Source organism: Eleutherodactylus coqui, chromosome 3 (genome assembly GCF_035609145.1).
Source record: "Eleutherodactylus coqui strain aEleCoq1 chromosome 3, aEleCoq1.hap1, whole genome shotgun sequence".
Taxonomy (NCBI): Eukaryota; Metazoa; Chordata; class Amphibia; order Anura; family Eleutherodactylidae; genus Eleutherodactylus; species Eleutherodactylus coqui.
Genome location: NC_089839.1, coordinates 106356636 through 106415847, shown reverse-complemented (window position 1 = coordinate 106415847; position 59212 = coordinate 106356636). Strand labels below are relative to the sequence as shown.

Sequence of the window (59212 nt, the reverse complement as noted above, 5' to 3'; positions counted from 1 at the left end):
TAAAGCAAAGCAAAACGAAAAAAAATTGTGAATTGTTTTTTGGCAATTCTGTCATTTTAAAAACAACTTTTTTTGTACAGCACAAACATGAATGAAGCTTTGCACCCCAAAATGGATACCCATGTTTGTCCCGTGTTCAGAGACATACCCATTGTGGCCCTAATCTTATGTCTGGATGCCCAACGGGGGCCCAAAATGTAAGGAGTAGTCGGTGGCTTTCAGAACAGAAATTTAGCATGAAGGTGATTTAGGCCCCATTGCCCACTTGTAGAGCTCTTGAGCGGCCAAAACGACAGAGAACCCAAACAAATGATCCCATTTTGAAAACTAGACCCCTTAACGAATTCATCTAGGTGTGTACTGTGTAGTTTTACCCTGCAATTTTTTAATAAATCTAAGCAAAGCAGTAGGAAAAAATTACAATTTTCATTTTTTTGGCAGTTGTACCAATTTAAAAACAGATTTGTTTGTACAGCACACAAATGAATGAAAACTTTCACCCCAAAATAGATACTCCTGTTTGTCCTGTGTTCAGAACCATACCCCTTGTGGCCTTAATCTACTTAAAGGACACATGGCTAAGCCTATAATGGAAGGAGCACCCGTTGGATTTCAGGGTACAACGGAATAAATTCCAGGCTCCATTGCCCACTTGTAGAGCCATTGAGCGGCCAAAACGATAAAGAACCCCCACAAATGACCCCATTTTGAAAACTAGACCCCTTAACCAATTCCTCTAGGGGTGTACAGCATATTTTGACCCCGCAGTATTTGAATGAATCTAACCAAAGCAGAAGGAAAAAATTACGATTTTCATTTTTTTGGCAATTTTGTCAATTTAAAAACAGGGTTTTTTTTGTACAGTGTACATAGAAATGCAGATGTTCACCCCAAAATGGAACCCCCCATTTGTCCCATGTTCAGAAACATACCCATTGTGGCTCTGATCTACTTATAGGACACATGGTAAGGCCTGTAATGGAGTGAACACCAGTTGGATTGCAGGGCACAACTGAATAAATTTCAGGCCTCATTGCTCACTTGTACGGAATAAAAATTGACACATTAAAAAAATTCCTCCCCCCTTCCCACTCTGCGCCCTTTTCGGAGTTCCCCAAATCTTAGATAAAAGTAATAATGTGAACTGTGTGGTATTTCCGAAGACAGGGGTAATTACGGAGGCTGGTTGGGATGGGTACATAGGGCAATCAAACCGGGTATCCCCCCTCCTCTCATGCTTTTTGGGGGGTATTTCGTGACCTCAGTGGCAGGTATGGGGTGTAAAAAGTGGCGCTCTGTGAGTCTTCGATAGGCTTGCCGAGGTGCGGTGGTCTCACACATAAGGCGCTCAACAAGCTGCTCCAGGAACTGCTTGAACGCAAGCGTTCCCGAGGCTTCTTGTAAATTACGTATTACAGGTATAATAATAACGCCAGGCTCACATGGCCATATGTGGAATACGCTTGAGGAGGCCCACAGCTGTGAGCCCGGCTGTGACCCAGCGTACGGCCGCGTAATGCACTGCGCATAACTGCCTACTCACACAGGCGGTCATGCGCAGTACACTTTTTTTTTGTTTGTATTTCCCGAACCATCGCTTAGCGATGACACGGGTACCCGCAGCCCGTATACAATCTATATGTGTATGGGCTGCGGGTATATCCACGACCATAGAGCGCAATGGGCTCTATGTTGCGGATATCTGCAGTAAAATAGAACCTGCTGCGTTCTGTATTCTGCGAGTGGATTACGCAATTTCAACCCACTATTGTGAGCGGAATTATGTAATCCAGTGCGATTGATCTGCGTATTACCGCGGATCAGATGCATGCGGAATCCGTAATTCCTATCCGGTCATGCGAGACCGGCCTAAGTTAGATCACTACTAGAGATGAGCGAGCGTACTTGTCCGAGCTTGATACTCGTTCGAGTATTAGGGTGTTTGAGATGCTCGTTACTCGAGACGAGCACCACGCGATGTTCGAGTTACTTTCACTTTCATCTCTGAGAAATTTGCGCGCTTTTCTGGCCAATAGAAAGACAGGGAAGGCATTACAACTTCCTCCTGTGACGTTCCAGCCCTATACCACCCCCCTGCAGTGAGTGGCTGGGGAGATCAGGTGACACCCAAGTATTAAAATCTGCCCCGCCCGCGGCTCGCCACAGATGCATGGTGACCGAGATCAGGGAAAGTGCTGTCTTGCTGTAGCTGCTATAGGGAGAGTGTTAGGTGTTATTTTAGTCTTCAAGAACCCCAATGGTCCTTCTTGGGGCCACATGTGACCACATCTGTGTGCAGTACTGTTGAGGCTGCTTTTAGCAGTGTTGCACAATTTTTTATTTTTTTTGCATATCGGGCGTGCAGACCATAGCTCAGTCTGCAGTCATTTTACAGAGTATAGGGGCAGTAATGGTGAGGCAGGAAAAGAGGTATACTGGCTATATAGGCAGTGGGCTTTTTCCCAAAAACTTCAAAAAAATACTGTATTTGGCCTGCCTGTCACTGCCTTCAGTTTACTGCGTCTCTGCTGGGGGTAGTAGTTGTTGAATTAATACCCAGCCTTGCGCATAATTGTTGCCTGCCTCTGCAGTGTGTTACGTACGCGAAGTCAGCCTCCAACAGGGAAATCGAAATACAGTGTATATCACAGGCAGTGGGCTTTTTCTCAAAAAGTTCAAAAAAATACAATATTAGGCCTGCCTGTCACTGCCTTCAATTTACTGCGTCTCTGCTGGGGGTAGTAGTTGTTGAATTAATACCCAGCCTTGTGCATAATTGTTGCCTGCCTCTGCAGTGCGTTACGTACGCAAAGTCACCCTCCAACAGGGAAATCGAAATACAGACTATATCACAGGCAGTGTGGTTGTTCAAAAAAACTTCCAAAAAATACAATATTAGGCCTGCCTGTCACTGCCTTCAGTTTACTGCGTCTCTGCTGGGGGTAGTAGTTGTTGAATTAATACCCAGCCTTGCGCAAAATTGTTGCCTGCCTCTGCAGTGCGTTACGTACGCGAAGTCAGCCTCCAACCACAGGCCAATAAGCGGCACATTTAATTACAGCGTTCTGTTTCTGCTAATCTCGTAATACACCCTGCGCTACTCGGTTCCCAGTCGCCACTACTTTTCCTGATGTGCCGTCCCAGCCCTGCACGACCACGTCTCCCGCAACATTGTATGCGCCCTCACCAACGCGGTTACTGCCAAGGTCCACTTAACAACGGACACGTGGAAAAGCACATGCGGGCAGGGTCACTATATCTCCCTGACGGTACATTGGGTGAATTTAGTGGAGGCTGGGACCGAGTCAGAGCCTGGGATCGCTCACGTCCTACCCACCCCCAGAATTGCGGGCCCCAGCTCGGTGGTGGTATCTGCGGCGGTGTATGCTTTCTCCACTAAACCACCTTCCTCCTCCTCCTACGCAACCTCTGTCTCGCAATCAAGATGTGTCAGCAGCAGCACGTCGCCACCAGTCGGTGTCGCGCGGCGTGGCAGCACAGCGGTGGGCAAGCACCAGCAGGCCGTGCTGAAACTACTCAGCTTAGGAGAGAAGAGGCACACGGCCCACGAACTGCTGCAGGGTCTGACAGAGCAGACCGACCGCTGGCTTTCGCCGCTGAGCCTCCAACCGGGCATGGTCATGTGTGACAACGGTCGTAACCTGGTGGCGGCTCTGCAGCTTGGCAGCCTCACCCACGTGCCATGCCTGGCCCATGTCTTTAATTTGGTGGTTCCGCGGTTTCTGAAAAGCTACCCACGCTTGTCAGACCTGCTCGGAAAGGTGTGCTGGCTCAGCGCACATTTCCGCAAGTCCAACACGGACGCTGCCACCCTGCGGACCCTGCAACATCGGTTTAATCTGCCAGTGCGCCGACTGCTGTGCGACGTGCCCACACAGTGGAACTCTACGCTCCACATGTTGGCCAGGCTCTATGAGCAGCGTAGAGCTATAGTGGAATACCAACTCCAACATGGGTGGCGTAGTGGGAGTCAGCCTCCTCAATTCTTTACAGAAGAGTGGGCCTGGTTGGCAGACATCTGCCAGGTCCTTGGAAACCTTGAGGAGTCTACCCAGATGGTGAGCGGCGATGCTGCAATCATTAGCGTCACCATTCCTCTGCTATGCCTCTTGAGAAGTTCCCTGCAAAGCATAAAGGCAGACGCTTTGCGCTCGGAAACGGAGGCGGGGGAAGACAGTATGTCGCTGGATAGTCAGAGCACCCTCATGTCTATATCTCAGCACGTTGAGGAGGAGGAGGAGGAGGAGGGGGAGGAGCATGTGGAGGAGGGGGAAGAGACAGCTTGGCCCACTGCTGAGGGTACCCATGCTGCTTGCCTGTCATCCTTTCAGCATGTATGGCCTGAGAAGGAGGAGGAGGATCCTGAAAGTGATCTTCCGAGTGAGGACAGCCATGTGTTGTGTACAGGTACCCTGGCACACATGGCGGACTTCATGTTAGGATGCCTTTCTCGTGACCCTCACGTTACACGCATTCTGGCCACTACGGATTACTGGGTGTACACACTGCTTGACCTACGGTATAAGGAGAACCTTTCCACTCTCATACCCGAAGAGGAAAGGGGTTTGAGAGTGATGCTATACCACAGGACCCTGGCGGACAAACTGATGGTAAAATTCCCATCCGACAGCGCTAATGGCAGAAGGCGCAGTTCCGAGGGCCAGGTAGCAGGGGAGGCGCGGAGATCAGGCAGCATGTACAGCGCAGGCAGGGGAACACTCTCCAAGGCCTTTGCCAGCTTTATGGCTCCCCAGCAAGACTGTGTCACCACTCCCCAGTCAAGGCTGAGTTGGCGGGAGCACTGTAAAAGGATGGTGAGGGAGTATGTAGCCGATCGCATGACCGTCCTCCGTGACGCCTCTGCTCCCTACAACTACTGGGTGTCGAAGCTGGACACGTGGCCTGAACTCGCGCTGTATGCCCTGGAGGTGCTTGCTTGTCCTGCGGCTAGCGTCTTGTCAGAGAGGGTGTTTAGTGCGGCTGGGGGAATCATCACGGATAAGCGTACCCGCCTGTCAACTGACAGTGCCGACAGGCTTACACTCATAAAGATGAACAAAGCCTGGATTTCCCCAGACTTCTCTTCTCCACCAGCGGACAGCAGCGGTTCCTAAACAATACGTAGGCTGCACCCGCGGATGGAAGCATCGCTCTCTATCACCATAAAAAACGGGGACCTTTTAGCTTCATCAATCTGTGTATTATATTCATCCTCCTCCTCCTGCTCCTCCTCCTGAAAGCTCACGTGGCCTGTCTTGACTGCTACTACTACTGAAATGGAACTAATACTGTGCTCCCCCTATACTGCTGCTTCGGAATTGTTACTGGGGCCTGTCTTGACTGCTACTACTAATGAAATGGAACTAAGACTGTGCTCCCCCTATACTGCTGCTTCGGAATTGTCACTGGGGTCTGTCTGGACTGCTACTACTACTGAAATGGAACTAATACTGTGCTCCCCCTATAATGCTGCTAGTGATATGTTACTGGGGCCTGTCCCTAATGCTACCGCTGAAATGTTACTAATTCTGGGCTCTGCCTATACCGCTGCTAATGCTATGTCACTGGGGTGTGGAAACGGAGGCTTCCCAAAGACATGATGGTGGCGAGGCCATTTCCCACCAACACGGTTACTGTTAAGGTGCATATAACCACGGACACGTGGAGAGGACACGTAGTGCCTCAAAAACACCCCCCCTCCTCCTCCAACAATGAAAACATTCTTGGCAAATACCTTTGCATTGGTCCGTCTGGTGGCAGTCCAAGAATTTCACCTTTACCGACACAACAAGAGAGCCCCCCCACCATCCCCCCGCCACGGCCCACTTAATCCTGGCCACATTCCGAAAACCAACTAAATAAAACCGCGCTACTAGGTCCGCAGTCGCCACCACATTCCCACCAACGCGGTTACTGTTAAGGTACATATTACCAGTCTGACTGGGGCATGCACTGTGGGCCAAAGCACACCTGTATTGTATGTGACGTTAGCTCTGCTGAGCAGGGCACTGCAATGGGATTTATTTATGTACCGCCGGTGGGTTCCAGGGAGCCACCCATGCTGTGGGTCCACAGGGACTTCACATTAGGGATTTGTACCTGCCAGTGTCTATGTATTAAAAACCCCGGTCAGACTGGGGCATGCAGTGTGGGCCGAAGCCCACCTGCATTTCATCAGACGTAACCTCAGCTGTGCTGGGCAATGCAATGGGATATATTTATGTACCGCCGGTGGCTTCCCGGGTCCCACCTATGCTGTCGGTCCACACGGAGTTGTAACTGCATGTGTCTACTTATAAAGAACCCCAGTCTGACTGGGGCATGCAGTGTGGGCCGAAGCCCACCTGCATTAAACCTGACGTTACCTCCGCTGTGCTGGGCACTGCAATGGGATTTATTTATGTACCACCGGTGGGTTCCAGGGAGCCACCCATGCTGTCGGTCCACACAGACTTCACATTAGTGAGTTGTACCTGCCTGTGTCTATGTATTAAAAACCCCGGTCAGACTGGGGCATGCAGTGTGGGCCGAAGCCCACCTGCATTAAACCTGACGTTACCTCAGCTGTCCTGGGCACTGCAATGGGATTTATTTATGTACCGCCGGTGGCTTCCTGGGACCCACCCATGCTGTCGGTCCACACGGAGTTGTACCTGCCTGTGTCTACTTAAAAAAAAAACCAGTCTGACTGGGGCATGCAGTGTGGTCCGAAGCCCACCTGTATTTAATCTGACGTTAGCTCTACTATCCGGGGCACTGCATTGGGACAAACTACAGGAGCAATACAGCGCTAATGAGACGTGCACAGCTACGCTAGCATAGGAGTCCGCTGTAGGCACGCTATTGCTGAGGGTTTGTGCAGAGGCCTATGTCCTTGGTGCAGTGAAAGTCCACTTCCTGCCTAGGATTGCTGAAGCTGTGGGCCGAGGCCTATGTCGTGGGCGCGGTGCAAGTCTGCCATATTTGGCCAATCAAATCAATTTTTGGTTCATGTCTTAGGCTTCCTAGGAACCCCCTATGCTGTTGGTGCAAACTTAGTTCCCATTGCGGTGTTTGACCTGTCTGGCACAAAGACACTGACTGACTTAGGTAGAGGGCAGAGCGCTGACGGCTTTCCCCTTGCAGTGTGGCTTGAGCTATGCGACACCTTGACAGAATGAATACTGTGTGGCACATGGATTCCCCATTGCTATGCTCACGTTTGCAGCTCCTGATGGAGGTGGCACAGGATTGGAGTTCTCATTGCTTCTGTACAGCATTGTGGGCTATCGCCCCGCCCCTTTTAAAGAGGGTCGCTGCCTGGCCCTGCCAACCCTCTGCAGTGTGTGCCTGCGGTTCCTCCTCCTGGCAGACGCACTTATAAATAAACATGAGGGTGGTGTGGCTGTGAGGCCAGCGTGTGGCATGAGGGCAGCTGAAGGCTGCGCAGGGACACTTTGGTGTGCGCTGTGGACACTTGGTCGTGCGGGGGGGTTGGGCAGCATGTAACCCAAGAGAAGAGGCAGGGGTGTGTCCCGCAGGCAGTGCTTGTGCTTTGTTGGAGGTAGTGTGGTGCTTAGCTAAGGTGTGCCTTGCTAATGAGGGTTTGTCCGAAGTAAAAATTGGTGGGGGGAGGGGGCCCTCTCTTGCCGCTATTGTGGCTGAATAGTGGGACCTGGGAACCTGAAATGCAGCCCAGCATGTTGCCCCTCGCCTGCCCTATCCGTTTCTGTGTCGTTTCCAGCACTTACTTGGGTTTTGCAGATTTTCACAAATGAAAACCTTAGCGAGCATTGGCGATACAAAAATGCTCGGGTCGCCCATTGACTTCAATGGGGTTCGTTACTCGAAACGAACCCTCGAGCATCGCGAAAAGTTCGACTCGAGTAACGAGCACCCGAGCATTTTGGTGCTCGCTCATCTCTAATTGCTACCTTTTTATCACGTGACCGGCGACCTCTCAACAAGGTCTCTGCTCCAGGCTCTCGGCGACCATTGGTCACTGTGAGCAAGGAGATTTTAAATTTCCTGGGCTCCCCGCCTCCTGTGCATGTGTCCGGTGTTTTGCCGGTGGTCATATGTGCAGAATCCGGGAAAGTTCACGGAGTAAAATTGCATCGGGGTGCAAATATGGAGGCCCTTCGGTAAAAAGTTTCATCTCCTCTCACCGATCGCATCGATGAGGGGAGATGAAGCTTCACCTTTTTTTTACTTTTACGTGATCACCATTATCCATTGGATAACGGCAAACACATGATGAGGAACCGCTCACCGCGCCCCCACCCCCGTGAAATCTCCAGGCTCTCGGCTAAATTTTGTAGCCAGGAGTAGGGGAGCAGGGAGATTTTAAATTATCCTGGCAATCCACGGCTTTTGAGCATGCTTCTGTCATTTTGGCCACGGGCGCGTGTGCAGATAAATCTTGGGGCCTTAGGTACGTCATTTCCATGGTCCATGATATGATCCATGGAGGGCGATGAAACGTAAGCTTTTTAAACTTTTTTTTAACTTTTTACACTCTTTTTTTTACTTTAAATGATCACTGTTATCCATTGGATAACAGTGATCACATCCAGAGTGACATCCCCCTGCTCCTGGCTACACATGGCAGCCAGGAGCAGAGGGATTTTGAATTTCCCGGGGACCAAGCCCCTCTGTGCACGTGCCTGATGATTGACATCGGGCGCGCATGTGCAGAGAGGGACTTCAGAGGACATCACGGAGGACCCGAGGTGAGTATTTTCACCTCCCCTCATGGATCCGATCCATAAGGGGAGGTGAAACTGGCCCTTTTTTTTTTGCTTTTTTTAACTTTTTCGCAATTGCCGCTATCCACTGGCCACGGGCCCAGTGACATCTCCTGGTTCCCGGCTACCTTCAGGAGCCGGGAGCCAGGAGATTTTGAATTTGCCGGGGCTCGCGGCCTTCTGCGCATGTGCGTGACGTCATACGTCTGGCGCGCATGCGCAGAAGAGCGTCGACGGGTCCCAGAGGACCAGTGCACCGTGGGACACCTCCAACAAGGCAGGTGAGTACTTTCAGCTGCCCTGATGGACGAGATCCATCAGGGCAGCTGAATATCTAACTTTTTAAAAACTTTTTTCACTTTATTGCGAGCGGCACTATCCATTGCCGGGGGGGGGTCTGTCCGCTGCCCAGAATGACAGCTCCATGCTGTCGGCTACCTGCGGGCACCGACAGCATGGAGCTGTCACGTCCTCAGCTAAGAGGGCATTAATCCAAAGAGGACGTATGTTTTTACAACCTCTAGGATTAAAGCCCACTTAGTGAGGATGTAAAAAGGCAATGGGGCCATCACTAAGGGGTTAAATGTGGGTCTGGCCACAATTTTCTTATGATGCTAGTAATCTGTGTAGCATATCGATCATACATGCCTATGCATCTTCTCAGATTGGGTTTTTTTGGATGCTAACTTTTGGTTTAAAAAACATCTCCCTACTTTTAGATTTGGCAAGTTTATGTGCCTTTTTTGAGGATGTTATTCAGATAACCTCATGCCCTGAATCTTCCATATAGCATATCACATTCAGTTTTGAAGCTGGATGTGTCTGAGCAATTTCTTTTAGCACAAAGAAATTGTCCCATAGGGATTCCTTTCCTAAAAGCAGAGTTGAGAATATTTTGAAGTTCTGCAATATAATTTGATGTTGGATCATGGGGAAGGACATCATAAACTATAAAGTCCATGGACAAATGGGACCATGGCCTGGATGGAATGGGCAAGGGGAGAAGAGGGCTTTCAGGACGTCTCCTGAGACTCTTTTCCCTGGCGCAAACTGGGCATGTCGCACAAATGAGCCGACGTCTCTAGCCATATGAGGCTACCAATAAATTCTGGAGAGTAGTTCCTGAGTACCCTTGATACTAGGGTGACCAGCTAAGACTGACGAATGCGTCTCCTCTAACACCTTTAACCCTAATGGCAAGGGAACAAAAAGTTTGCCTTCCGGAAGAGCTTCAGGGGATGATTGCTGAGCAGCATGTATCAGAAGTGAAAGGTCAGAGAAGACAGCAGCGAGAGACACCTCAGGGGAGAGAATAGTCTCAGGTTCAGATTTAGTAGGTTCCGGGGTACCAAAACTCCTATGTAAGGCATCCGCCTTAACGTTTTTTAAGCCAGGTCGGTAAGTAACTAAAACGTTGAAGCATGAAAAGAACAAGGCCCAGCCGAGCATTCAACCTCTTAGCTGAGTCTAAATAAATGAGATTTTTATGGTTAGTGAGCACTGTGATCTGATGGCGTGCTCCCTCCAAAAAATGCCTCCATTCCTCAAACGCCCACTTAATAGCAAGTAATTCCCAGTTCCTTATGTCGTAATTTTGTTCGGTAGACGAGAATTTCCTGGAAAAGTAGGCACATGGTCTGAGATTCGTGAATGTGGAGGGACCTTGTGACAGTACCGATCAACACAGAACTCGGAGGCATCGATCTCCACCACAAATGAACGACGACAAGCGCAGGGGAAAAGGCAGTCTTCAGAGTGGAGAAAGCCAAAAGCTCATCGGAAGACCAGGTACTCACATCAATTCCCTTTCTGGTGAGATCTGTTAAAGGCTTAGCCACCACGGAGAAGTACTTAATAAATTTACAGTAGTAGTTAGCAAATCTCAGGAACCGGTGTAACGCCTTTAAAGTGCTGGCTGAGCCCCTTCTGTGATGGCTTTCAAATTAACTGGATCTATCTGAATATCACCAGGTGTAATGATATACCCCAAGAAGGATATTTTCTGGACGCCAAAAACACATTTCTTCAACTTAGCGAATAACTTGTTTGCTCTAAGACGAGTCAGTACAGTTTGTAAATGGGCGCAGTGGGTTTCCCAGTCAGAGGAGAAGATCAAGATGTCATCCAGGTAAACCACTACGAAGACACCCATGATATCCTGGAAAATGGTGTTCATGAACTCTTGAAAAACAGCAGGGGCATTGCATAAGCCAGTGACATAACAAGATATTCGAAGTGCCCAAGAGGTGTATTAAAGGCCGTTTTCCACTCATCCCCTTCTTGTATACGAATTAGGTTATAGGCTCCCCTCAAGTCGAGCTTGGAGAACCACTGGGCCTCGGAAACCTGATTGAGGAAGTCGGGGATAAGAGGAAGCGCGTACTGGTTTCTGACAGTTATCTTGTTGAGTTCCCTGTAGTTCGGAGACCCCCATCTTTCTTCTCGATGAAGAAAAATCCAGCCCCAGTAGGAGACTCTGAGGGTCGGATGTGCCCCTTGGCCAAACTGTCCTGAATATAGACCTTCATGGACTCCCTTTCAGGAACAGTTACATTGTAGATGCTACCTTTAGGAAGTTTGGCACCTGGGACCAGATCAATCTTACAGTCAAACTCCCTATGGGAAGATAAAACTTCAGATTACCTTTTGAAAAACACATCAGAAAATTCAGGGATGTATTCCGGCAACTCAATACCCTCCAAAACAGACTCATGTGATCGGTACAATGGGAGCCCCATCTGACCAACTCCAGAGTGTCCCAATTGATAACAGGATTGTGTTCTCTTAACCATGGGAGTCCTAAGACTATGTCCACAGACAAGTCTTTCATGACGAGGAATGTGCAGAACTCAGTATGCAAGGCTCCTATAGAAAACCTTAACTCTGGGGTAACTAAATTGACGATACCAGCCTGCAATGGCGTGGAGTCTACCCCAGACACATGAATCAGGGGATCTAAGTGTACCATTTAGCCAGAAATCTGACCCACAAAATCAAAATTAACAAAATTCGCTGCAGCCCCGGAATTAACAAAGGCTTGCCCTGCACGAGAGATGGAACGAAACTCTAGAGTGCAGGGCAAGAACATCTTAGACACTACTGGGAGTACCTTAGCTCCTAAACAGTCCTCCTGACAACTGACTAGAAGCGGAAGTTTTCCTACTGAGGCTTCTTCCCGCAGTAAGCGACCCGTTGACCAGACTCTCTGCAGTACAAGCAGAGGTTTTTCTTTAGTTGGTATTCCCTTTAGTGTTGAGGTGACATAGTACCGAATTCCATGGGTTAGAAAGTAGTTAGAATGGCACATAATTATAACATACAGATGCACAGGGGAGGTGAACACATTCCTGTTGATCTAAATAAATGTTCGCACACAGAAAGACTATTTTGCATTCAAAACTTAAAACAACAGACAGAGTGGAGACATAGATCGTAAATCAGCCCACTGAGCTCAGGACAGTTTTATGATGTATCTTATCTTTCCTTGAACCTGCACATGGAAGGAGATGCAGCACCACCTAGTGAATGGCAACAGTACTACAAGTCAAGTTCTGAATTTTCTATGAAGTTTTGAAGAAAAAAAAAATTATGATTCGGAATAAGACATCCCTCTTAACCTCCTTCAGATCTTTTTATATTTTCCACTTATGCAAGAATCCCGTTCCCGAGGTTTAATCCGTTCTTGAGGGTATCAAACATGACCATAAATTTGTACTCCCAAATTCTTCTGTGATGCAGCGACTTGAAATTGCCCTTTAGTATAATAACTCTCACCTGCTCTATGCTGTGTCCATGACCACAAAAATGTTTTGCCACAGGTAGTTAAGTCTTTCCCTCTGTAATTGAGTGGTGATGAGATTTCATCCTGGCTCTCAGTTTTTGTCCTGTTTCCCCGATATAAAGCCCCCCAACAGGACATTTACTGCACAGGATCAGGTACACAACATTGGATATGTAACATGTGAATGTCCCCGGGATCTTATAGTCCTGCTGTGTGTTGGGGATCCGTATCCGGTCCGCAGTCAGTATGTGTGAGCAGGTCTTGCAGCTGCTTACCCTATAGGGATAAGTTCTTTTTTGTGTGTCAGACGGCAATGGACTCCTGATTATACAGTTCCTCAAATTTGGAAGTTACCTGTAACACAGAAGGGGAGGGTCCGGGAATATGGTTTTCCGATGGTCATCCTTGTTTAGGGTATGATGGAGTTTCTTTGCAGTCTTCCTTAGTACCACTAGTAGGTCACTACTAGTGGCACACGTCTATTTTTTTCTTTCTCCTTGTATTGGAGTAGTTGATTTCTGGGTATTCTGGTGGCTCTGGAGATTTGGTCATCAATTGAGGTGGGATGGTAGCCGTGATTTAAAAATGACTTTTTGAGATTGTGTAAATGTTCCTCTCTGTCTGTTGGGTTAGAGCAGATCTGGTTGTATCTGACGGCCTGGCTGTAGACTATGAACTTTTTGATGTGTTTAGGATGGAAACTGTCCCATCTGAGGTATGTGGGCCGATCAATTGGTTTCGGGTATACAGATGTCTGTATTGAGTTGTTTGAAAATTTTATGGTGGTGTCCAAAAAGTTGATTTCGGTATATGAGTAGCTAGCTTAATATCAGGTTTATGGTGGGGTGAAATGCATTGAATCTCTCGTGGAATTTTATTAGTTATTGTTAGGTGTTGGTCCAGATGATTATGATGTCCTCAACGTAGCAGAAGTAGGCCAATGGTTTGTTGGGGCAGGAGGCCAAAAAGTCACTCTCCAGTTTTGCCATGAAAAGGTTAGCATATTGCAGTGCCCTTTTACTGCCCATGGCAGTACCGGTAAGTTGTAGGAAATCTCTTTGTCGAAGGAGAAATAGTTGTGTGTGAGGATGAATCTAGTGAGTTGTAAGACAGATTAAGGGGCATCTCCATTGGCCTCAAGGTATGCCTGGCAGGAGGTCAGTCCATCTTTGTGTGGGATGTTGGAGTATAAGGACACCACATTCATGGTGGCCAGGATTGTGCCATCTGGGAGGGGAGCTATGGTTGACAGTTTGTTCTGTAGGTCTGTGGTGTCCTGCAAGTAGCTGGTTCTATTCCTCACCAGTGGTTTGAGGACACCTTCTACCCATCCTGAGATTGTTTTAAGTGAGGGTTACCACACCGGAGATAATTAGCCTACCTGGGTTGCCAGCTTTGTGTAGTTTGGGAAGCTTGTAGAATACTTCAACCCTGGGGTTCTCCAGTATCAAGTCCAGAAGTTTTGTGGAGCCCACAGACAGGTTTTTGATGACCCTTCTCAATTCCCTCATATATTTCTGAGTCGGGTTTTGATCCAGTTTGGTGTAGTATCTGGTGTCTGTCAGCTGTCTGTCTGCTTCTTTCTTGTAGTCAGATGTATTCATGAGGACTATAGCACCACCCTTATCTGCAGACTTAATGGTGATTTCCTTGTTGTTTTTGAGTGCATAGATGGCCCTTCTTTCCTGCATATTGATATTAAATTCTTCCCTTTTCTGCTTGTCCAGTATAGTTGATTGCATGTCTAAAGGAGTCTACATATTTATCCAAGGTGGGATTGCGGACAGGAGGGGGTGTCCAATTAGACTTCTTCCTGGCCCCTAGTTTCTCCTGTGTTTGGAGGTCCTGTCTCCACTTTGTCATGGAAGAACTCTTTTAGTCTCAGTCTCTTGAAATATTCCTCCATGACACTGCAGAGTTCTATTTTATCAAGTGTTTTGGTAGGACAGAATGAATGTCCCTTGGAAAGTACACTGAGCTGCACATCAGTGGGGTTGTTAGAAGACAGATTGATAACACAGCTGATTTTACCTTTGTTCATGGGTCAGAAACGCTCTTTTCTCCTTAGGGAGAGCAACTATATACTATAAACTAAGTGAGGAGACTCAAATGGCCACTCACGCTCCTTTGGGTAATATGCAAATAAGGGAGATGGAATAAATCCTCCACAGTGCCACCTATTGAAAGGCAGCATTCCTTCAAGTCAAAGTCAAACTTTTTATACAAGCCCTGTTACAATGACCAGGAATTACAAGCAACACCAGACTCCATGTGCATACAGCTGTTTCAGGGTTTTTGCCCTTCATCAGCGTACAGTAGGAGTCTGGCTTTGCTAGTGAGAGGCCTGGGACAGGGTTCAGAAACGCTCTTTTCTCCTTAGGGAGAGCAACTATATACTATAAACTAAGTGAGGAGACTCAAATGGGCACGCACACTCCTCTGGGTAATATGCAAATAAGGGAGATGGAATAAATCCTCCACAGTGCCACCTATTGAAAGGCAGCATTCCTTTAAGTCAAAGTCAGACTTTTTATACAAGCCTTGTTACAATGACCGGGAATTACAAGCAAAGCCAGACTCCATGTACATACAGTTGTTTCAGGGTTTTTGCCCTTCATCAGTGTACAGTAGGAGTCTGGCTTTGCTAGTGAGAGGCCTGGGACGGGGGTCAGAAACGCTCTTTTCCCCTTAGGGACAGCAACTATATACTATGTGAGGAGACTCAAATGGCCACGCACGCTCCTCTGGGTAATATGCAAATAAGGGAGATGGAATAAATCCTCCACAGTGCCACCTATTGAAAGGCAGCATTCCTTCAAGTCAAAGTCAGACTTTTTATACAAGCCTTGTTACAATGACCGGGAATTACAAGCAAAGCCAGACTCCATGTACATACAGCTGTTTCAGGGTTTTTGCCCTTCATCAGTGTACAGTACGAGTTTGGCTTTGCTAGTGAGAGGCCTGAGACGGGGGTCAGAAACGCTCTTTTCTCCTTAGGGAGAGCAACTTTATACTATAAACTAAGTGAGGAGACTCAAATGGCCACGCACGCTCCTCTGGGTAATATGCACATAAGGGAGATGGAATAAATCCTCCAGAGTGTCACCTATTGAAAGGCAGCATTCCTTCAAGTCAAATGCAGACTTTTTATACTACCTTTGTTCATGTCATGTTCGATGTTCTGTTCCATCATGCCAGACCCGGTGTGTTCCTGATCAGTGATTGGGTACAGGCCTGCTCTGAATCGAAGTCTCTGGAGTTTCTTTTCCTTGTTCTTAATCAGGCAGCATTTTAGTGTTGTGTAATAGTGTTGCATTCTCAGTTTCAAGTCCTCTGTAAGTGTGTTCCTTAAAGTTTGTATCTCGACAAGGGCCTTTCTCTTGCTGCTGTAGAAGACATGGATAAGGTAGTTCCGCAGTCTCTCAGAAGTCCTGTAGTAAAGACATTGTGCATAAGGGGTGTTATAGGTGTGCAGAATGGGATTCCTCAGGCAAAGTCCTTTGGGAATTAAATGTTCCTTCTTGCATCTGGTTAAAAAGAAAATGTCACTGCCCAATTGTGCCAGTTTCTTTAGAAGATGTTTCAGTTCCATTTGTGTACGGTACATTCTGGTATCCTTCATTAGGTAAAACGAAAAAAAGGTTTGGTAGCATGTTAGCCAGTAAAGCAATGTGTGATTGTTCTCAGTGAGAGAAACACAGTAATCTTGTAGATATGATACCTTTTAATGGCTAACAAAAATGCATGATGTTACAGCAAGCAAGCTTTCAGGGACATCGCCCCCTTCATCAGGCATTTAAATGATACTAGTTAGGATGGCACATAATTATAACATACAGATGCAGAGGGGAGGTGAACACATTCTTGTTGATCTAAATAATTGTTCACACACAGACATTTGAGACTGTTTAGCACTCAAAATTTAAAACAACAGACTAACAGAGTGGAGAGGTATATCGTAAATCAGTCCACTGAGCTCAGGACAGTTTTATGATGTGTCTTATCTTTCCTTCAACCTGCACATGGAAGGAGATGCAGCACCACCTAGTGGATGGCAACATTATTACAAGTCAAGTTCTGAATTTTGTGTATTTAGATCAACAGGAATGTGTTTCCCTCCCCTCTGCATCTGTATGTTATAATTATGTGCCATCCTAATAAGTTTCATTCATTAGCCTGACGAAGGGAGCGATATCCCCGACAGCTTGCTTGCTGTAACATCATGTATTTTTGTGAGCCATTAAGAGGTATCATATCTGCAAGATTACTTGGTTTTTTCTCACTGGGACAATCACACAATGGACTACCAATGTGTACTGTGCACAGTGTGCATCAAGTAGAAGAAGTAGTAGGAGACGCAGTTCAGCCATATTTATTTCTGTAGGCCGGGAAGGTCACTTTAAATCTAATGTTTTAATTAAAATGTACAAAATTTGGAATAATTTATTTTCTTTCCAAGTTTTGTTCCTGCAAGATACTTCTCAAACTTGGCATCCACCTCCTTGCTCTGTTCCTCAGTAAAGAGACTCTTCCAGTCTCCAATTTCCCCTTGAAATTAAAAAAAAATTGATTTTAATATACTATTACTACTAGTGATACAGACCTCAAACGTAAAATATCCTGTCAGAATTGACAGCAGCATTTAAAGGGTTAATAGCCACGAACGGCTGATCGCGGCTATTGCCCGCGGATGTCAGCTGTAATAAACAGCTGACACCCGCGCTGTATGTAGGGAGATAACGCTGCTATCTCCCCCCATACACGTCCTGCAACAGCAGGACGTAAAAACACTATAGGGCTGTCACTAAGGGGTTAATGGGAGCGACAACATCAGGCTACACTGCACTGACAGCAGGCAAAAGGATCAGACAATTGATGGAGATCCCAAGCAGTGGACTCCCGCCGATCAACAACTGAGTAGTTGTCCTGACGGTAGGTCATCAATAGTAAAAGCCTGGAATATCCCTTTAATGAGACTAATTTCAGATTATGAAATATTCCAAATTGTTGGACAGTCACAAAAGTATATAAAAGTTTACAAGTTAGTAAAGAGAACCTGGAGAATGATAATACTAAATGATAAAATAAAAACTATATCATTTTGATTTGAAGCAAACAAGTCTTCTGCTTGCTCAGTCTCCTAGTTCTGGTCTTGTTTTTGTGGGAAGAGTGTTTTTTACATTTATATCACTTAATGTACGGTATAATGCATTGAAAAATGTAAAAGAAATTCCCAAATGGGGAGAAATGGACAAAAAGAATTAAATTGTGACTTTTTTTTAGGGGAAAACAACTGGTATGTTTTTAGCCCAAAAAGCAAATCTAACTACTTACCTTTTCGGAAAAACATATCAGCAAGTTTTCCGTGTGTATCGGCAGATTTTTCTTTCATGGACTTAAAAGTAGTTTTGCCTTCAATTTGCAGGATTTGCTCATCAGTCAGATTTAACCCATAGAAGTCATTAATTTTTTTCAGTTCTGCAGGGAGATCCTTTAAGAGAAAATAAATAGCAAAAGTTTATAAAAAAGGATTGAATAAAAACTTCATAAAAATAGTTATAAAAAGCACAATCAGCGCCTACTTGTCATGACAATTTCAGAAAAAAATGTGAATACTTGTTGTACTCACCTGGTGCACGGTGGAGCTCCCTGCCCAGAGAGTCCACCGGCACCTTCTATCCTTGTTCGCTTATCACAAATTCCTGGAACTCGAATCCGGATCACCGGAGAGCAGCCAGAGGGGTAACAGCCTTGATGAGCCGTTGCATAAAGCACCGCAATAGAAATTAAAAAAGCCCCCGTGCTCGTGGACTCCAAGGATGCAGGACAGGACACAATGGTCCGTATAATACAATAATGTTTTTTTATTATTATTATCTCAACGCGTTTCGGCGATCGGAATTGCCCTTCTCAAGCATAACATTTACAATACATAAGCATACATTTATACAAAAATCTATTACTCGCACTATCTCGTGGACACCGCTGGTTGGGGCCATCTTGGAATCACGTGTGCAGCTACGTCATCGCCGTATCACGTGTTACCAGCCCTAAGCGTCATTCTTAAGGTCATGTGACCTGTCTTTTTACTACTACACCTTACTCATTCATAAAAAAGTGGTACTAGATGCCATCCACCTAGCACTGTTCTATTTCATTTAATATTTCACATTGCGCTGAATACCAGCGCTATTATCCTTAGTTATTCAGTTTTTTATTTATTTTATTCCAGTTCTACGTTCAAAACCGATCGTTTTAAACACTGAATAACTAAGGATAATAGCGCTAGGGCCGGTAACAAGTGATGCGGCGATGACGTAGCTGCACATGTGATTCCAAGATGGCCCCAACCAGCGGCGTCCACGAGATAGTGTGAGTAATAGATTTTTGTATAAATATATGCTTATGTTTAGTAAATGTTATGCTTGAGAAGGGCGATTCCGATTGCCAAAACGCGTTGCAGCTAATAATAATAAAAAAACATTATTGTATTATACGGACCATTGTGTCCTGTCAATATGAAACCTTTTACACAGGACGGAATTAGTCCGTGCGGAAATTTCTGCATCATACTATTGTCTCTTAAAATCTGTGCACCTTTACTTGAAAACCGCAAGATGAAATTCTGCAACGTAAAAGCTTTCTGCTGTGGAATTAGCCCCTTAGTGATTGCCTCATTGCCTTTTTATGTCCTGGCTGGGCTTTAATCCTTAGGGCCCTAAAAACACATTGGCCTGAGGATTAAAGCCATGGGGCCCGTGGACGTGACAGCGCCAAGCTGTTGGCAGTAGCTGACAACCTGAAGGTGTCAGGGGGAGCTGCAGGGAGCGACCCTCAGTCACACGATCGCCGTTATCCCACGGATAACTGCGATTGCATAAAAGTGTAAAAAAAAGTTAAACAAAGGTAAAAATTCAGCCCTCCTTGTGGATCCATGAGGGCAGCTGAAAGTACTCATCTCCATCGTCTACGATGTCCCGTGATGTTCTGTCCCTTCCAGGACCTGACATAGTCTTCTGGATATATGCGCCAGACGTAAATGTCGACCGCATGCACAGAAGGGCTCACTGCCTGGGAGATTTAAAATCTCTCTGCTCCCGACCAGCATAAGTAGCTGAGAGCAGAGAGATATCACCGGGGACCGCTGTTTGCGGTTCCTGGTTACATGATTGCCGTTATCCGCGGTACGCAGTCCCTGGTTACGTATCATCACTATCCAATGGATAACGGCAATCAATTAAAAGTAAAAAAAAGATAAAAATTTCACCTCCTGTCATTATATCTTTATTCACGGACCTTTTCCTAACTTCGGCGCATGTCCCCATCGGCAAAATGGCGGACGTAAGTGCAGAAGCTGGAGAGTGGACACCGGTCACTTGATCGCCATTATCCAACAGATAATAGCGATCACGTAAAAGTTAAAAAAATGTTGAAGTTTAATGTTACATTCGGTTTTGGCCCCGTTGTGCATACGGACTTAAGATTAGGACCACAATGGGCATGTTTCTGAACACAGGACAAACAGGGGGATTCATTTTGGGGTGAAAGTCTTCATTCATATGTGTGCTGTACAAAAAAAACTGTTGGCATAATTGCCGAAAAAATGAAAATCGTAATTTTTTTCCCTTCTGCTTTGCTTAGAATTATTCAAAAACTGTGTGGTCAAAATACACAGTACACCCCTAGATGAATGTGTTAAGAGGTCCAGTTTTCAAAAAGGGCTTCTTTGTGGGGGTTATCTGTCGTTTTGGCTGCTCAAGGGCTCTACAAGTCGGCAACGCTGCCTAAAATGTCTTTAAGCAAAACATCTGTTCTGAAAGCCACCGGCTGCTCTTTTCGGTTTCGGTCCCATTGTGTATACGGACATAATATTAGGGCCACAATGGGTATGTTTCTGAACACGGGACAAACAGGGTATCAATTTTGGGGTGCAAATCCTCATTTTCATGTGCACTATAGGAAAAAAAAACTGTCCTAAAATTACATATTTGCAAAAATATAAAATTTTATTTTTTTCTCCTCTAAATTGCATTAACTCCTGAAAAAAACTGTGGGGTCAAAATACTCATGACACCCCTCAGTGAATACACTAAGATGTGCATTTTTAAAATTGGGTCATTTGTGGGGGTATCTATCATTCTTAAACCTGTGAGCCTTCTCAATCTTTGCTTGGTGTATGAAAACAAAATGTTCCTCAAAATGTTGATAATTAATATTAAATTTGTACGTTTCCTAAATGGTTAAACAAAAAAAAAATTTTCAATGTGCTTCCAGAATAAAGTAAACAGATGGAAATATATATCTTATCAAAAATTTGTAAAGTCTGTTTGCAAATATTTGACATATTGCAGTTGAAAATGTTAAAAAAATGACAATTTTTTCAAAATGTTCCCAATTTTGGCGCTTTTAATAAATATACACAAATTCTATCAGTTTATTGTTACCATTTAAATGAAGTACAATATGTGGCGAAAAAAAGAATGTCAGAATCACTTGGATATGCAAAACCTTTACAGAGTTATTCTATGTTAAATTGACACATTAGATTTTCAAAATTTGGCTTGGTCACTAAGGTGCAAACAGGCTTGGTCACTAAGGGGTTAAGAACGTCTTACGGAAATGTTGTTGCAGATTTCTAACAAACAGGAGAAGTAATTCTGCGTTTGTGGAAAAGCAAGAAATACCACAGAATGCTCAGCAGAAAGCATTCCGCTGTTAAAAACGCGATGCAATCTGTGATAGTTGACAAAATCTGCATCTGTGCAGCATTGTGTGGACCAATTCCATTGCATTGGGGAGGCAGGATTTATGAATTGGCCAATCAATGCCGCGGCTCAGTCAATTCATAAAAATCAGTTGATAAATATGGCTGAGTAGCGTTTGAAAACCAATCACAGCTATCGCTTCCTGAAGGCGGGATTTATGAATCCTATAGCCAGGAAGTGATCTTCTGTGGATGTCTGAGGACTGCAATAAGCACATCGAAGCTCTAGAGAGCAGCGGGTGGGACCTGGACCGAGCCTGCAAGGTAAGTATAATAAAACCTCCCCAAAAGTAAGACCTAGTACCTCTTTTGGGGAAAAAGCTAATATAAGACAGGGCCTTATTTTCAAGGAAACACAGTATATGGGTGTTGTCTATTTGCATGCGCACATGCATGTGTTACTGTACTTTTTATGCGCAAATCGTGCATATTTGTGTGCTTCAAAAACACGCAATCATGTTCCCACTCATAGAAACAGCCAATTAGAGCAAGTCGTTCTATATGTGCTCTTTCCTTGCAAAGGAAAAAAAACAAAAAAACAAACATACAGCGTATTTTTATTGCGCAAACAAAATGCTCCAGTAAAATACACTTATCTGAATGAACCCTTTGAAATCAATGCGTTCTATTCACTGTATCAATGCAGCGCAAATATGTTTGTGTGAATACAACCTAAGGCCTTAGTCAGACGGGCGATTTTTCGCGCGATTTGCGCATGCGCATGCGTCCGGCGATTTTATAAAACCATTGCTTTGCAATGGTATCGGACACATGAGCGCTTTTTATGCGCTCGTCCGATAAATTATAGAACAAAAAATCGCAGATCGCACCTATCTGCGATCTGCGATTCCTGTTCTCTTCTCTATATGCGCTCAATGGGGCCGGCGGCAGCAGCGCCGACCCCATTGAGAACATATAGAAGACAAATCATTCTTCTCTGCCACAGCTGTAACAGCTGTGACAGAGAAGAACGATGTTTGCCCATTGAATTCAATGGAGCGGCAATACAGCCGCTCCATTGAAAGCATTGGGTTGCCGGCGTGCGCGGGGTGAATTCTCGGGAAGGGGTTAAATATATAAACCCTTCCCTGCAATTCATTCTAAAATGTGTTAAAATAAAAAAAAATTGTATACTCACCTTTCCGCTGCAGCCGGAGTCCAGCCGCAGCCGCTGTCAGTTCTCCTGAACTGCTTCTTGGCACTATTCAGCCGGCGGGGCTTTAAAATCCCCGCCTGCTGAATGATCTGCCTCTGATTGGTCACAGCCCTGACCAATCAGAGGCTGAAAACACTCACACATCCATTCATGAATTCATGAATGGGTGAGTGACTGCTGCCTCTCAGCGCTGAGCCAATCAGGGGCAGGTCTGACTCACATCCATTCATGAATTCATGAATGGGTGTGAGTGAGGCATGCCTCTGATTGGCTCAGTGCTGAGCCAATCAGGGGGCAGGTCTGACTCACACCCCCTTCACACCCACTGCAGGGCGGCCACGCGGAGCTCCGGCTGCCGGGAGAAGGTGAGTATACAATTTTTTTTTATTTTAACACATTTTAGGATGGATTGCAGGGAAGGGCTTATATATTTAAGCCCTTACCGACAATTCATCCCGGGCTCGCCCGCAGCGCATTGCTTTCAATGCAGACGGCTGTATTGCCGTCTCCATTGAATGCAATGCGCTGGACGGCTCCGGCCCATTTCTAATGAAACGCGGCTAGGAGCAGATTTTCGGGCGATTTGCGGGCGACTTGCGCGCACCGGTCACGCGATTTGTGGATGCGCATCCGTCATGCGATCCGCAAATCGCGCGAAAAATCGCCCGTCTGACTAAGGCCTAAGAGGAAATAGATGTGTAATGCCTTATTCTTCCATTTACACCTCATGCACACAGCAGAGCTCCCAGAATGGAGTCTTGTGTTCTCAGTGGAAGCTCCTTTGGATTACATGTAGAAGGCAGCACAGATCCGGCATCCGATAGATAACTCCAATTTTCTGTCAAATTCTGATGGACTCCAAGAGTAATGACGTCTGTAAGCCTTCATATGAGATCATGGACATATAATACTAAAGGCCATCTCCACAACAATGGGAGCCTTATTTCGACGCTGTACGGAGCGCAATGTGGCTGTCCACACGAGACATTATAATCCATTTTCTATACTAGAAAATAAAAACTTGTGTAATTTTTGTGTAAAATTCGTAATTTGACCCAAGTCTAAATGAGCGACCTTCAGCCACGACTGTGGAAATTAAAGCCCCAATTTTAGGCCTCCTGCACACGTGCTACATGGTATCCCTGCGAGAAAATCGCAGCGATACCGCATCGCTGGTCCGTGCGATATCGCTGCATCTTCTCGCGGCAATACCACAATTTTGTAGCGCGACTTTGTAGCATCACATGCGAGGATATTCAGGGGGGTGAAAGGTGGGGAGGGGGCTTGAAAAATAAGCCTTACCCAGAAAATAAGCTGTAGCTGAAGAAAAAAAAAGTATAGATCACCTCTCCCGCGCTGCCGCAGCTTCTCCCCAGATCCCGGCACTGTTTCTTTTTTTCATCTTCTGGCCGGGGATTGAAAAATCCCCATCTCCTGGAAGCGCTGGCTGTGATTGGCAGACGCTTAGCCAATCACAGCCAGTGCTTGATGAATGAGAGCTTGTAAGGTGATGTACGTCTTTTTTTTCTGCAGCCAAGTCTTAAATTTCGCTTTGACAGTAAGATTTCCTAAATCGGGAAAATCACGTTTTTGTGCGATGCAACAGAGAGGAAGGCTCCATAGAGAAACATGGGCTACAAAACCTCGCGAGTTGCAGGCGTGGTTTTAGTGTCCGGTTGTTGCATGCTACAAAACATCTCATGTGTGAAGGAACCCATAGGAAAGCATGGGCTTCACATACATGCGATTTGTAGCACTGCAGTAACGGCACAAAATCGCGCCACTTTGTCGCCCATGTGAACAAGGCTTTATCGTTTATCCTGGAGGAAAACTGAATGCAAAATGCATCTTTAAGTTAGTTCTGATGAACATAAGCCCTTCCTTCTACTACTGGCAGCGTAGAACACGCCATACTCACCGCTTTCATGTCCTCGAATGTCAGTACCAGGATATTCCCATCGTCTATGTGTCTGTCCCAGCCGAGGTGATAATCAAAGTATGATCCGAAGAGGACTGCAGCGGAGAACAGACACAATTAGTCAGGACCATGAGGCCGGCTTCATATGAGCATTCGCGGATTTACTATATTTTTTGTGTGGGCGTGCCCTTACTACTTGCGCACGCCAAAAAAAAAACAAGCACGCTCCCATTGATTTCAATGGACAATGAGTTTCATATGTGCTATTTTCGTGTGCAATATTATGCATTGGGGTGTGCAATACGCTGCGCAATTCCATGAGATTAACACATCCAGGACTCATTAGACTAAATAGCTATTTAAATCCCAACGTCTTTGTGTCCCATGCGCAAAAAAATATGCTCTGTGAGTGCAAAGAGTGGGTACAGTAAAATACACCCTGATACGTGCGCAAAAATACCTAACTCGTCCTGCAAAAACGCAGCACTAAGCGCGTACAAAAACTCATATGCCCGTGTTAAACCGACTATAGGTAATGGGAACAAATCTGTGGATTCTATGCCCTGCGTATTGCAAAACATTTTGCGAACGCACATTTGTGTGCAAATATGACCGTGTGAAGAAGCCCTTAAAAAGAGACTAAATCAGCCCAGCATGTAGGCCTAGAGCTACGAGTTTAACACGTGAAAAAAAGTAGGGCTGCACAAGGATCACACAATGATTTCAGCTGGATGAAATATCTGAAGCTTTGTGCTACGATGTACATTATAAAAGTTCACATATCAAAATCTCATTTAATAATATGTCTATTAGCATATATCATAAAGATTACTCTCAACAAGATTACTAGACGGCACCAATACCTAACTACGGAATGTGCTGACTAATAACTGGACTGACAAGCTCATGGGTGTGAGCAGTGTGTCGCGGTAGCCTGAGGACTTCTGAAAGTCCCTGGGGCTGCCATGATGGTTTGCCTATTAAACGTGTGTCTGTGGCAAGTCTTTACTAGGCAGCCTGTTAAAATACAGTAGAATGCAAAACAATAGTATATTAATTATATTATTATATATAATAATAAATTATTATTATATATAATAATAGTATTGCATTCCACTGGATAAGCGAACAAACAGTTAAAAGTTCGAATCCACTAAGGAAACTAATTTTTTTTTTAAGTTTTTAAAAATGTTTATTTTATCTTAATTACTATAAAAAAGTATTGCTAACGCTGTATCTGTAAAGGTCCATTTATTTATTTATTTTTAAATATCACATTACTAAGCCCACATGATTAGCTAACTCAAAAGCAATGGAAAAACTGTGCTTTTTGATCATGCGATTTCCAAGAGAAAAAAAATAATAAAAAGCTAGGAAAAGGTCCTATGTTCCCCCAAAATGGTACTAATACAAACTACAGGTTGCTCCCCAAAAAATTTGCTCTATCAATGGAGAAATAAAAAGTTGTGGAGGGGTCAAAAGTTGACAACAGAAAGCAATCTCTTTTTTTTTTTCTTAAACAGTATTCTATTTTTTTCTTTTAAGTATCACACTAAATATAATCCTCACTCCGTACCACCTTGAAAATGTTAAAAATCTCCAATACATTGTAATACATTAAATAGTACCATTGAAAAATACAATTAATCTCGCAAAACACAAATCCTCATATAGATGTGTCACTAGAAAAATCTAAGGGTTATATTTTCTTTTCTTAAGGGGAGGAGAACAGAACTGCAGAATGACCTGGACGCAGGCGTATCAGTGACCTTTTGCCATGAAAGGGTTAAGCAGGCATGGTACATTAGTGCTCAAGGACTATTTCAACATGAAGTCTTTTTACATAATAGACGTATTGGTAAATTACCATCTCCACTTATAAAGTCCTTGAAAAACAGGTCCCACGAGCTGTACGTGGGGAGCATTGGGTTGTTGTTCATGAAGTGGTAATAAGAGACAGCTGCATCTTTTGGGTTCCGCATAATAAGCAAGAGCTGTAATAAAATATGTTATTAGCGCTGCTTGCAGTAATGATTACAGATAATGTTCTAATAACGTATTATTGCATTATGAATGATATATTATTTTCCGTCACAGCGCATCACTGCTGCTCATCTGCTAATAAGGCCTCGTTAACACGGGCAACACGGCTTCGTTGCGATAAAAATCGCAGCAATATCGCTTTTTCTGATCTGTGCGACATCGCCGTGACTTATCGCGGTGATACCGTGACTTTGTAGCGCTACAAAGTCGCGCGACTTTGTAGCACTACATGCGAGGAGGGGAGGCTTGAAATATAATCCCTTCCCCGAAAATAAGCTGTAGCTGCAGAAGAAAAAAGAACAAAACACACATACATGACCTGTCCCGCGCTGTCAGCCCGGCTGCATCTTCTCCCCGGGTCCCCGGCAGTGATCTTCTCCTCTTCTGTCCGGGAATTCAAAAATCCCCGCCTCCTGGAGGCGCTGGCTGTGATTGGCTGATGCTTAGCCAATCATAGCCAGCACTCGATGAACCAATGGCTATGATTGAACCAATCATGGCCATTCATCGAGTGCTGGCTGTGATTGGCTAAGCGTTAGCCTGTCCCCCACCAATCACCTGCTATATTAGGCATCCTCCCCCCATGGAGGATGCCTAAGCAGGTGGTCTCATTAGTCATTGTGACCAAGCCCCAGTTTGTGTGTATTCCTGTTTCTGACCCTTGACCGTTTATTGATCATTATGACTTCTGTGCTCATTGATCTCGACTCTGTATTCTGGACTCTGCTATAATGCTTACTGCACGCCCCGCTCTTTTCCTCCCATTTTCGTTTTTTCCTCCCGCTTTTAAAAAATTGTAACTCCTTTATTCAGTCATGGACAGAGCTGTCTGAGGGTTGTTTTTTGCAGGACGAGTTGTATTTTTCATTGGTACTACTTAATGTACCATATAGTGTACTGAAAAACTTGTAGAAAATTCTTAGTGGGGTGAAATTGAATGAAACCTGAAATTCCGCTATCTTTGGGTGCTTCTTGTTTCTACGGCATACGCACTGCAACAAAAATGACCTGATAACTTTATTCTATGGGTCAGTACGAATACTACGATACCAAATTTATTTAGTTTTTTTTTTTGCTGTACTTTTATTTTTTTTCAAAGATATTGAATCTTTTTTTTTTTAAATCATTTTCTGCTGCCATCTTCTGACAACTATAACTTTATTTTTTCATCAAAGTTTTTGTGCGATATCTCATTTTGTGCGGGATTTTCTGTAGTTTCCATTGGTACCGTTCTGGAGTACATACGGCTTTTTGATCGTTTTTTATTTTATTTTTTCTTGGAGATGGAGTGACCAAAAAAGCGCAATTCTGGCGTTCTTTTTTTCTTTTTCTGACGACGTTCACCGTGTGGGGTAAATAATGCATTACCTTGATAGATCAGGCTTTTATGGATGCAGTGATACAAAATATGTATTTTTGTCTTAATATTTATATTCTTTTATTATAAATATGGTAAAAGGGAGGGGGGGATTAAACTTTTATTACTTTTTAAAAAAATAAATAGTGAAAATTTTTAAGACTTAATTTTAAGGTTTTTTTTTAGTCCCCATAGGGAACAAAACTGGCGATGCCTTGATTGCTCCTGCAGTATGATGTAATGCCATAGCATTACATCATATTAAGTTCTAACAGGCATTCTATCAAGCCATGCCTCGGGCACGGCATTATAGGAATTATGCTAAAACAGCCCTGGGGCCTTTCAGAAGGCCCCCAGCTGCCATGACACTTGCACAGCTCACAACAATCTCATCGCGTGGGGCTTTATGGGACCCTGGAACATCGGCCAGGGAATTTAAATATGATCTCCCTCCATACACACCCTGAACGTTAAGGGTTAAAGCAAAGCTGGTATCTTATTTGGAGGGATTAAGCATGAAACCTGGGGTTTCCCCATTGAGTTCTGCCACCACAGATAGTCCCGTTGCCATGGGAAGTGTTAGGTTGTCCTTCAATGGAAGCCTTCAAAACAGACACTGGACAGACATCTGTCCTGTGTGATTTAATGATCCTGCACTGAGCAGGGGGTTGGACCCGATAACCCTGGAGGTCCCTTCCAACTCTACCATTCTATGATAGTCTAAAGCCAAACTGCTGTGTGCAAGGCGGATCCACATCTGTTCGCTGACACATTTAAAAGCAATTTAAAAGGTATACTGTATATAATATTTCTTTATGGAGAATTCCAGCAAAGATAAAAAAAATTAATCCATACCTCTGAATATGTAAATCCATTAATCCCTTAATGCCAGAGGATGTAAGGTTATGTCATAGCAGCGTGGTACTTAATGCAACAGGACATAACCTTACATCATGTGAATAGCACAGGATCAGAAGCTGAGCCCGCAGCGGGAGTCGGCTGTTACTGATAGCCAGCCTCCTGCTGTAACAGTGCGGGTACATAAGGACAGCGACCCCCCCACTGTTAACACCCTACATGCTGCAATCTACATCTAAACGGTAGAGCGTTCCCTCTGTGACATTATCGGATCCTCGCAATGTAATTGCAGAGGGCCAACAAGTTGTGATGGTAACAGAACATCTTACCATAGTGATAATAGCTGCTATGGTTCAGGTACCCTTTCAGGGACATAAAGAGTGTACGGAAACATAAAAACAAAAAAAAGTGTAAAAACAAAAATAAAACACGTGCAAAACAACCCAAAAACAAAACCCTATTTTCTCATTTTCCCCAATTTGAATTAAAAAAATAAAAATGTAAGAAAAAAAACTCTTATGCTATCATTATATCTGTGATGACCTGTACTATAATTTGAGTATCCTATTTATCCTGCGCAGCAAAAACCATAAGAAAATGGGAGGCAAAAAGTTTATTTTGTTTGTTTTACCTCCCAAAAAGAGCAAAGTGATAAAAAAACATATGCACCCCCAAAATGTACAAAACTTTCCATCCATGGAAAAATAAAAAAGTTATGGGACTTTGAATGGAGCAATGTTAAAATAAAAATTGTGCAAAAGTGGAAAAACCTCAAAAAAATAATACTTTCGGTATCTGTGTAATCATTTGTGGAAAAACTGTATTGTGTTATTTATGCTGTATGATTGACACTGTTTAAAAAAAATGTAAAAATAAAAAAACAATGGCAGAATTAATCTCCCTGCTCTCAAAAGTTTTACAGAAAAATGTTTAAAAAGTTATGACTTTTGTGAGTGGAGATGTTAATCCCTCAAAAAACGTTGTGTCCTTATGGCTAAAATAGGCCATGTTCTTAACCCTTTCCAATCCAATTTTGGATTCAGGGTTTCCTAAAAGGCATTCTCTTTTTGCAGTTATACAATGGTGCCATCCGCTGGCTAAAGCCAGTGTGTGTGCGCCAGAGAGGCTCCGACAGCGGAGTGGCTGGCAATAGATGGTAAGAACACCCTGTCGGACATCTTCTGACATTGGAGCTGTACAAGCTTCAATCAGAATGTAGGAAGACGTCAGACAGTGGATTGGAAAGGGTTAAGTGGTTAAAACTGCCCAGAATAACTTTGCTTCATGACACTATACAAACTATGTAATGCTCCTGGTCTGCTTACCAAGATGTAAAACAGCCAATCACATAAAAGTAGATTTTACAATTTATGGAGAATGGCAACAAGTGCCGAATCAGCCCTGCTGAGAGGAGATTCAAGATAATGAAATAGAGACCTCTCATATTTATGGATTTATACAAATATATCCCCCTACTAGTAGACGCCTAAGCCTCAAGTCCATGCTGCATATTCTCTCTCATGCCTTATCCCAGACTAGGATACGTCCTATATAGAATATCTGATGGTTCTAGCTACTATATACATAACCAGATACTATACCTGTATATATAACCAGATACTATACCTGTATACATGTAGCTATAACCAGATACTATACCTTGGTCTTCTTTTCAAAGAAAGATTTTGGGACATTCTCATAGGTAAGATGTGAAGCTAGCACTCTTGGTGAAGGTTGCTGCTTAAAGTTCTTAAGAGAAAAAGAAAATCAGAAAAACTATTAGTGGATATCTGCGCAGCTTTGTTTAAATAGTAATGAAATGGAAACAAGAGTGTTACATTGTTAATCAACTAAAAGTATCAGCATATAGAAATTAGGCTGCTTTTGTAATGTACAGAAGTTCATGTATGGAAGTTTCTGATTGATCTACCGTGTCTCCCCACGGGTTTTCGGGGGAGGCTTGAAATATAAGCCCTCCCCCGAAAATAGGACCTATCTTGGGTGCCCCACTTAAAAAAAAAACTCACATGGTCGGCGGTGACAGCAGTGTCCTGACGGTGGCGTCGGCGGTGTTGGCATCGGTGGTGACCCGATGGTGTCGGCTTCGGCGGCGGCCCGGCGGTGTCGGCAGCGGCATCCCGGCAGTGTCCTCCGTCTTACAGCTGCCTTCTGCTGGCGACGGGGCATTGAAGACCCCGCCTCCAGCAAAGCAAGTGCTGTGATTGGCAAATCGAGCAACGGCAGCCAATCACAGCCGGCGCCCGATGAGCCAATCACAGCCATTCAGTGAATGACTTAACTGAAGGGCTGTGATTGGCAGTAGAAGGCATCTGTAAGACCAGGAGGACACCGCGCCACCGCCGGACACCATCGGGAGGAATCGGGACGCTACGGACCAGGTAAGTAAAAGGCCTCTCCCAAAAATAAGACACTGTGCCCTTTTTGGGGCAAAAAAAAAATATAAGACAGTGTCTTATTTTCGGGGAAACACGGTATGTAGTCTCGTCCTTATGTGTGTTGTCAGTACGTTTTATGTTGCATGAATATGAAGTGTATTGCCTAGCTGCAGCACTGAATGGGCTACTGTCTGGGTCATGTCTGGAAATGTATCTTTTGTAAGACATGTGACATGTTTCATATATGTATTTGCAAGGTGGATGATTGGGTCTTTTCAGTGAGTCGGAGTCTGGTGTAGAGCTTGGAAAAATGAATTCCGTTGTGTTGGAGTGCTGCCCACATGTAGATACCTTCAACTGGTATGTGGTGAAGATGGAGGAGAAGAGGTGGCCTAGAAATCTTCTCTAGGAACACTTCCTACAAGAGTTATGCCGTATGACTAAAGTATTGTAGTCTGCCGTGCAGAGTTAGAGTCGTCAAGAGTGAGTGACCGGTAGAGAGTTTGTGCCTTTCCAAAGCGTATTTTCCTGGTGCTGCACAGATAACTTGGACTGTGGGCCCGGTGTCATCCTGTGTCTGCCTCCCTATCCTCACCGCTAATTTTGGCTGCATCGGTGTGTTTTGCTGAGCCTTCTTCAATCTACTGTGACCTGTATTTATTCAAGTAAAGTTACAGCTGTCGACCGTTCCTGGCGACTGTTTGTTTAACTACTCTTCATGTCCGTGAACTTTATTCCATCTTCATCTTTACCGCAGAGGAAGGAATGGTGGTGTCCCCATGACAAAACAAATAAGCTGGATTCCCCCATTTAATTGCCTGACCTCAGTCCATGGGATGTGTACTCCGGTTAACCTCCGGGTGGGAGACAGTAGTGCCACCACGACAAGGCCCTATTCTAATTCCGCTGTCTCCTAAGCCAAGACCCGCTTCTAGGACGCTGCACTTTCACATTTGCGTTTGGAAGTTAAGGTTTCCTGATCTGTTAATTGAGCAGGAAATGGGAATCCCCTGACTGAAAGGATCAAACTTATGACAATGGTGCCAAATGAACCCCACTGATTTTAATGGTGTCCATTTGGTCTCCGTTCATCTGTTAGGCATTTAACCAGATGAAAAAGTCCTTGAGGCAGGACTTTTTCTTCCGGCATTTTGTGCCGGATCTGCAACAGAAGCTCTGAATGGAGGTTCCCAATGCAGATGTGTAAGCAAGCACCCTAAGTGGGCAGATGAAGTGGAATTGGGTGAGCATTGTATGATGATGCCACATATACCTGGGAGAAGGTATTGCATTCTGAACCAACAATGAAAAAAGGCAGAATAATTAACAAATGTTACCACAATCACGCTATTCGATATACCGTGGGTGCCATGTTAGATGTGGTTGGTATGAGCTCTGACAGAACAACAAAGGCTATACATCGTGACAATGGTCACTTTAGCTTTATTATTCATTCAACAGTTTAAATATTTTGAGGGGGAACAACCCCCTACAACCGGCCAAACATGTGAAATAGCAAGTGCTATAGCACATATAACCAGTTATCACTTGTACTCATGTCAGTCTATGTAGTGTTTAATCTATACACATTCTTCTTGGTTGTTCTCAGCTAATATTTGAACTTAGAGCCCTCTTGCTTTTGAGTCATTCGGTTGTAATTACACACCTTATATGCAGCATCTAATAATCTTGTAGTTGTGTAAAGTAACAAACCTCATATTTGTCCGGTTTTCCAAACTCAAACACGGTTGTGTCCAGTGTCGGATCCTTCCCGTGAAGCTCAAGCAGCATTTCGTGAAGTATATTTTTCGACCAGTTTGTTCCTGGAACATCATGAAATTCTGTACGTTTTTATTAGCTCAATGTACTGTACAGGAGGAATGAACTCTATAAAACACAATATACAACATATAAGAATGCTTTCACATCTTCGTTGGGGATTCCTGTTCAGGAAGTAGGAAAGGGGAATCCCCGTGACCAAACGGTTTCGTTCAGAGACTGAACAGTGTCGGGCAGACTCCATTGACTATAATGTCAACCGTCCACTTTCCACCCAGCTGCCCAGCTTTTGGAAGGAAGAAAAACTGTTGCATGCGTCACTTTTTCGTTCAGTATTTTCAGCCATATCGGTGATGAAAACTCTGACCGGAGGTTCCTACGTAGATGTGAAACCGACTTTAAGCATTTTCTTTAATTGTGATGTTTTTATTACAGCAAAATAGAACATGCAGAAATATTTCTGAAAAAACAACAAAAAAACTTTTTGGAATTGGAAATTGTCTAGACTCTAGAGAACACAGACCACTATAATTTAAAGCCTTAGTGGTTGTTGCTGGACTTTGAGCTAATCTATGGCCCCCTAGAGACTATAGTCTTTAGTTATTTTCAGGGCAGCATCAGTTCAAAAAAACAAAACCTCTGACAATCATTTAACAGTGCCCCCAAATATGGTCTTTTACCCTAATATAGCCTTTGGCCAACGATGGTTCTGTCAGCTGAAACTTTCTGTTACATGACCCAACAGCATGAGACTTCTCCCAGTGTCTCCAGCGCTCAGACAATGCAGTAAGGAGCACTCGCTGTGGCCGGCAGCTGAGTGATCAGTATAGGGCAGAAGGCAGAAAATGCCTCACATCCCTTCTGTGAAATTCCAATAGGGTTTTCCATTAATTTCAATGGGAAACCTCGCATCTCACTCACATACAGATCGCACATGTGAGAGTCATGCAATGTACTTAAGGCCCCATTGAAATTCTGTGCCACTCTGTCTCATTACGTTTGTGTTCATACCCTCTGGAACCGAACCTTCAATTCAATTCCGCAGCAGAAAAGTCTTGCGAATTGTCACTGTGGATTACTAACATACAGGAGATGTAATTCCGCAATTAAAGTCTGCAGAAAATAAATGCAAGAAATTCTGCAAGATGTTCTGCAGAACGCATTCAATTGACCTATTCTGAGTATTGGTCATCGATATTTTAATGGTACGCTTGCACGTAGAGTGTTTTGATGCAGATCCACACCAAAATCCGCAGCATAATTTGAGCTTGAAGTCTGCTGCAAAATCTGTACCTGTCGTACAGATTTTGACACGATCTTTGCTGCAAAATATGTTGTGGATTTTCTGCTGCGGAAATCTCGCTATGTGTGCTTGTACCCTAAAGTTGGAAAACCCCTTTAATCTTTCTTACACTAATGGTATAGACTGTATATGTGATGCCAACAAATTCTTTGGAGCTTGCCAGTAAAGAAGTACCATGTAAGACCTTATAGAGATCTACTGAACAGTACTGATGTGAGTAAAACACTTGGGGAGAGTTAGAACATTCACTATTAGCTGCAACAGCCTTTTTGCTTTTCTCTCACTCATCTAGTCTTCCCCTTCCCCTCCTCCTCTCTCTATAGACTTTTATGCACAGCATGTAATCTGATCCTTCAGTGAGCTGACTGCCCATCTTGGGAGACATAGATAGATTTTAGCAGGCTTTCAGTGAGTCAGCAGTTGAAGAGGCAGGGGAAGGAGGGGAGGAGCTTGATACATTGAGAAAAATGCTTTTTTCTTTAAAGGGGTTGTACGGCGCTCAAACTGAATTTTTTTTCCCCATTAATACCCTGTAGAGTAAAAGCATCATACACTACAGCATTACAGATAAAAATCAATATTCTGCTAACCTTTTTATTCTTTTTCTTCTCCTCATAAAGCTGGCTTGAAGAATATTTCAAAGATGGCGCCGCTGGGTAGTCCCCATGATGCACTGCTGTCTCTCTCACCTCAGCATGCGCTCTCCAGATGACGCCGGTCACATGACTGGAAGACCGGCATCAATATAGAGACTCACGCTGTCATGGGGAGAGCGATATTGGGCCTGTGAGTGACAGCCCGATATAGCTCTCCCCCTCCGGGAGTTCCTTCACTGCTTTGAATGGAGCCGACAGCCACCCAGCCCCATTTAAAGCAATGGAAGAGCAGGGAGAGTAGAACGATCTCCTGCTACTGCTGTGACAGTTGTAGCAGGAGATTCCTTCATTTCCCCGGCATGTCCCCTCATCACTGGACACTGTAACATCATTGTCACATTACTGTCACAGTGTCCAGTGATGAGGGGACATTCTGGGGAGATGAAGTAATCTCCTGCTACAGCTGTCAAAGCAGTAGCAGGAGATCGTGATCTCTATCATTGAAAGTGGAAGTAACACAAAACATGCCCTCACACACATGCCCCCACACACATGACCCTCCACAGTGCCCCCCTCCCACAGTGCCGTCCCGAGTACCCCCCACAGTGCCCTTTCCCCAGTGCCCCCCTACACATGCCCCACCACAGTCCCCCCCTCTACAGTGCCCCCACCACAGTGCCCACACACAGTGCACCTCCCCACAGTGCCAACACACAGTGCACCCCCTACAATGACCCCCCCACAGTGCCCTCCACAGTACCCCCCCTCAGTGCCCCCCCACAGTCCCCCACCACAGTGTCCCCCATAGTGCCCCTCCACAGTGTTGCCCTCCACGGTGCTCACACACAGTGCCCCCCCACAGGTCTGCCCTCCACAGTGCCCCCCTCCACAGTGTCCTTCTCCACAGTGCCCCCACCACAGTGCCCTCCGCCACAGTGCCCCCCCCAGTGCACATGCACTGTGCACCCCTCACAGTTCCCCCCTCTACAGTACCCACCCACAGTGCCCCAGTGTCCCCCCCACAGTGCCGCCCCACAATGACCCCCCTACAGTACCCTCCACAGTACCCCCCTCAGTGCCCCCCCACGGACCCCACCTCCACAGTGCCCCCACAAGTGTCCCCCAACTTGCCCCCTCTAGTGTCCCCCCAACAGTGCCCACCCACAGTCCCCCCCCCCCACAGTGCCCACACACACAGTACCCACCCTAGTGTCCCCCCCACAGTGTGCACACAGTGCCCCCCCACATTGCCCTCCACAGTGCCCTCGCACAGTGCCCTCCACAATGCCCCCCTCACAGTGCCTGTCCCCACAGTTCCCCCCTTCACAGTGCCCCCACACACATGCCCCCACCACAGTGCCCCCTCCACAGTGCCCACACACAAGTACATCGACAGAACCCCCCACCCCTCCTCCCCACAAGTACAGCGACACCTATAAATAGATAACACAGAACTAACCATTCACAATAGACACAGCTCCCCTCCCTGCATAGGCAGGATTACACAATGTGTGATAAATTACTGTCACAGCCCCCCGCCCACCCCATGCAACAAATTACTGTGACAACCCCCCCCCCCCCTCCTCTTTCCCCGGCGACAAGTCTATGTGACAGCACCCCCACTCCCGACAAGAAGTCTATGTGACAGCACACGACGGTGACAAGTCTATCTGATAGCACTCTACGGTGACAAGTCTATGTGACAGCACGCGACGGTGACAAGTCTATGTGACAACACCCTACGGTGACAAGTCTATGTGACAAACCCAACAGTGACAAGTCTATGTGACAGCACCCTACGGCGACAAGTCTATGTGACAGAACACTCCACAGCAACAAGTCTATGTGACAGCACATCCCACAGCGACAAGTCTATGTGACAGCACACCCCACAGCAACAAGTCTATGTGACAGCACCCCCACCCCGACAAGAAGTCTATGTGATAGCACTTAACAGTGACAAGTTTACATGACAGCACCCTACAACGACAAGTCTATGTGACAGCACCCCACGGTGACAAGTCTATGTGACAGCACACCCCACAGCGACAAGTCTGTGTCACAGCACTCAACAGTGACAAGTCTATGTGACAGCACCCAACAGTGACAAGTCTATGTGACAGCAACCCTACCCCCGGCAACAAGTCTATGTGACAGCATTCAACAGTGACAAGTCTATGTGACAACACCCTACGGCGACAAGTCTATGTGACAGCATTCAACAGTGACAAGTCTATGTGACAGCACCCTACGGCGACAAGTCTATGTGACCCCCCTCCTGGCCAATACATTGACATCAACACCCCCCCTGCCGCCATCAACCTGTCCTACACTTTGACAGCCTGCCCGCAGGCACCCCGAGACCACCATTCTGTCAGCCCCCCCCCCAGGCAACTCGACCACCACTCTGACAGCCCCCCCACAGGGAACCTGACCACCACTCTGACAGCCTCCACCAAGCAACCCGACCACCACTCTGACAGCCCCCACACAGGGAACCTGACCACCACTCTGACAGCCCCCCCGCAGGCAACCCGACCACCACTCTGACAGCCCCCCCCCCCCCGCAGGCACCCCAACCACCACTCTGACAGCCCCCTCGCAGACACCCCAACTACCACACGGACAGACCCCTCCCACAGGCGACCCAACCACCACTCTAACAGCCCCCCTCCCGCCCCCTGCAGGTAACCCGACCACCAGTCTGACAGCCCCCTCCCTGCAGGCAGCCCGACCTCCACACTGACAGCCCCCCGGCAGGCACCCCGACACCCACTCGGACAGCCCCACCCCCCGCAGGCAACCCGACCACCACTCTGACAGCCCCCCCAGCCCCACCCCACAAGCAGCCTGACCACCACACTGACAGCCCCCCCAGACACCCCGACCACCACACTGACAGTCCCCCCCCCGCAGGCACCCCGACCACCACTCTGACAGCCCACCCCTTCCGCCACAGGCAACCCGAGCAACACTCTGACAGCTCCCCCACAGACAACCCGACCTCCACACTGACAGTCCCCCCTCTTCCCCCACAGGCACCCCGACCACCACTCTGACTATTCCCCACCACGCAGGCCCCCCTACCACCCCACTGAAAGCCCCCCCTAGTTACACTCACCCTCCACCTCTTGACAGCTGGACACTTGTAACCCTCACTGCAGCAGACCTGGAATGAAGAGAACTACTGCCCATGTGCGAAGAATTCCAGGCTCATCCACGGAAGGAGAATCTCTACTGCACATGTATGTCTCCTGAAGAAGCCGGCTGGAAGAAATAGTCGTATCCAGGGACGACGGGATCGTCAACACAGAGGGGGGGCCCCTGTAGGTAAGTATATAACTTCTGTATGGCCAATTTACAATGCACAATGTATATTGCAAAGTGCATTGTAATGGCCATACAGATGTGCACACATACAATTCACACAATTCAGGGATCTGTAATAAGGCACCCATGTCACTTTATGGGCCCATACTCTACTTTTATATCGAAGCCTCATGAGCACTTCACTAATTGTTTTAATGAGGTAATACAGTGCAATAACTCAACCCCAACAAAGGAAGTACAAAAAGTTGTGGCATGCCCTGTCATATGCCGCGCTCCTGAGGGCTTATTTAGACGACCGTATATCGGCTTGGTATTCACGCCCGGCCAATATACGGCGTCCCTCTCTGCAGGGGGAGGAGGCTGGATGAGTCAGGAGCAGTGCACTGAGCTCCTACCCCCTCTTCGCCCCTCTGCACTATTTGCAATGAGAGGGGTGGGGGTGGAGCAAAGTTCTGGACTTAGCCCCGCCCCCACTCCTCCTATTGCAAATAGTGCCGAGGGGCGGAGAGGGGGCAGGAGCTCAGTGCACTGCTTCTGGCTCTTCCAGCCTTCTGCCCTGCAGAGAGGGATGCTGTATATCGGCCGGGCGTGAATACCCGGCCAATATACGGTTATCTGAATAAGCTCTAAGGCTGCCTTCACGCGGTCGGGAAAAAAAAATTACACGAGACTTGTGCGTTGCGAGGTGCACGAATATGAACCCAACCTATCGCCCATTGTTTTCAATGGGGCCAGCGGCAGCATTGTGCCGCGTGCTAGGTGCACATGAGTGCGATGCGTGGTTTCCCATTGGAAACACCCGTAACTTCCTAAAAAAGTGAGGCGAAATCGAATGTTGACGAGTTTGACATTGGGTCGTGATTCACAGCCCTATATCTCACTCGCCGTGTGAAGTTAGCCTAAGGTAGAATATGGAATCTCACACTAGAAGGGTGCTTTCACACACAGCAGACTATTCCACAACACTCTATCATGCAGATTTTGAGTCGGATGTGAAAATCGATTAAGATCTGCTGGTTATTCAGCATCAAAACACCTATACTTAGAGATGTGGACTTCGGTCCGGATTTTCACAGCAAAATATTCTGCTGAGTATTGCAGAATATTCCAGTGTGTGAAAGTGCCCCCAGGCAGCACAGAGTGTGAGTATTGAGGCTGGATTCACACATAGGGTTTTGTAGGGTTTTTCTTTAGCGGGTTTAACAGGTTTTTTCTTTTCTCTTTTGCAGCCAGAGTTTGCCTTAAAGTCTAACATAAAATATAAAAATACACCAAATACAATGGGGTATGGTTTGTGGAGCATTTGCTATGTCTTTGAAAAGCAGCATGCTGCAGGTGCGGCATTTTTCTGCTGTGTTTCCTATATACTTCTATAAGGCCTCATGCCCACGGCCTGCTTGGATTTTGACTGTGAAATATCACAATGAAATCAGACCCGATGCCCCCATAGACTCTTTACTCACCTGTCCCTATCTGCCACGAGTGACTCGCCCGGCGAGCCGACACACTTGCGCAGTGCAGGGCATGATGCGCTGGCGATGACCTATGACACAGATTTCCGCAATACTTCAACAGTGCCCACTGCGCGGAATATTATTGGACGGGTGGCTTCCATTGACTGCTATGGAAGCCATCCATGCGATTTTCCACACAAGATATAACATGCTGCGATTCTTCCCCGCGAGCGGAAAATCGCAGTTGATTTCCACTTGTGGGCAGGGGAGAATCTTTTAACACAGCATTTATTAGACTGGGTGTCCTTTCTGCTTACTCTGAACTACTTAAAGGGGTTGTCCCGCGCCGAAACGGTTTTTTTTTTTTATTCAATAGGCCCCCCGTTCGGCGCGAGACAAATCCAATGCATGTGTTAAAAAAAAAACAAACGTTTAGTACTTACCCGAATCCCCGCGCTCGCGGCGACTTCTTCCTTACCTTAGCAAGATGGCCGCCTGGATCTTCACCCACGATGCACCGCGGGTCTTCTCCCATGGTGCACCGTGGGCTCTGTGCGGTCCATTGCTGATTCCAGCCTCCTGATTGGCTGGAATCGGCACACGTGATGGGGCGGAGCTACGAGGACTAGCTCTCCGGCACGAGCGGCCCCATACACCAGGGAGAAGACCGGACTGCGCAAGCGCGTCTAATCAGGCGATTAGACGCTGAAATTCGACGGCACCATGGAGACAAGGACGCTAGCAACGGAACAGGTAAGTGAATAACTTCTGTATGGCTCATAATTAATGCACGATGTACATTACAAAGTGCATTAATATGGCCATACAGAAGTGTATAGACCCACTTGCTTTCGCGGGACAACCCCTTTAAGTCAAGGGTTCTCAATTTTTTTTTGAACTGCCTCAATTTATCCTGCTGAAACACAGCTTGTCTATGGACGGACTTTTCTACGGAATTCACAGCAGGCATCTGGCTGTGAATTCCGCAGCAATAATCCGTCCGTGGGCATTAGCACTAAAGAACTTGGAAGGCTACCTGCAGTTTGGATATGGATTTAAAAGTGGCTTAAAACCTGCCTGCTATTCTGCATCAAAATCAGCAGTTAGGCCTGTAGATTTTACCTGGAGTTCAGCTGCTGTGGATGTGGCTGCATCCTACAGTGTAATTGCATCCTCTGTGAATGGTTCCTTAGGCATGTTTCACACAGGCGATCGCAACTTTACCGAAAAAAAATTTGCAACAAAATTGTGTCTTTGTTCCCGCAATTTTTGTGCATCAGCGATGCTTTTTATTTTTATTATAATCTTGCAATGCTGCCGCCCGCTATAAAATCGTGCATTTTTTTATTGCAACAGTCAATGGGACTTTCTAATGTTAAAATCGTATTGCAACGAATGTTTATTGCGTTACGATAAAAAGCAGGCTCCATAGGGAAACATGGGAGATTAAAAAAAAAAAATCGCTGAAAGATAGAGCATGCTGTGATTTTTTGTTCTCTCAACATCACAGCTGTGAAAACATCGCTAATGGGAAGGAAACCATTGAAAATCATAGGTTTCATAATCTACTTATTTCCTGAGTATCGCATCAGGCAAAAATCACACGATTTTCTTGCTCATGTGAAACCACCCCTAGGGTGTTTTTACATTTGGTAATATGCTGCAGAATTTCTGCAATGGATTTTTCTCCGGATATTCCGCAGCATTTACAGTACAAGCGTCTCCACACGGAGCACAGAATCCGCAGCACGTCTATTTATTTATGCTGACAATTTTAACCCTTGACATACAAGGATTAAAAGCTGATGCAAATTCATGGCAAAATCTGTGGATTTGGCCAATGCACATTTGTGGTTCGGGTTTTTCATTGCGGAACACCTGCAGCACGTACACCATGTGCAACGCACCCAGGGGCCCTTATACCGATGAGGGACAGGTAGTGCATATCCGATGCTACTTACCACACTTGGGATAAGTTATAATCAATACATCGTCTTCTCTTGCTTCAAAGCGCTCCATAGCCTCAAAAGTGGGCACACTGCATAGGGGGCTAGGATAGCGGATCCCTTTATAAGTCATTTTCAGCTCCTCAGGTGTCTTGCCCTTGGCCTCCTCCTCCATCCTCTTCATTTCTGCCTGGAATTTCTCCCAGTTTGAATTGTTTTGCTCTGTGGAGTCCGACATCTTTCTGCTGTGGAAGAAGGAATGTGCAGTAACTGTTTGCAGAGACTTCTTCTTTATGTGAGGAATGGCAGGAAGTGTTCACACAGACCGCCTCTGTATCCACCCACCCAGCTCCTGATTGTACAAAAGGCCAAGAATAGTATCACCTGTTGCCAAAACAATAAATCTGATAAAGTTCATGTCCTCAAAATCCCTTTGCTTCATATATAATACTTACTAGAATGCTGTTGTGTGAATGGGCATAAGGGTGGCTTCACTCCAGCGTGTTTTTGTGCATTCCCTATGGTGTGTGCATATGTCCGTGCTTTACAGGCGTGTGTCTGCAAGGATAGGACATGCATGCACCATAGGGAATGCACGCATTGATTTCAATGTCATTCATTCAGGGAGAACTGCCTGTGATTGGCTGAGCACCTTAGCCAATCACATTCAGCTCTTTCAGCAGGCGGGGATTTTAAATTCCCGCCTGCTGATAGATCAGCACCACAGAGCAGGGGACAGCAGGAGAATACGCTGCTGTGCCCCGACAGCTGAGGGGAGCTAAGTATGTATTTTTTTTGTTTTGTAAACCACATTTACTGGATTTTCAGGGAAGGGCTTATATTTAAAGCCCTTCCCTGAAATCAATTGACTGGTGCCAGCAGAATCCTCTACCGCAGCTGTCATGTGTGAGAGCTGCGGTAGAGAATTGAAGAATTCCTCTGCTGCATCTGTCACAGATGTGGCAGATGTAGCAGCAGGTAATTCTTCATACTAGTGGGGATGAAGGAAACATCTGTGTTCTTCATCCCCGTGGGGGTCACGGCAGCGGCGGACAGGTAAGTATATATATTTTTATTTTTTTTTTACACTAAACTCTTTCTTTTTTAGGGAAGGGCTTATAAGTAAAGCCCTTCCCTGAAAAAGAATGCAGGGGTGCTGGCAGAGCATTCTTTTCAATGGAGCCGCCGGCAGCAGCCACGGTTCCATTGAAAACAATGCACGGACCTACATTCACGCGTCTTTTTGCACGTACATGGGTGTGCACTTATGTACGTACCTATGTACGCACAAAAAAACGCTCGTGTGAAGCCATCCTAAGGAAGGAGGAAATACTCAAGGGCGGAACATTTATAAAATGTACCGCATTACAAAAGAGCTGAAGTCTGCATTGGAAGATGCAAATAGTTCTCTTCTAAAAGGATAAAAATTGTCTTTCTAAAGCCCCCTGTAAGTAGTTACTCTGTATGTCCATACCCCAGTCATTAAAGCGACCCTCCAGACATAGAGAAGCAAAGATGAACAAACTGCTTCTCTGACTACCTGATACACGCTGTGCATAGTACGCATTGGTAGTCCAAGACACTACATGCTGATCTGAGTGGCCAGCACTGCTCATGCCGGCAACACTGCTCATGTAAACAGCACTGCTCATGTGGACAACACTGCTCATGTAGACAGCACTGCTCATGGGGGCAACACTGCTTAATCAAAGCAGGTGTCATGTCTTAGTCCAGTCCAACGCATGCACTTTTTACCACAGCATTTTGAATGCCGCTGTAATTGTGGTACAATGCTCTCTAGCAGACCTGCGCTTAAACGTGGTGTTAGAAAACGAGTTTCTTTTTTTCTAAACAAAGTTTTTATGTTGTTTTCAATCTTACATCATTACTAATGCACAGTTCAGCAAATGAAAAAACAATGTAACAAAGAAATTGGATAGGAAGGGGGAGGAAGTGGAAGGCACTTCCTTGTGGAGCACATTGTCCCATCTTGGTGGGAGCAACAGGCTAATATACGTTAAGTTAAAGCCCATGTGAGTATTTATTAGATTGGGTGTCCTTTCTGCTTACTCTGAACTACTCAAGTCCAGTTTCAATTTTTTTTAACTGCCTCGATCTATCCTGCTGAAACACTGTTAGTTCCTCATAGGAGAAATTTAGAGCTAGCGTGTCTTCTAATTCCTCAACTTTGGGGATCAGTGTGGTGTCCTCCACTTTCTGACAATCAGGAGTCTCGCAACATGAAATATATGGCACATGACTACCCAGTTAGGTAGACTTTCTATATTTAGCAAGAGTAGTGCCATTTCAGGGGTAAGCCGAGTGTTGTCTATATGTAGTCTGGGAGCAGCCGGTAAACCTGATACCAAAAATCAGATAGCATGGGGCACAACCAGAATATATGGAGAAGGGAGCGAACACCCCCACATCCATGCCAACATTCAGGGGAAGAACTTTTTCCCATCCGGGAAAGATGCATGGGTGTGTAGTACCACCTGTTCAATAGCTTCTGGTACTGTTCCCAGTGGGAAGCTGAGGCAAATGATCTATATGCCCATTTTAGTGCCCTTTCCCATTTCGTAGTGGGGAACATTTGAATGAGATCTTTTTCCCAATTCAGGAATTGCATTCTTTTTTTCAGTTTGTTTGTGTCTTTGAGCAGGCGATAGAGGAAGTTCATAAGTTTTTTATATGTGACTTGATTAGGTTGCAGGAGCTTCGCCAGTAGCCCGGGTATGGCTGTGCACGTTTTATTGTTGTTTTTTTGGGTAGTTGCTGATTTGAATGTATGTGTATATTACTGAGTCTGGGACACCAAATCAATCTTTCACCTGGCAAAAGGGAATGACACAGTTCCTCTGGTATATATCTTTTATTGTCATCTCATGTCCTCTGGGCCACCTTTTTCAAGGGAGGTTGGGCATCAGCAAGGTCAGACTGTGTAGAGGGAGTGAGAGATGGGTTCTTACAAATGCAGAAGCGCTCGGTGACTTACAAACCGTACTCCACGCCTGAATTTCAGCAGCCACTGTCGCGCGCTAACAGCCGAGTCCAACAGCAACTGGCATGTTGGAATGCTGCAGGGGATGACTCGCTACCCAAACATACGGCTGGAGTTGGGAGGGTGTAATGCGTGGACCTGTCACGGTGGCACTTACAAACTCCTGTTCTAGTTGTCAGTTACCGTAGCACAGGATAGGGCCAGTAGTCCCCAGGATTAGGGTAGTAGTAGTTGTCAGTTCGTCATGCCACCGTTCCACACACCGGCATTCATACACGGCAGATTAATAAAAACTGGACAAGTGTATCATACCTCGGGTCCTCAGGAACGGTTGAGGCCCCGTAAAACTTTACTTAGTTTAACTTTACAAAGACAGGTAATTACAGGTAGATTCAGGACAGTAGTTACAGGCTGAAGGTCAGAGGTTGGGAGGGAAAAATACACAGAAAGAATACGGCCCTATAGTCCACGTTATCTATATATCACCGGTCCTGGACACAAAATATACTCCAGAGGAGGCAAAAAGACAAGATGCTCTCCACACATTCTCTGGCAAGACAAAATTATTTAACAAAAGCCTTAAATGCAACCCGCACATTCTCCGCGTGGGTGTTAAAATCACATACTTCTGTGTGGTAGTCCCATTGGCAGATGGCCACACAGTAAAAATAACTGCCGCAATCTGAACAGGTACCTGGCACAATGGGTCTCTTTATACAGAATTACTTGGGGGGAATGGCTCTCTCTCTCTGGCGGATTTTAGTGACTCACTCGTTCTCTCATGTGATTTACATACGGTTAGGCTGTCTTTCTGTCTCCTCCATATTAGATGCGAGGAAACCAGACATGTCCCCCAGCGGTTTGTCCAAAGGATCGGGAAGAGGGAAGATCCTCAGCTCCTACTAGGGAGCCTCTCCTTCTCCATTTTCGATACAGGGAAGTTAAAGGTGCTTCCCTGCTTTACTGTGGTTCTTCCAACAGCATGGGTAGATGAAAGATCATCAATAACCACTCCCGCTCTCAGGCACTCACATTTATGTCTTCACTTGTACCACATGATGCAGTAGAAATAGATACATTCAGCATGCAGCACAGCTGAAAGGCAATGATTTTAAAGGAGTTAACCCTTCAGACGCTGCAGCTGTGCAACACACATACAGAAAATAGACTTGACAGATTTGCACAGTGCATCTACATAAGGCAAACATGTATAACAATTATGGAGGGGACCAGGATGGTGTTCTGGCACACTATACAACCACCAATGCAAGGAGGAGAGCTGGCCAATTTTTAGTGAGTGAGGAGGATTCTAGTCCGGGCCAAGATTTGTTTGCATCCACACAGCATCAGTGTTTAATTTGGTCTAATAAGAAGGCATTATGGTAGTGCCAAAGGTTGGGCAACCCCATGTCACCAAGTCGTAAAGGTCTGTACATTATGGAAAAAGCAATCCTTGGTTTTTATAGCATTTTTTAAAACACTATTCTGCCCATCCAGCTAGGTTTGAGGGTAATCAATCTGTCAAGTTCTTTTTGCAGTGAAGTCACTAGTGGGGGAAAGTTGGCTGTGATCATGTCGTCTAGCGAGGGAGTAAGATGGATGCCTAAGTACGGGAGTGCAGAGGTGCACCACTGAAACTCATATTTATTTATTAGGAATTTCCTAACCCTGTCTTGTATATGGATTCACATCATCTGTGACTTGTTTGTATTTACTTTATAGTAAGATACACTGAGCTAAATTGCTTAAGGGTAGAAGTTGCCTGCTGTAGAGATACCTTTAGGTCAGTAAGTGACAGAATGAAGTTGTGAGCAAATAGATTAATTTTATGTTCTGTTGTTCCTTGCTTAATTCTCATTATCAGTGGATTAATCCCAATAGACTTTGCTAGGGTCTTCATCATCTTGAAGAAAATTAATGGGGAAAGAGGGCAACCCTGCCACGTACCATTCGATATTTGGAATGTCCACGACAAGACTCTGTTGGCTAATACTGAAGCTGACGAGAAGAGTGCAGAGCCAAGATGGCAGCCAGTATCGACCACTCTAGGCTGAACTTTCTCAGAGTCTGGCGCATATGCAATGAGCGACAAGCCGGAAGAGGTCTGCACTCTCTGAGGGGTTTCTAAGATGTGGCTGAGGAGCCATGTCACAGTGGCAGTGAGTGCAGCACGCTCTTTGTAAACTTGCACATCGTTGAAGGTGGACAATAGGATCTGGACAATTAATGGAATTAGGTGATCATGATGCAAGTGCTTGTATTAAAAACAATTTGGTAGCGAAATAAGACTAACACACATATGTAGGTAAATGACACACCATTTACTTTCAGGCACATGGTTTTCTGCCTTAATATTAAACACCAGAAATTGCCTATACAACTTGCATAAGGGGGGAGATATATAGAGAGAGAACTGATGAGAAAATACCCCTTTCTTCCGACTAACAGTAAATTGCCCACCGTGAAACACTGTGCTCAGGTTTTCTTTAGTACTCACAAAATTCTTATGAAGATTCTCCACTGCTTGTTTGAAGCTTAGTGTCTGATTTGTTGTCAGATAGAAAGCAGAGCTGACTTGAACGGACTTCAGGTTTGGGAAAACAAACAGTTTCTCAGCGTCCGGGTGATTTATGAGCTGCTGTAAACAGGATTGCTTTAAAGTTTACATAACGTGTTTCTAATTACAGCTGAACAGAGGAGAAGCTGGGTCTTCACATGGCTGTGAGCTTCGTCAGTGTCCATCTCCTCTCTCTCTCATCCGACTCAACTGCTCACTGCCTCACCCCATACTCCCCTCTTGACTTCTGTCTTCTAAGACTTATAAATTTTTAACTGTGCAATATGAAATAAGCCGGAACCCCCACCTTTTTCCTCACTCCCGAGCTTTGTCACAGCTCAGCTCCAAATGATTTACGATTGTGCCTAAACAATCTTAACTCTTTAGTTTTTTGACTCCCTTGTCTTATTAAATGAAGTCCAGGATAACTACCCTTTATTAAATTAACTGATAGTTCGAATAGTTGCTCTTAACTTGCAGGTAAAGCACTTCTATTCTGTAGTGCCAGTCCAGGTCACAACAGATTACCCCTTGCTAAAACGTCAGCCGTCCATCAGCCATTTCCACTACGAATCCGAAGGTTGGTTCAGGTTGACAGCTTGATTTTAAAGAACAAATTTGTTTGTTTTTCCCAGCACAATAGATTAAGCTAAGGCGGAACCCTAAGCCTCAAATTGCTATGGGGTCTATACATTCTACTTCTCCAGGCTACGTTATGCATTTACATTTTTAGTATAAAATACAGTACACATTTTAAACAAACTGTCCACTGTACAACCTGAAAGGAGGGAAAATTAGTCAAGTCAAGAATCACAACTGAAATTACTCAGTGTTTATAAATGCTGGTGTTATGGATTTACAAATTGCAGGAAATGTGGATCCACTGTACTAACCCACCAGGCTGAGTCTAGTCCTAGATTTTTTGGTAGCTGACCCCTCAGATAGGGGAATTGTAGATAGGAAAAGGGAGACTGACCCTTGACTACGGAGGTAATGGAAGACCCCTACCTGTAAGCAAGGTGATCACCCTGACAAGGGCGGCCCTATGCTGAAACCTCAGGTCTGACTATCCCTGATGGAGTAAAACTCGGAACCAGACAAGATAGGAAAGATGAAGAACCAAACACAGGGGTCTGGAGCAAAAAGACAGACATAAGAACAGGAATTCAGACAGAACTGGCAGCAGATATAGGAGCACATAGATGCAGGACAGAGCAAGGGTAAACTATACACAGGAATGGGAACTGACAGAAAATAAACATACAAACAGATCAGATATGCAAGAAGCCTCAGAACAAAAGGCATGAAACAGAGGCAGACAAGACACAGATCAGAAAGAACTAAGATAGAACAGAGTGACCAAAGAAAGCTGAGTCTCAAAAACTAACAAACACCAATTCAGAGGCAACCAGGAAGTGCATCAGCTCAGCTTAAATAGAGCAGTAATGACTAATTAACCCCTAGGGTGAGCTGAGAGCAAGAGAGCTGGTTAACCCACTCAGTACTAGTTAACCCTCTCAGTGCTGGAGCAAAGCACACAGGGAGAGCAGAGGGAAGCCAGCAGCTGCCCGGGACCGCATAACAGCGGCAGAAATGAGCAGCGATCTTACAGCTGGCGATGAGGTACCCTGAAAGTGAGGATTAGTAAAGGCAACGAGCAAGCAAAAAGGATAGTCAACAATTTGATTGAAAAAGTTCTCCAAGTAGTCTCTTGGGGTGCAAACTTTAGATCATAGGCTATGAGTAGTCTCTAAAAATAAAAGTCTCAGTATTTGTAAGTCCAGGGAGGAAACAAATTGTAATCCAAAGGAAAAATTGAAAAAACACACCAAAAAAATCAAGAACAAAAATGTAAATATAAATAGTTACTCGTGATAACAGGTTGGTAGCTGTCCTCTGGTGCTCCTGGTGGACCATCTAGTGGGCATCACCGGAATTGCTGAGAGTCTTCTCTGGAGTGTAGTTGTAGGATGAGTAGGAATGGGTTGTTGACTTGGCTGGTGAAGTGGTACCATAAAGCCATAGTTCTGGATCTGGATCCTTCTGTGGGTGATACCTGAAGAAAGGCAGTCTAGGAGTTCACTGAAGATTTGACTTTCTGTTTGCAGAGTGAACCACCGTTAATCTTCTTTCTGTATTGCTGGTATGATGTCTTTGGCTTGAAGAGCATTCAAACAAGCGGTTTTGGCACTGAAATCAGGTTGTTCTATTTCTTCCCATTGATCGTTGTCATCATCTGCACAGTTTCTAGCTAAAGGCAAACAAGATTATGCATCGGCGTTATCATTACTCTTTACAGTGCGGCACTTGATCGTGAAGTTGAAATTGGCAAGACAAGAGACCCACCATTGCTTTAAGGCACCCAATTTGGCAGTGCTCAGGTGAGCTAGAGGGTTGTTGTAAGTGAAGGCCACAAAGGTCGCTAAAGCAAGATAGTCTTTAAATCTCTTGGTGATGGCCCAAACCAGCGCCAGGAATTCCAACTTAAAGGCACTATAGTTGTGGTCATTTCTTTCGGTTCTTCTGAGGGATCAACTGGCGAAAGCAATGACTCTTTCTTGCCCGTCTTGCACTTGGCTGAGTACTGCACCTAAACCCTGGAGACTAGCATCAGTGTACAGGTGAAATGGCAAACTGTAGTCGGGATAAGCTAAAATAGGAGGGGTAGTCAGTCTCTCCTTAAGAACCTGGAAAGCCTGTTCCTGCTCTTCCTCCCAGTGTATAGTTACTAGTCTATGTGCTGGAGTATTGGGATGCCCTGTCAGTAGTTTTTGCAAAGGAGCTGCAATAGTGGCAAACTTTGTAGGATATTACAGAAGGTTTATCCCAAAGCCTAGAAAACTCTGTACATCTTTGATTGTCTTTGGTGTAGGCCACTTAGTTACTGCTTCCATCTTTTCAGGGTCACGGCTCACTCCTTCTGCACTGACTATATGTCCCTGATAGCGAACTTGTTTCTGAAAGAAATGGCATGCCGAAGGTTTTACTTTCAATCCGTGCTTGATCAATATCTTCAACACCTTCACAGGTAAGATTCTAAAATATAACGTTTATTAAATACGGTTAAAAATTATGTACTACAAGGCCAAAAAGACAAACACAAAAGGGAAGGTCACTGTTCTTGGTTATCACTCCAAGACCATAGTCTCAGCATATACTTGAGCACCTAAAATTAGGCCCCTTATGAGAGGCAGAAATAAGTATACACTGATTAATGATAGTCAGACTTCAAACACGGAGTGAATTATGTTAAAGTGACCTATACGGGTAAGCCCGAAAAATAATGGGGCTCTTAGTACCCAGAATCGACTATTATATGAACAACAGCAACTTCAATAAATTCAGGTTCATGATATTTTAAAAACAACTTCAGTGGTTCGTGGTTCTTTTGAAGACAACTTCAGTGGTTCGTGGTTTGACGCGTTTCAACCGTTTAATCAGCTCATCAGGAACCTATGGTAAACCAATCTGATATAAAAGGAGATGCTTAGAAGGATTTGCTTAAAGGGGCAATAAGTGCATGTTACGATGCCCATTTAGAGGCATTATATGCCCGAATCGCGAATATGGACAGTATGTACCATACCCGTATCACACAAAAGTCACACCCTACAATAGGAGTGGACTAGCACTAGCTGACTCAAAGCCACAAATGATCCTACATTGGGTTATGCAGTGTGACTAGGACAGACCCCTCAGACAATGCCAGATGACGTGATGTTTAATAGTCAGGTGGATTGCTCTACCTTATATAGCTACCAATACTGGACTACTAGATACTAATCCTAAGCTAACGGCGGCACGAGTAGTTCTACTCTGTCCTAGTCAGTAAAATCTACCTCAACTAACTAATAAAATAGCTCCGTGAAGATGGTGAATCGTAGCACCAAAAATAATAAATAAGAGGAAAGAGATAGGTCAGGTAGCGTAACCCCCAGCCTCAATGGTAGGTGTCCTCCAGTCTAATGTTAAAAAACGCATTGCACGAAAATTGCAAAGCACAAACTTGCAATGCATTTCTAACATTAGTAAGTCCCATATACAATTGCGTTAAAAAAACGCAGCAATATGGCTGAGTTAAAAAAAGCAAGTGGGTGTGAGCCCTTAGAGGCATCATAGCAGAAGTGACTGGAGTAGCAGGAGTAGAAGTAGTAGCGGTTGCGGAGTTTGGACTGCTGAAGACTGCTCTGTCCTCTAAATCTGACATTTTTAATGTGCTACAGGGCTTTTATAGGCTCTAGAGCCGTGATGGCGAACCTATGACACGCGTGTCGGCACTGACACGTGTAGCCATAGTCGCTGACCCAGTTAATGAATACCGGCTGCTGGTGTTCATTAACCAGCACTACTAACCAGCGCTGATCCCGGCGCACACTGTGATGTCAGTGTGCAGCCAGGATCCTCCTCCCCCCGTCCCCCGACGTCTCCTACCTGTTGTGTGCGCCGGAGATCATCGCTGCTCGAGGGCGCCGGGCACAGGAGGAGCAGAGCATCCACAAGGTAAGTATATGGGTCTGGGGGGGAGGGCCACTGTGAGGGGGCGGCACTGTAAGGGGGCAGTCACCGCTGGGGGGGACGCTGTGTGGGGGAAAGTCACCGCTGGGGGGGCCGCTGTGTGGGGGAAAGTCACTGCTGGGGGGCCACTGTGTGGGGGGCAGTTACTGCTGGGAGGCTGCTGTGTGGGGGGCAGTCACCGCTGGGGGGGGCCTCTGTGTGAGGGGCAATCACCGCTAATTCCCAGAACTTAGCCCCGCCCCCGTTCCACCTCCTCTCATTGCAAATAGTGCAGAGGGGCAGAGAGCGGGTGGAGAGGAGGCAGAGAGGGGGCAGGAGCTCAGAGCACTGCTCCCGGCTCTTCCAGCCTCCTCCCACTGCAGAGAGAGATGCCGTATATCGGCTGGCCGTGAATACCCAGCCGATATATGGTCGTCTGAAAACGCCCTTAGGTAGTAATCATACTGACCCATAGAATAAAGTTAGCATGTCATTTTTGTTGCAGTTTGTGCGCCGTAGAAAGAAGACGCACTGAAAAAAGGCAGAATGTCGGTTTTTTTCATTTTGCTCCATTTAGAATTTTTTTAAAGTTTCTCAGTACATTATACGGTCCATTAAATGGCACCGTTGAAAAATACAACCTGTCCCACAAAAAATAAGCCTTGATACAGCGACGTAGATGCATGGAGTTACGATTTTTTAAAAGGGGAGAGGAAAAAAACGAAAATGGGGGGAAAAAAGGGCCGCGTCATTAAGTGGTTAAACACCAGAAATTGCGTATGCAACTTGCATATATAAACGGATAAACAAGCCTTGGTGAGGCAGCATCTGAGCTAAGGGGGAGCTATATATAGAGAGAGAACTGACAAGAAAATACCCCTTTCTTCCGACTATCAGTAAATTGCCCACCATGAAACACTGGCTCAGGTTTTCTTTAGTACTCACAAAATTCCTATGACGATACTACTACTTGTCTGAAGCTTTGTGTCTGGGTTGTTGTCCAGTAGAAAGCAGAGCTGGCTTGAACGGACTTCAGATTTGGAAAAACAAACAGTTTCTCAGCGTCCGGGTGATTTATGAACTGCTGTAAACAGGATTGCTTTAAAGTTTACATAACGTGTTTTTAATTACAGCTGGACAGAGGAGAAGGAGAAGCTGAATCTTCACATGGCTGTCAGCATCCACCGTGTCCAAGTCTTCTCTCTCTCATCCGACTCAACTGCTCATTGCCTCACTCCATACTCCCCCCTTGACTTCCGTCTTCTATCACTGTTATAAATTTCTAACTGCACAATACGAAATAAGCCAGAACCCCCACCTTTTTCTTCACTCCGGGGCTCGTCCAAATGATTTATAACTGTGCCTAAATAACCATAACTCTTTAGTTTCCTCATTCCCTCGTCTCAATAAATGAAGTCCAGCATAACTACCCTTTGTTGAATGAACTGGTAGTTAGAACAGTTGCTCTTAACTTGCAGGTAAATCACTTCTATTCTGTAGCGCCAGTCCAGGTCACTACAGATTTCCCCTTGCTAAAACAACAGCCTTCCTCAGCGTTTCCTTTATGAATCCGAAGGTCAATTGGGGTTGACAGCTTGATCTGGCAGCTTGATATTAAAGAACAAATTTGTTTGTTTTCCCTGGGACAATAGATTAAGCTAAGGCAGAACCCTTAGCCGATGTCATGTGTGAGAGTGGCTTTAGACTAATGATGCATTTTAATGCAGAGCATGAATAAAGTAGTCAGAGAAGCTGGTGTGGCTAACTTTGCTTCTCCAGGTCCAGAAAGTTGCTTTCAGAAAAGTTTTGCATGAGCTGAATATTTCTGCCATATGCACCTAAAGATGCAGAAATTTCTGCACCAAGATCTGTGGATGGAGATTCTTGGCAGTAGACATTATTACCAAGGCAGGGCATGCAGGGGCGCTGTTACTGTGAGAAGGACACTAAGGGGCACTATTACTGTGAGGGGGTCATTAAGGGGGTACTTTTACTTTGAGAGGGTCACTAAGAGGCACTATAACTATTAGGAGACACAAAGGACATAGCTTAGTTTAAATAGGGTGTGAACTAACATAAAAAAATTTCCACAGTACACTACGCACACAACAACAATTGTCCATATTTCATTATTCAAAAGCTGGGAGGTGTGTAATATTCAGGTGTACAATCATAGAAAAGGTCAGACTGATATGAGGACAGCTTCAGAGACCAATTCCCTGCAGCATGCAGAAAAGGCAAAATACTATATGGAGAGGTAGAATAGGTGCAAAATACTGATGAACAGCCACTAAAACACCTACCATTCCCAAAGTTTGTGTGATCTATAGATCTGTGATCTACAGTACTGTGCAAAAGTTTTACGTAGGTGTGGAAAAAATGCTGCAAAGTAAAGGCCCATTTAGACATCTTTTGAGCGATAATCATTGTGTGCATTTACACGGCAAGATGATTGCTCAAAATTCGCTAAAACGGCAGCCTTAGTGACAGTTTTGAGCATTCACTTTGCATAAGTGTGTAAATGAAGGCTCACGCTGTATGCAGAAGATAAGCGGGACCGCTGTCTTCTGCATACATCTGTTGTCTTCTCAGAGCGCTCAGCTGGTATACAGCTGAGCGCTCCGAGTGGGGTATGCAAAAGACAGCTGGAGTGCTGACTTCTGCATACTCCTGCTGTGTTATCAAAGCACACAGCTGGTATAAAGCTGAGTGCTCTGAGCGGGTTTCTGGAGAACACAACTGGAGTGCTGTCTTCTTCATACTCCTGCTGTGTTCACGGAGCGCACAGCTGGTATACAGCTGAGCGCTCTGAACAGGGGAAAGCAGAACACAGCTGGAGCACTGTCTTCTGCATACTCCTGCTATGTTCTTCGAGCAGGATACCAGCTGAAACAATAGTATCAGCGGTATCTCGCTGTGAACTCAGTGTGTGTCACTGATAAGGCTCATCTTTCTCTTCCAGGTTGATAATGCTGAACGACTCGTTAATGAAAACTGCACAATGTCCGTGCAGTTAGACCCAACGATTCTCACTCAGATGACGGCTTTGAGCGATTTTTGAGCAAGAATCATTGCAGCTAAATGGGCCTTATGCTTTCAATAATAGAAGTGTTAATTAATAAAATACATGTGCAGGAGGCTGAATTCACACATAGGGTTTTGTAGTGTTTTTCTTTAGCGGGTTTACCAGGTTTTTTTTTTCATCTTTTGCAACCAGAGTTTACCTTAAAGTCTAACATAAAATATAAAAATACACCAAATACAATGGGGTCTCGTTTGTGGAGTTTTTCCTGGGTCTTTGAAAAGCAGCATGCTGCAGATACAGCATTTTCATATATTTAAAAGAATATGACACTGAATAACAAAAAACTCCATTAAATACGCATGGTACATAAAAACTGGCATTTTTCATGTAGTTGGAAATGCAAGAACAGACCACAGTGTGAAGGTAGGCGGCCTAAGTGACCTTTCTGACAGGATGCACAACTCCCTGCAAGCCATGGTAAATTTTACATCAAAATCCGCAAGGTACCTGTGTATTTTGATGCAGAATTGAAAATGTCTTAAAAGCTGCCTGCGATTCCGCATCAAAATCCGCAGCATCCCTTCTTCTAGGTATACTTTCACACAGTTTTTGAAACAACTCAGCAGGGAGGTTGCTCCAGACATCTTGGAGAACTAAGCACAAATCTTCTGTGGATGTTGGCTTGCTCCAATCCTTCTGTCTCTTCATGTAATCCCAGACAGACTGGATGATGACGAGATCAGGACTCTATGAGGGCCATATCCTCACTTCCAGGACTCCTTGTTCTTCTTTACACTGAAGATAGTTCTTAATCACATTGTTGGGGGTTCTGCTGCAGAATAAATTTAAAGTCAATCAGACGCCTTCTATTTATGAAAAACATTCTTACTTTGCAGCATTTTTTCCATACTTGCTTAAAGGGGTTGTCTCGCGGCGAAAGCGTTTTTTTTTTAAATCGACCCCTGCATTATGCCCTGTGAAAAAGAAAGCATGTGTTAGTTTTTAACAAGCACATTGCACTTACCTGCATCAGCGTTCTGCAGCTTCTTCATTTCTTCTTTTAAAGATGGCGCCGCTGGTCTTCTCCCACGGTGCACCGCGGATCTTCCCATGGTGCACCGAGGAGTTTCTTCTTCTGTCTTCCGATACAGCCACCTCATTGGCTAATCGGCACCACGTGACAGAGGCAGAGCTAAGATGACGACACGGTGACCAGCTCTCCGGCACGAGCGGCCCCATTCACCAGGCAGAAGACCGCACAGCGCAAGCGCGTCTAAAAAAGCAAGAAGCCAGCGAAATTAGACGGAGCCATGGAGACGGGGACGCTAGCAACGGAGCAGGTAAGTGAATAACTTCTGTATGGCTCATATTTAATATATATGTATAGTACAAAGTGCATTAATATGGCCATACAGAAGTGTATAACCCCACTTGCTTTCGCGAGACAAACCCTTTAAAACTTTCACACAGTAATGTATATCCTGATGTAGTGGTCATGTCGCAGACTTTTTAACTACAACTACAGCTACCAAACATTGACACAACTGCTATGTGTGAATACCCTATGTAGCCTTTCTTTACAAGGCAGAGCAGCACAAAAAACAAATCAGAGGAACTGAATTTCTCCACTCAAATATTGCAACCACTGCCATCTGCTGGTGGTTGTTGGTAATATCACAACATGTATACTGAAGCTTACAAAGTTTCTTTTTTTTCGTTATTCAATAATGATGAGCAAATGTTTCAAAACCAGATCGGAACTTTACCAATACCAGTAAAACTACATAACACTGTGGAGCAGGATTTAGTGGGTTCAGTTGAGACAAACCGCCCAATGTTCAGGTTTCAATTGAACTGAACTTTTATCGAAGTTCGATCCAAATTATGATTTGACTATTTTGGTTTGCCCAACACTATTATTGAACTCTTGAAGCTTTTTAACCCCTTAACCCCTTAGTGACAGCCCTATAGTCTTTTTACCTCCTGCTGTTGCAGGACGTATATGGAGGGAGATATTGCCGCTATCTCCCTCCATACAGTGCGGGCGTAAGCTGTTTATTACAGCTGACACTTGCGGGCAATAGCAATAGTCAAAAAGCAGTATGACGTAATGCTATAGCATTACGAGGACTAAAAGAAAGTGTAAAAATAAGATCAATAAAGTTTTACTAATTATTAAAAAAACAAAAGTAATAAAAGTTCAAAAAAACCCTCTTTTGAAATATTTGCAATAAAAAAATCAAAATAAACCAAAAATACGTGTTTGATATCGCTGCATCCGTAAAAGTCCGATCTATCAAAGTAATGTATTATTTACCCTGCAGTGTGAATGTGGTCCAAAAAAAAAAATAAAGAATGCCCGAAATGCACTTTTTTGGTCACCCTATCTCCGAGAAACAATGTAATAAAAAGCGATCAAAAAGTCAATTGTCAATAAAAATTGTACCAACGGAAACGACAGGACGTACCACACAAAATGAGCCCTTGCACAACTATGTCGCCAAAAAAATTTAAAAAAGTTATTTTGCGCAGAAAATGGAGACAGAAAATCATTTTAAAAAATTAAATATCTTTAAAAAAAATACAAGTAGTACAGCAAAAAAAAAACTATATAAGTTTGGTATTGTAGTAATCATACTGACCCATAGAATAAAGTTATCAGGTAATTTTTGTTGTAGTTTGCGCGCCGTAGAAACAGGACGCACCGAAAGATGGTGGAATGTCGTTTTTTCCATTTCTCTCCGCTTAGAATTTTAAAAAAGTTTTTCAGTAAATTATATGGTACAATAAATAGTGCCATAGAAAAATACAACCCATCCCGCAAAAAACAAGCCCTCATATAGCGATGTCGATGGATAAATAAAGGAGCTACGATTTTTTAAAAGGAAGTAGGAAAAAATAAAAATGGATAAAAGCAAAAAAGCTCCGTCACTAAGGGGTTAAGGATCGACCCTTTTAAAAAAATTTATCCTCCCCACTTTCAAAATATCATAACTCTTTTATTTCTTCATCCACATAGATGTCTGGGGGCTTTTTTTGGAGTGGGAGGAGGGGGGGGGTGTGAGTTGTATTTTTCAATGTAACTATTTAATGTATTTAATAATGTACTGAAAAACTTTTACAATTTTTTGAAGTGGAGTGAAATGGAATTCCTCAATCTTTGAGTGGGTCTTGTTTTTACAGTGTACATACTGCGGCAAAAATGACATGATAACTTTATTCTGAGGGTCAGTACGATTATAACGATTACAATAACTTCTATATTTTTGGGGGCATACTACTTTTAAAAAACAAAATATCTTCAAAAAAATATATATTTTTTGCAGATATCAGTTTTTTATTTTTCCGTCAACATAGTTGTGCGAGGGCTCGTTTCTTGCAGGACATTGTGTAGTTTCCATTGGTACTATTTTGGAATACATAAGACTTTTTGATAGCTTTTTTATTACATTTCTTCTTGAAGATGAGGTAACCAAAAAAAGTGCAATTCTGGCATTGTGTAAAAAATGTTTATTCCCTTTTACACTTTTCTTTTCAGTCCCTAGAGGGGACTTGAACTTGCAATTGTTTGATCACTCATGCATTATAGTATAATACCATCGTTTTGCATTAAGTTGCAATCTGACAGCCACACAACAAGCATGGCTTGATATGCAATCTGCCATTGCAGCCCTAGGCGCCTTCAGAAGGCCCCAGGCCCACCATGGTAGCCAAACAGCACCTCGTAATTACATAGCACGAGAGAAGGGGTGTTAAATGCCTCTGTGAATACTAACAGTGTAATTTAAAGGGTTAACAGTCAAAATCAGCATTCACTGATGCGGCTGATTCCACGGGGCCAGGTGTAAGGAACAGCCGGCACCCGCATTGTATGGAGCCAATCAACTTCCGGTGCTCCTGCATAGAAATCATGAATGCGCAGGACATAAATTTACATCCTGTGTTGTTAAGGGGTTAAAACCCACATTTGCTATGACTGAGCCTCTAGATCATGCAAACTGTTGTAGAAGTTGGCAGCCCAGATGGTCCCATACATGTTCTATTGGTGATACATCTGGTGACCAGGCAGCCACGGGAGTGTGACAATGTTGTGGGTGCATTCCTGTGACCACCTTATGTGTGTCCCCAAGCATTATCCTGCTGCCTCTTGGCAGCCGCCATGAGAGGAACATATGTGGCTGCAGGATGTCCTGAACATATCGCTGAGCTGTCATTGTCCCTCCTACCACCACTAGGGTTGACTGACTGTCATATGCGATGGCCCCCCCAGACCATCACACCAGCTGGGGAGGACTGCAAAGGCAAGACTGAGGCACTCACCCCAAGCTCTCCAGACACGAACACAGACATCATCAGTGCCCAAAATAAACCTGAATTTGTCCCTGAAAACAACCAAATTCTAACAATTCTAACCAGCAGGAGTTCAGTTTCATCATTCATGACATCACTGCAAATGGATGTGATGCCAAGTGGCTTTCAAAAGCAGTACATGTAATGGGCACCATGAGACCAAATGTCCTTCAGCCAAGTGCCTGGAAATGGTTCCCACAAACACAGAGGCCGTAACAATAATGCAACCAGTCTCTGGATGGTGGAAAATGAAATCATGCTTGTCAGATGATCAGATGATCCTCTCTACTGGTAGTCTGTCGAGGGCATCCTGAGCCCAGTCGCCTTGTGTGCATGCCCTCACATATCTACTGGTCC

The 59212-nt window shown here is 45.0% G+C and overlaps 1 protein-coding gene across 1 annotated transcript; it reads right to left on the bottom strand.

The window, feature by feature from the left end:
• Window positions 1-16884: 16884 nt before the first annotated feature.
• Window positions 16885-41734, bottom strand: LOC136620884 (sulfotransferase 6B1-like). Its single transcript, XM_066595936.1, has 7 exons — window positions 41444-41734; window positions 32734-32843; window positions 30284-30373; window positions 26234-26360; window positions 24367-24461; window positions 17863-18019; window positions 16885-17076 (listed from the first exon to the last, which is right to left on the bottom strand). Exons 1-7 carry the CDS (start codon window positions 41664-41666, stop codon window positions 16946-16948), a joined length of 933 nt encoding a protein of 310 aa, XP_066452033.1. The 5' UTR covers window positions 41667-41734; the 3' UTR covers window positions 16885-16945.
• Window positions 41735-59212: the final 17478 nt, after the last annotated feature.

Excerpts from the sequence above, each read along its gene's own strand:
- LOC136620884 (XM_066595936.1), bottom strand. The coding sequence starts at position 41,666 with ATGTCGGACTCCACAGAGCAAAACAATTCAAACTGGGAGAAATTCCAG. Across the intron at positions 24,462-26,233 it reads GGACTTTATAAGTGGAGATG|TCCTCTTCGGATCATACTTT; the intron begins GTAATTTACCAA and ends TCTCCGCTGCAG. Across the intron at positions 18,020-24,366 it reads CATTCGAGGACATGAAAGCG|GATCTCCCTGCAGAACTGAA; the intron begins GTGAGTATGGCG and ends TTTCTCTTAAAG.